At 33.0% G+C, this 60,948-nt stretch overlaps 2 long non-coding RNA genes across 3 annotated transcripts; one reads left to right on the forward strand and one right to left on the reverse strand.

The window, feature by feature from the left end:
- Positions 1 to 18,387: 18,387 nt before the first annotated feature.
- On the reverse strand, positions 18,388 to 40,116 carry LOC144422897 (uncharacterized). Its single transcript, XR_013475430.1, has 8 exons — positions 40,023 to 40,116; positions 39,258 to 39,319; positions 38,244 to 38,367; positions 36,139 to 36,176; positions 35,575 to 35,715; positions 32,306 to 32,406; positions 27,241 to 27,355; positions 18,388 to 19,152 (listed from the first exon to the last, which is right to left on the reverse strand). It is a non-coding gene; the product is annotated as an uncharacterized LOC144422897 (long non-coding RNA).
- Positions 40,117 to 40,294: 178 nt separating this feature from the next.
- On the forward strand, positions 40,295 to 48,802 carry LOC144423052 (uncharacterized). 2 transcript variants are annotated; one of them, XR_013475537.1, is made up of 3 exons: positions 40,295 to 40,383; positions 42,332 to 42,523; positions 48,689 to 48,802. It is a non-coding gene; the product is annotated as an uncharacterized LOC144423052 (long non-coding RNA). The 2 variants fall into 2 exon arrangements; XR_013475538.1 differs by lacking the exons at positions 40,295 to 40,383; positions 48,689 to 48,802 and adding an exon at positions 41,619 to 42,006 and having other exon boundaries at positions 42,332 to 43,109.
- Positions 48,803 to 60,948: the final 12,146 nt, after the last annotated feature.

Genomic DNA, 60,948 nt, shown 5'->3' on the forward strand with positions numbered 1-60,948 from the left:
TCGGCCGTGGCATTGAGAAAAATATAGAGGCGATGTCACATTCAAATCAATCAAAGTATTTCTGACGCCAAGAAGATCTTCCGCTGTTGGATATGGTGTTGGTGAAAACACTCCGATCCATCGAATCCCTGAAAAATTTGAGACTATGTTGTAATTAACGTTGTAATATGAAAATAATTACTATAGTGAATATTGGTAAGAACAGATCAAAACTAAGTACACCAAGGTATCCGTTTTGGTATCAAATTTTACACAATTTGGATTTTATTTCATTTTATTAGATTATGAAATCTGTTATTTTGTGCGTGTCTGATTGCTCTGGAAACACAATGCTACTATGTTTTTTTTGTCTCATTTAACGCATTTGATGTTTCTCGAAACGGGGCTTGAAATATAAGATTTCTACTCAATTTTAATTAAACGCAAAGTGAAAACTAATTTGTTCCCTGTAATTGTTACACTTCAAAAATTACCTTCAAATTTATTACAATCAACAGCAAGAATATATGTTAAATAATCTGATGCAAATAAGATCTTTGTGTTGCTATTCGCATGAGATTCAACTGTAAGAATAAACACATAAGGTATACAAATGTTTGTGTTACAAGTGGTTACAATAGAAAGTAATGTACAAGTATTGAATAAATCAGATCATAACATAGGATTTCATAGGATCATAACATAGAGAGAAGCACACTCTATATTTATATATCTCTGTGAAAATAGCTCACAATGTACTAGAGGTTATCATAATTCATTTGATTATGGATAGTTTGAAATAAGTTACGCCAGTTAATGTAATTAGTATCATGTATTTCCAACAATGCGAAAAATCTTAGTGACATCATATGGTTTTCTTAGTGAAATTAATTAAGGGGGCCATAACAAAGATGTTCATGTAATATGATGTCATAAATTAATATAAAAATTTCCGTTGTACGGAAGATCTGTATGTTAATCACGCAAGTATACTAAATAATAAGTTGAATAGAGAAAACTAATAAACCGCATTACCTGTAAACTTGAAGTCAGAGTAGCTATTTCTATTTGTGCCAAGGGAGCAGGGACTTGACCCAAATTCTACCCTTTTTGTATTTTTTATGAAATCGCTCATCTGGGACTTCAAAGAGAGGGGTGTAGGAGTATTATTAAAACGTATCTGGGCATTATTTAATATGTACAATAGAGATGATAAGGCAATATTGTTATCTGCGCAATGCAGATCGTGGCTTTTTATGGAAGTATGTTTGAGCAGCATAAATCGCCCAGCTTTGCAAAACTGCCAAAATTATCAAAACCAACTGGAAACAGTAATTACAAGTAGAAAAGCTCTTGTGCAAGAAGACCAATCCATTTTTTTAACTGTTGGTACGTCGCCCATCAAGATCCGTCTGTCAAAATCGGTGACAGCAAAATTACTTTCGCTGACCATGAAGTTTAGAGTGACTGTTCTGTACCATTGTCCGACAAACAATTCCATTGTGAGAAAATATTACAAGTCATCGTTGTATTAAAATCTCGATTTGGGCACAGATAGCAAACGTCAGCTTCAATAACAGATGCGTCGTATGCCATGAAAATTACAAGATTGCAAAAAAATATTAGCCCGCTGCTTCAGGCAAATACTTGCTTCACCTATGTTTGAATATTGTGAATAAAGGCCCATGTCTAGGCAAAAAACAAACATGGGTGGAAATATGTTAGAAGCCTTTCACGTTCATTATTATTCTGGTAATTGTAAATAAAACTGCAAGCTGGTTCCTATTCTGCACATTGCCTTAAGTTTATAGGATAAATATTCCCGTAGTATGTGAACTGGGTTAGCGTTAATAAGCAATAACTTTATTCAGATTTTCCTTATTTTTGTTATATTTTGAAATCGAACTGCCTGTGTTGGCCAAGTAAATATACCCCTTACCGTAGGTTTCAGTCCTTGATGTAAAGTGGGCAACAAAATTAGTTACCTCCATATTTGTACACACACTTCTGGAGCGCCGTTTATGGGGCTTCAGCTGGCATTTTAAAACCTTGTGCAAGCTTTGAATGAATGACATCGGGTTAAATAACTATCTTAAGCAGAGACTTAAATTAATTAATTAACATATCGACGTAACATGTTACAGACAAAGTTTCTTTGTTTTATTTTGTATATATTTGACCGTGTTTATTTTAAGAGATATCGGTCATTGAGCTTTGTTTTATGGTCGACCGCTCATAAATTACTCCCTTTTTAGAACAATTTCACCAATCTGTCCGTGGGCAGGAATAGGCATGTCGGCGTAAACAAAACCATTTATCAATCTTTTCTTTTTCTCATATTCTTGTTTATTTATCATTTCGAATCATTGTCAGTCGGCCGCTAATACTAAGTCGCTTATATTCTACATAACATATTGACACTCTCTGTTGTATTAGCTTAACATATATGTACAAAACTGCGTGACGAAACTAAGGATTGGCTGGTATAAATTGTCACGTTTTTGGTTAAAATAGCAAGATCTTGGCCACAGTGACCCCAGAAAGAAAATTCTCTATGCATGACGTTACAAAGTAAAACTGACTATGCTCACTCATGCATGAATGACATTCTAAAGTAAAACTGGCTACGCTCACTCATGCATGATGTTACAAAGTAAAACTGACTACGCTCACCCATGCATGACGTTACAACGTAAAACTGACTATGCTCACTCATGCACGAAGTTACAAAGTGAAACTGACTATGTGCTCACTCATGCATGTAGTTACAAAGTAAAACTGACTACGCTCACCCATGCATGACGTTACAAAGTAACACGGACTATGCTCACCCATGCATGAATAAAGTGCCAAACTAAAACTGACTACGCTCACTCATGCATGACGTTACAAAGTAAAGCTGACTTCGCTCACCCACGCAAAAAGCTACACAGTAAATCCGACTACGCTCACCCATGCACGGAGTTACAAAGTACAACTGACTACGCTCACCCATGCATGACGTTACAAAGTAAAACTGACTTTGCTCACTCATGGATGAATGACGTTACAAAGTAAAACTGACTACGCTCACCCACGCATGAAGCTACAAAGTAAAACTGACTACGCTCACCCATGCATGGAGTTAAAAAGTACAACTGATTACGCTCACCCATGCATGAAGTTACAAAGTACAACTGACTACGCTCACACATGCTTGACGTTACAAAGTAAAACTAACTATGCTCATTCATGCATGAAGTTACAAATTAAAACTGAATTTGTGCTCACTCATGCATGAAGTTACAAAGTAAAACTGACTACGCTCACCAATGCATGACGTTACAAAGTAAAACTGACTATGCTCACTCATGCATGAATGACGTTACAAAGTAAAACTGACTACGCTCACCCACGCATAAGGTTAAAAAAAATCTGATTGTGCTCACTCATGAATGATGTTACAAGGTAAGGCTGACTACGCTCACCCACGCATGAAGCTACAAAGTAAAACTGACTACGCTCAACCATGCAGGAATTTACAAAGTACAACTGACTGCGCTCACGCATGCAAGAAGTTCCAAAGTGAAACTGACTACGCTCACTCACGCATGAACTTCCAAAGTAAAACTAACTACGCTCACTCACGCATGAAGTTACAAAGTAAAACTGACTACGGTCACCCATGCATGACGTTACAAAGTAAAACTGACTATGCTCAATCTTGCATGATGTTAAAAAGTAAAACTGATTACGCTCACCCACGCAAAAGGTTAAAAAAAAACTGACTGTGCTCACTCATGCATGAATTTACAAAATACAACTGACTGCGCTCACCCATGCAAGAAGTTCCAAAGTAAAACTGACTACGCTCACTCAAGCATGAAGTTCCAAAGTAAAACTAACTACGCTCACTCACGCATGAAGTTACAAAGTAAAACTGACTACGGTCACCCATGCATGAAATTCAAAGTAAAACTGACTGTGCTCACTCATGCAAGAAGTTCCAAAGTAAAACTGACTACGCTCACTCACGCATGAAGTTCCAAAGTAAAACTAACTACGCTCAATCACGCATGAAGTTACAAAGTAAAACTGGCTACGGTCACCCATGCATGAAGTTTAAAGTACAACTGACTGTGCTCACTCATGCAAGAAGTTCCAAAGTAAAACTGACTACACTCACTCACGCATGAAGTTCCAAAGTAAAACTAACTACGCTCACTCACGCATGAAGTTACAAAGTAAAACTGACTACGGTCACCCATGCAAGAAGTTACAAAGTACAACTGATTGTGCTCACTCATGCAAGAAGTTCCAGCACTCATGCAAGAAGTTCCAAAGTAAAACTGACTACGCTCACTCACGCATGAAGTTCCAAAGTAAAACTGACTACGCTCACCCATGCATTAATTTACAAAGTAAAACTGACTCGTTGACCCATGCATAAAGTTACAAACAAAATGAAATAGACTATGCTCACTCATGCATGAAGTTACAAACTAAAACTGACTATGCTCACTCACTCTTGCATGAAGGTATAAAGTAAAACTGACTATGTGCTCACTCATGCATGAAGTTACAAAGTAAAACTGGCTACGCTTACTCATGCATGGCGTTACAATATAAACCCGACTACGCCCACTCATGCATGACGCATGAAGTTACAAAGTAAAACCGACTACGTAAAACTGACTACGCTCACTCATGCATGACGATACGAACTAAAAATGACTAAGCTCACTCATGCATGAAGTTACAGTAAAACAAACTACGCTCACCCATGCACGGCGTTACAAAGTACAACCCGACGAATAAACCCGACTACGCTCACTCATGCATGAAATTACAAATTAAAACCGACTATGCTCACCCATGAATGAAGTTGCAAAGTAAAACTGACTATGCGCACCCATTCATGAAGTTGCAAAACTGCCATGCGAAGTTGCAAAGTAAACTGACTATGCTCATCCATGCATAAAGTTGCAAAGTAAAACTGATCATGCTCACCACCCATGCATGAAGTTTCTTGGTGGCCTCTCACTGCATTTCTTTTGGTGATAGTCTTTCGGAATATTTGTCTAGTATCTAATATCACTTATCACTTTAACTGTGAACCGGCTCTGCCATTTCGAAACGGTATAGAACAAGACATTCAAAATTTATCAAAGCAAATAAAAAAATTTTATTATACAGATATATTTTCTTCATTTATTATATATATGCAAAATACAACTAAAACATATTGCAAAGTAAGTGGAGTAGTCACAAATTTAATTAAATAATCTAAATAGATTTCTCAGTAATATATATTCAATTGCATATAGTAACATTGCATTTTTTAATAATTAATACCGAGCTTCCATGTGGACCCAAGGGGTGTCGGTTTTCCCACTCGTTAGGACTTGTTGATGGGGTCCTATCGCGCTCCAGAAAAATCTGAAACGCCCTATGCCCATATTTAAAAGCCAAACGGATACATGAATATACCAATAAAACCACAGTGAACAATCAAAACGTTGACTCCCACAAATAGTGGCTTGTCAAAATAATAAAAACCCACCCAGTCATTAATGCATTATATAATACCTCATAGTGATTGTCTTCACAGATCTTGTTCGGCTTCTTCTATTTCTCGGTAAGTAATCTTCTGAAAACAAAAACCATTTAATAAAAATATTCAATACAATCGAAACTATTAATAAAATTCATTTAATTGAACTTCTCACCATTAACAATATCTAAGCCTAATAAAATTCGTAAAAATATTTACATGTAAAGTGTAGATTTTCCTTGGATCTGTCTTTTTTAATTTCTTCAGTGCCTTCAAAGTTCTGTGCCTGAGAAGCTAGAATAACATTAAAAAAATCTAGGCCTAATAAAAACCCTATTCCTAATGGCGGGAATGGGTCTAAATCTATCTATACCGAATAAAATATTAAAAACAAAGAAGCCATGGCAAGACCTGTTAATACTTTTCTTCTTTTGTCGGTGTCACGATATCCTGGTTCCTGTTGAAAATATCTTGAAAATAGAAGAAAAATTAAAGATTATGACAAACACAGATAGGAAAATATGAATACAGCATATTACAAAAAAAGCTTTATAAAATAATATTTAATATTCAATATCAGCAATAAACATAGTACTTCGTGCATTACTGTATCAGTATTAATATAATCAAAAAAGTATTATATCGAACTAAAATCAAAATGAACACTAGATAGGAGAAAGCCTGACTTATGAAACACTTGTAACATACTTACCGGAATTTCAAATTTGTCTCTGATTTCGTCTTTTTTCAATTTCTCCAGTGCCTTCAAAATTTTGAGCCTGAGAAGTTAAGATAACATTAATAATATCTAAGCCTAATTAAAATTTGTAAGGATATTTACATTCAATTTGTAGATTTTCCTTGTATCAGTCTTTTCCTATTTTCTTCAGTTTCCTTGTATCAGTCTTTTCCTAATTTCTCCATTGACTTCATAATTCTTTGCCTGAGAATCTAGAATACCATTAAAAATATCTAAGCCTAATAAAAACCCTATTAATCCTAATGGCGGATATTTCTGACGGTGGGAATGGGTCTAAATCTATCTCTAACATAGAAAATATTAAAAACAAAAAAGCCATGGCAAGCCCTGTTAATACTTTTTTTCTTTGGTCGGTGTCACGACATTCTGTTTCCTGTTGAAAATACCTCAAAAATAGAAGAGAAAATAATGATTAAGACAAATAAGATAGGCAAATATGGATAGAGCATATTACTAAAAAAGCTTTATTATTAAATATTTAATCTCAGCAATGAACATAATACTTCGTGCATTACTGTATCAGTATTAATATAATCAAAAAAAATTATATCGAACTAAAATTGAAATGAACGAGTAAGCCTGGCTAATGAAACACTTGTAATATACTTACTAGAATTTCAGATTTGTCTCTGATTTCGACTTCTTTTAATTTCTTCAGTGTCTTCAAAATTTTGTGCCTGTGAAGCTTAGATAACATTAATAATATCTAAGCCTAATAAAATTTGTAAGAATATTTACATTAAATTTGTAGATTTTCCTTATATCAGTCTTTTCCTATTTTCTTCATTGTTTCCTTGTATCAGTCTTTTTCTAATTTTCCTATTGCCTTCATAATTCTTTGCCTGAGAATCTAGAATACCATTAAAAATATCTGAGCCTAATAAAAACCCTATTATTCCTAGTGGCAGGAATGGGTCTAAATCTATCTATACCAATTTAAATATTAAAAACAAAAAAGCCATGGCAACCCTGTTAATACTTTTCTTCTTTTGTCGGTGTCACGATATCCTGGTTCCTGTTGAAAATATCTTAAAAGTAGAAGAGAAATTAATGATTATGACAAACACAGATAGGAAAATATGGATACAGCATAATACGAAAAAAACTATATTTAATAATATAAAATATTCAATATCAGCAATAAACATAGTACTTCGTGCATTACTGTATCAGTATTAATATAATCAAAAAAAAATTATATCGAACTAAAATTGAAATGAACGAGTAAGCCTGGCTAATGAAACACTTGTAATATACTTACTGGAATTTCAGATTTGTCTCTGATTTCGTCTTCTTTTAATTTCTTCAGTGTCTTCAAAATTTTGTGCCTGTGAAGCTTAGATAACATTAATAATATCTAAGCCTAATAAAATTTGTAAGAATATTTACATTAAATTTGTAGATTTTCCTTGTATCAGTCTTTTCCTATTTTCTTCATTGTTTCCTTGTATCAGTCTTTTCCTAATTTTCCTATTGCCTTCATAATTCTTTGCCTGAGAATCTAGAATACCATTAAAAATATCTGAGCCTAATAAAAACCCTATTATTCCTAGTGGCGGGAATGGGTCTAAATCTATCTATACCAAATAAAATATTAAAAACAAAAAAGCCATGGCAACCCTGTTAATACTTTTCTTCTTTTGTCGGTGTCACAATATCCTGGTTCCTGTTGAAAATATCTTAAAAAGAGAAGAGAAATTAATGATTATGACAAACACAGATAGGAAAATATGGATACAGCATATTACGAAAAAAGCTATATTAAATAATATTAAATATTCAATATCAGCAATAAACATAGTACTTCGTGCATTACTGTATCAGTATTAATATAATCAAAAAAGTATTATATCGAACTAAATCAAAATGAACACTAGATGGGAGAAAGCCTGACTAATGAAACACTTGTAACATACTTACCGGAATTTCAGATTTGTCTCTGATTCCTTCTTTTTTCAATTTCTTCAGTGCCTTCAAAATTTTGAGCCTGAGAAGCTAAGATAATAATAATTATATGTAAGCCTAATAAAATTTGTAAAAATATTTACATGTAATTTGTAGATTTTCCTTGCAGCCGTCTTTTTCTAATTTTCCCAGTCCCTCCATAGTTCTGTGCCTGAGAATCTAGAATACCATTAAAAATATCTAAGCCTAATAAAAACCCTATTATTACTAATGGCGGGAATGGGTCTAAATCTATCTATACCAAATAAAATATTAAAAACAAAAAAGCCATGGCAACCCTGTTAATACTTTTCTTCTTTTGTCGGTGTCACGATATCCTGGTTCCTATTGAAAATATCTTAAAAATAGAAGAGAAATTAATGATAATGACAAACACCGATGGAAAAATATGGATACAGCATATTACGAAAAAAGCTTTATTAAATAATATTTAATATTCAAAATCAGCAATAAAAATAGTACCTGGTGCATTACTGTATCAGTATTAATATAATCAAAAAAGTATTATATCGAACTAAAATCAAAATGAACACTAGATAGGAGAAAGCCTGACTTATGAAACACTTGTAACATACTTACCGGAATTTCAAATTTGTCTCTGATTCCGTCTTTTTTCAATTTCTCCAGTGCCTTCAAAATTTTCAGCCTGAGAAGCTGAGATAACATTAACAATATCTAAGCATAATAAAATATGTAAGAATATTTACATTCAATTTGTAGATTTTCCTTGTATCAGTCTTTTCCTATTTTCTTCATTGTTTCCTTGTATCAGTCTTTTCCTAGTTTACCCATTGCCTTCATATTTCTTTGCCTGAGAATCTAGAATACCATTAAAAATATCTAAGCCTAATAAAAACCCTATTACTCCTAATGGCGGGTATTTCTAACGGTGGGAATGGGTCTAAATCTATCTCTAACAAAGAAAATATTAAAAACAAAAAAGCCATGGCAAGCCTGTTAATACTTTTCTTCTTTGGTCAGTGTCACGACATTCTGTTTCCTGCTGAAAATACCTCAAAATAGAAGAGAAAATAATGATTAAGACAAATAAGATAGGCAAATATGAATAGAGCATATTACAAAAAAAGCTTTATTATTAAATATTCAATGTCAGCAATGAACATAATACTTCGTGCATTACTGTATCAGTATTAATATAATCAAAAAAAATTATATCGAACTAAAATTGAAATGAACGAGTAAGCCTGGCTAATGAAACACTTGTAATATACTTACTGGAATTTCAGATTTGTCTCTGATTTCGTCTTCTTTTAATTTCTTCAGTGTCTTCAAAATTTTGTGCCTGTGAAGCTTAGATAACATTAATAATATCTAAGCCTAATAAAATTTGTAAGAATATTTACATTAAATTTGTAGATTTTCCTTGTATCAGACTTTTCCTATTTTCTTCATTGTTTCCTTGTATCGGTCTTTTCCTAATTTCCCTATTGCCTTCATAATTCGTTGCCTGAGAATCTAGAATACCATTAAAAATATCTGAGCCTAATAAAAACCCTATTATTCCTAGTGGCGGGAATGGGTCTAAATCTAACTATACCAAATAAAATATTAAAAACAAAAAAGCCATGGCAACCCTGTTAATACTTTTCTTCTTTTGTCGGTGTCACGATATCCTGGTTCCTGTTGTAATTATTTTAAAAGTAGAAGAGAAATTAATGATTATGACAAACACAGATAGGAAAATATGGATACAGCATATTACGAAAAAAGCTATATTAAATAATATTAAATATTCAATATCAGCAATAAACATAGTACTTCGTGCATTACTGTATCAGTATTAATGTAACCAAAAAAGTATTATATCGAACTAAATCAAAATGAACACTAGATAGGAGAAAGCCTGACTAATGAAACACTTGTAACATACTTACCGGAATTTCAGATTTGTCTCTGATTCCGTCTTTTTTCAATTTCTTCAGTGCCTTCAAAATTTTGAGCCTGAGAAGCTAAAATAATAATAATAATATGTAAGCCTAATAAAATTTGTAAAAATATTTACATGTAATTTGTAGATTTTCCTTACAGCCGTCTTTTTCTAATTTTCCCAGTCCCTCCATAGTTCTGTGCCTGAGAATCTAGAATACCATTAAAAATATCTAAGCCTAATAAAAACCCTATTATTCCTAATGGCGGGAATGGGTCTAAATCTATCTATACCAAATAAAATATTAAAAACAAAAAAGCCATGGCAACCCTGTTAATAATTTTCTTCTTTTGTCGGTGTCACGATATCCTGGTTCCTATTGAAAATATCTTAAAAATAGAAGAGAAATTAATGATTATGACAAACACCGATAGAAAAATATGGATACAGCATATTACGAAAAAAGCTTTATTAAATAATATTTAATATTCAATATCAGCAATAAACATAGTACCTCGTGCATTACTGTATCAGTATTAATATAATCAAAAAAGTATTATATCGAACTAAAATCAAAATGAACACTAGATAGGAGAAAGCCTGACTTATGAAACACTTGTAACATACTTACCGGAATTTCAAATTTGTCTCTGATTCCGTCTTTTTTCAATTTCTCCAGTGCCTTCAAAATTTTGAGCCTGAGAAGCTGAGATAACATTAACAATATCTAAGCATAATAAAATTTGTAAGAATATTTACATTCAATTTGTAGATTTTCCTTGTATCAGTCTTTTCCTATTTTCTTCATTGTTTCCTTGTATCAGTCTTTTCCTAGTTTCCCCATTGCCTTCATATTTCTTTGCCTGAGAATCTAGAATACCATTAAAAATATCTAAGCCTAATAAAAACCCTATTACTCCTAATGGCGGGTATTTCTAACGGTGGGAATGGGTCTAAATCTATCTCTAACAAAGAAAATATTAAAAACAAAAAGCCATGGCAAGCCTGTTAATACTTTTCTTCTTTGGTCAGTGTCACGACATTCTGTTTCCTGCTGAAAATACCTCAAAATAGAAGAGAAAATAATGATTAAGACAAATAAGATAGAGCATATTACTAAAAAAACTTTATTATTAAATATTCAATGTCAGCAATGAACATAATACTTCGTGCATTACTGTATCAGTATTAATATAATCAAAAAAAAATTATATCGAACTAAAATTGAAATGAACGAGTAAGCCTGGCTAATGAAACACTTGTAATATACTTACTGGAATTTCACATTTGTCTCTGATTTCGTCTACTTTTAATTTCTTCAGTGTCTTCAAAATTTTGTGCCTGTGAAGCTTGGATAACATTAATAATATCTAAGCCTAATAAAATTTGTAAGAATATTTACATTAAATTTGTAGATTTTTCTTCATTGTTTCCTTGTATCAGTCTTTTCCTAATTTCCCTATTGCCTTCATAATTCTTTGCCTGAGAATCTAGAATACCATTAAAAATATCTGAGCCTAATAAAAACCCTATTATTCCTAGTGGCGGGAATGGGTCTAAATCTATCTATACCAAATAAAATATTGAAAACAAAAAAGCCATGGCAACCCTGTTAATACTTTTCTTCTTTTGTCGGTGTCACAATATTCTGGTTCCTGTTGAAAATATCTTAAAAAGAGAAGAGAAATTAATGATTATGACAAACACAGATAGGAAAATATGGATACAGCATATTACGAAAAAAGCTATATTAAATAATATTAAATATTCAATACCAGCAATAAACATATTACTTCGTGCATTACTGTATCAGTATTAATATAATCAAAAAAGTATTATATCGAACTAAATCAAAATGAACACTAGATGGGAGAAAGCCTGACTAATGAAACACTTGTAACATACTTACCGGAATTTCAGATTTGTCTCTGATTCCTTCTTTTTTCAATTTCTTCAGTGCCTTCAAAATTTTGAGCCTGAGAAGCTAAGATAATAATAATAATATGTAAGCCTAATAAAATTTGTAAAAATATTTACATGTAATTTGTAGATTTTCCTTGCAGCCGTCTTTTTCTAATTTTCCCAGTCCCCCAATAGTTCTGTGCCTGAGAATCTAGAATACCATTAAAAATATCTAAGCCTAATAAAAACCCTATTATTCCTAATGGCGGGAATGGGTCTAAATCTATCTATACCAAATAAAATATTAAAAACAAAAAAGCCATGGTAACCCTGTTAATACTTTTCTTCTTTTGTCGGTGTCACGATATCCTGGTTCCTATTGAAAATATCTTAAAAATAGAAGAGAAATTAATGATTATGACAAACACCGATAGAAAAATATGGATACAGCATATTACGAAAAAAGCTTTATTAAATAATATTTAATATTCAATATCAGCAATAAACATAGTACCTCGTGATAATCAAAAAAGTATTATATCGAACTAAAATCAAAATGAACACTAGATAGGAGAAAGCCTGACTTATGAAACACTTGTAACATACTTACCGGAATTTCAAATTTGTCTCTGATTCCGTCTTTTTTCAATTTCTCCAGTGCCTTCAAAATTTTGAGCCTGAGAAGCTGAGATAACATTAACAATATCTAAGCATAATAAAATTTGTAAGAATATTTACATTCAATTTGTATATTTTCCTTGTATCAGTCTTTTCCTATTTTCTTTATTGTTTCCTTGTATCAGTCTTTTCCTAGTTTCCCCATTGCCTTCATATTTCTTTGCCTGAGAATCTAGAATACCATTAAAAATATCTAAGCCTAATAAAAACCCTATTACTCCTAATGGCGGGTATTTCTAACGGTGGGAATGGGTCTAAATCTATCTCTAACAAAGAAAATATTAAAAACAAAAAAACCATGGCAAGCCTGTTAATACTTTTCTTCTTTGGTCAGTGTCACGACATTCTGTTTCCTGTTGAAAATACCTCAAAAATAGAAGAGAAAATAATGATTAAGACAAATAAGATAGGCAAATATGAATAGAGCATATTACTAAAAAAGCTTTATTATTAAATATTCAATGTCAGCAATGAACATAATACTTCGTGCATTACTGTATCAGTATTAATATAATCAAAAAAATATTATATGGAACTAAAATTGAAATGAACGAGTAAGCCTGACTAATGAAACACTTGTAATATACTTCCTGGAATTTCAGATTTGTCTCTGATTTCGTCTTCTTTTAATTTCTTCAGTGTCTTCAAAATTTTGTGCCTGTGAAGCTTAGATAACATTAACAATATCTAAGCCTAATAAAATTTGTAAGAATATTTACATTCAATTTGTAGATTTTCCTTGTATCAGTCTTTTCCTATTTTCTTCATTGTTTCCTTGTATCAGTCTTTTCCTATTTTCTTCATTGTTTCCTTGTATCAGTCTTTTCCTAATTTCCTTATTGCCTTCATAATTCTTTGCCTGAGAATCTAGAACACCATTAAAAATATCTAAGCCTAATAAAAACCCTATTATTCCTAATGGCGGGAATGGGTCTAAATCTATCTATACAAATAAAATATTAAAAACAAAAAAGGCATGGCAACCCTGTTAATACTTTTCTTCTTTTGTCGGTGTCACAATATCCTGGTTCCTGTTGAAAATATCTTAAAAAGAGAAGAGAAATTAATGATTATGACAAACAAAAATAGGAAAATATGAATACAGCATATTACTAAAAAAGCTTTATTAATAAATATTCAATATCAGCAATAAACATAATACTTCGTGCATTATTGTATCAGTATTAATGAACACCAGATGGAAAGAGTAATCCTGTCTAATGAAACACATGTAACATATTTACCGGTATTTTAGATTTGTCTCTGATTCCGGCTTTTTTCAATTTCTCCAGTGCCTTCAAAATTTTGAGCCTGAGAAGCTAAGATAATAATAATAATATGTAAGCCTAATAAAGTTTGTAAAAATATTTACATGTAATTTGTAGATTTTCCTTGTATCAGTCTTTTCCTATTTTCTTCATTGTTTCCTTGTATCAGTCTTTTCCTAATTTCCATATTGCCTTCATAATTCTTTGCCTGAGAATCTAGAATATCATTTAAAATAGCTAAGCCTAATAAAAACCCTATTATTCCTAATGGCGGGAATGGGTCTAAATCTATCTATACCAAATAAAATATTAAAAACAAAAAAGCCATGGCAACCCTGTTAATACTTTTCTTCTTTTGTCGGGGTCACGATATCCTGGTTCCTGTTGAAAATATCTTAAAAATAGAAGAGAAATTAATGATTATGACGAACACAGATAGGAAAATATGGATACAGCATATTACGAAAAAAGCTATATTAAATAATATTAAATATTCAATACCAGCAATAAACATAGTACTTCGTGCATTACTGTATCAGTATTAAAATAATCAAAAAAGTATTATATCGAACTAAATCAAAATGAACACTAGATGGGAGAAAGCCTGACTAATGAAACACTTGTAACATACTTACCGGAATTTCAGATTTGTCTCTGATTCCTTCTTTTTTCAATTTCTTCAGTGCCTTCAAAATTTTGAGCCTGAGAAGCTAAGATAATAATAATAATATGTAAGCCTAATAAAATTTGTAAAAATATTTACATGTAATTTGTAGATTTTCCTTGCAGCCGTCTTTTTCTAATTTTCCCAGTCCCTCCATAGTTCTGTGCCTGAGAATCTAGAATACCATTAAAAATATCTAAGCCTAATAAAAACCCTATTATTCCTAATGGCGGGAATGGGTCTAAATCTATCTATACCAAATAAAATATTAAAAACAAAAAAGCCATGGCAACCCTGTTAATACTTTTCTTCTTTTGTCGGTGTCACGATATCCTGGTTCCTATTGAAAATATCTTAAAAATAGAAGAGAAATTTATGATTATGACAAACACCGATAGAAAAATATGGATACAGCATATTACGAAAAAAGCTTTATTAAATAATATTTAATATTCAATATCAGCAATAAACATAGTACCTCGTGCATTACTGTATCAGTATTAATATAATCAAAAAAGTATTATATCGAACTAAAATCAAAATGAACACTAGATAGGAGAAAGCCTGACTTATGAAACACTTGTAACATACTTACCGGAATTTCAAATTTGTCTCTGATTCCGTCTTTTTTCAATTTCTCCAGTGCCTTCAAAATTTTGAGCCTGAGAAGATGAGATAACATTAACAATATCTAAGCATAATAAAATTTGTAAGAATATTTACATTCAATTTGTAGATTTTCCTTGTATCAGTCTTTTCCTATTTTCTTCATTGTTTCCTTGTATCAGTCTTTTCCTAGTTTCCCCATTGCCTTCATATTTCTTTGCCTGAGAATCTAGAATACCATTAAAAATATCTAAGCCTAATAAAAACCCTATTACTCCTAATGGCGGGTATTTATAACGGTGGGAATGGGTCTAAATCTATCTCTAACAAAGAAAATATTAAAAACAAAAAAGCCATGGCAAGCCTGTTAATACTTTTCTTCTTTGGTCAGTGTCACGACATTCTGTTTCCTGTTGAAAATACCTCAAAAATAGAAGAGAAAATAATGATTAAGACAAATAAGATAGGCAAATATGAATAAAGCATATTACTAAAAAAGCTTTATTATTAAATATTCAATGTCAGCAATGAACATAATACTTCGTGCATTACTGTATCAGTATTAATATAATCAAAAAAATATTATATCGAACTAAAATTGAAATGAACGAGTAAGCCTGACTAATGAAACACTTGTAATATACTTACTGGAATTTCAGATTTGTCTCTGATTTCGTCTTCTTTTAATTTCTTCAGTGTCTTCAAAATTTTGTGCCTGTGAAGCTTAGATAACATTAACAATATCTAAGCCTAATAAAATTTGTAAGAATATTTACATTCAATTTGTAGATTTTCCTTGTATCAGTCTTTTCCTATTTTCTTCATTGTTTCCTTGTATCAGTCTTTTCCTAATTTCTCTATTGCCTTCATAATTCTTTGCCTGAGAATCTAGAATACCATTAAAAATATCTAAGCCTAATAAAAACCCTATTATTCCTAATGGCGGGAATGGGTCTAAATCTATCTATACAAATAAAATATTAAAAAACAAAAAAGCCATGGCAACCCTGTTAATACTTTTCTTCTTTTGTCGGTGTCACAATATCCTGGTTCCTGTTGAAAATATCTTAAAAAGAGAAAAGAAATTAATGATTATGACAAACAAAAATAGGAAAATATGAATACAGCATATTACTAAAAAAGCTTTATTAATAAATATTCAATATCAGCAATAAACATAATACTTCGTGCATTATTGTATCAGTATTAATGAACACCAGATGGAAAGAGTAATCCTGTCTAATGAAACACATGTAACATATTTACCGGTATTTTAGATTTGTCTCTGATTCCGGCTTTTTTCAATTTCTCCAGTGCCTTCAAAATTTTGAGCCTGAGAAGCTAAGATAATAATAATAATATGTAAGCCTAATAAAGTTTGTAAAAATATTTACATTCAATTTGTAGATTTTCCTTGTATCAGTCTTTTCCTATTTTCTTCATTGTTTCCTTGTATCAGTCTTTTCCTAATTTCCCTATTGCCTTCATAATTCTTTGCCTGAGAATCTAGAATACCATTAAAAATATCTAAGCCTAATAAAAACCCTATTATTCCTAATGGCGGGAATGGGTCTAAATCTATCTATACAAATAAAATATTAAAAACAAAAAAGCCATGGCAACCCTGTTAATACTTTTCTTCTTTTGTCGGTGTCACAATATCCTGGTTCCTGTTGAAAATATCTTAAAAAGAGAAGAGAAATTAATGATTATGACAAACAAAAATAGGAAAATATGAATACAGCATATTACTAAAAAAGCTTTATTAATAAATATTCAATATCAGCAATAAACATAATACTTCGTGCATTATTGTATCAGTATTAATGAACACCAGATGGAAAGAGTAATCCTGTCTAATGAAACACATGTAACATATTTACCGGTATTTTAGATTTGTCTCTGATTCCGGCTTTTTTCAATTTCTCCAGTGCCTTCAAAATTTTGAGCCTGAGAAGCTAAGATAATAATAATAATATGTAAGCCTAATAAAGTTTGTAAAAATATTTACATGTAATTTGTAGATTTTCCTTGTATCAGTCTTTTCCTATTTTCTTCATTGTTTCCTTGTATCAGTCTTTTCCTAATTTCCCTATTGCCTTCATAATTCTTTGCCTGAGAATCTAGAATATCATTTAAAATAGCTAAGCCTAATAAAAACCCTATTATTCCTAATGGCGGGAATGGGTCTAAATCTATCTATACCAAATAAAATATTAAAAACAAAAAAGCCATGGCAACCCTGTTAATACTTTTCTTCTTTTGTCGGTGTCACGATATCCTGGTTCCTGTTGAAAATATCTTAAAAATAGAAGAGAAATTAATGATTATGACGAACACAGATAGGAAAATATGGATACAGCATATTACGAAAAAAGCTATATTAAATAATATTAAATATTCAATATCAGCAATAAACATAGTACTTCGTGCATTACTGTATCAGTATTAATATAATCAAAAAAGTATTATATCGAACTAAATCAAAATGAACACTAGATGGGAGAAAGCCTGACTAATGAAACACTTGTAACATACTTACCGGAATTTCAGATTTGTCTCTGATTCCTTCTTTTTTCAATTTCTTCAGTGCCTTCAAAATTTTGAGCCTGAGAAGCTAAGATAATAATAATAATATGTAAGCCTAATAAAATTTGTAAAAATATTTACATGTAATTTGTAGATTATCCTTGCAGCCGTCTTTTTCTAATTTTCCCAGTCCCTCCATAGTTCTGTGCCTGAGAATCTAGAATACCATTAAAAATATCTAAGCCTAATAAAAACCCTATTATTCCTAATGGCGGGAATGGGTCTAAATCTATCTATACCAAATAAAATATTAAAAACAAAAAAGCCATGGCAACCCTGTTAAATACTTTTCTTCTTTTGTCGGTGTCACGATATCCTGGTTCCTGTTGAAAATATCTTAAAAATAAAAGAGAAATTATTGATTATGACAAACAAAAATAGGAGAATATGGATACAGCATATTACTAAAAAAGCTTTATTAATAAATATTCAATATCAGCAATAGACATCATTCTTCCTGCAATATTGTATTAGTATTAATATCTTCAGAAAAATATTATACCGACTAAAATTAAAATTAACACTAAAGATGGCAAGCCCTGTTAATACTTTTCTTCCTTTGTCGTTGTCACGATATCTTGTTTACCTGTTGAAAATATCTCCAAAAATACAATATAAAATAATGAATATGACAAATAAGATAGCTAAATATAGAAACAGCATATTACAAAAAAAGCTTATTAAAAAATATACAATATCAGTAATAAACGACAATATAATTAATAAATCAGTAATATACAATACCAGTAATAAAAATATAAAAATAACGTAAAACGAAAGAATAATTTTAAACTTATCATAACAGGACATCAAACACAGGATTGCATTGCAGGGTGTTAGAATACAAATAACAATTGTATTTATTTTTCTGAGCTATGATTCAATTCATTAATAAATATACAATCAAAAATCCGTTTGCAATTATTCAAATTACATAAATAGTTAGTTCCTCACGGGTCGACCATGTTGAACTTCCACATATAATTCTTTTACAGTGTGTATGACATTTTGGTATAGTTTTAAACAACAGTCTTATTTGATATAAAAGACATGTGTATGTGCTGCCCAATGCATTTGTTTGCGATCACATATTAGTAATCAGTGCACATACATACGAGCTTAAAGTACGTATGGCAATGAAATACAGTCTCAAACATCAGTCTATTTTTCTATATCAAAGTCTTGTTTGTGGACTCGATGCATTTGTTTGCTAGCACATCTCAGTTATGTTTAATAAAACTCTTCTTCTTATTCAAATAATTGAGTTGTATTTTCTTTTGAAAAACAGAAAGATTCGTCAAGTTTCATAATTGAAGAATCCTGTAAAAATATATATAAATTTATTTCTTTTTCACTTTTATAGTAGAGGAAGTAAATTATGAGCAACTTATTACGTATGATGAGGCTCTACAAGACGCTTATAACGTGTTGGGCGGTGACGCTGCGCGACATCAACTCCCTTAAGACTTATAACCTGCCAGTTTTCTCGATATTAATAACTACACATCTTTGAATATGATTGAAATCTGTTACTGGCAATGAAATATCCAGTCTACATGAACCAAAGTACGAGAAACGAATAATATGTGATGAAAAACGTCAAATAGTGTGCTGATAAAAATGATTATTGTAGAGGTCGAAACGCATAATGTAGAAGCCAAAACAATTAACCCTACTTTTCACATAAGCCAATATATTGGGACATCTGTCATACTCGGTCATAATGTATTGGGTTGCTAAAGTTTACGACCAACCTAAGTATGTCTACAACATACTTAATTCCAAAAGATGCAAACAATAGCAACATTAATTTATGCAATTTTAATAAACCCTATCATTTAACCAAAATATAAAACAAGCAAACAATCCGATTATTACAGCAATTAAATTAACACTACTTGAACGACAAACTTCCAATGCGAATTAACTTTTAAATAGCCGACCTGCAATGATCCGAAATAACTATAAACAAACAAGAATATGAGGAGACAAAACCGATACAAGATTTTGTTGAAGTCAACATGCTTCTTTTCTCCCCACGAACAGAAGATGAATTGCCTTAAAGAGAGAAGTCTATGAGCGGTCATTCACTGAAAGTACAACGCCCGATAACTTTTGAAATAACCCCGGGTCAAATATATATACCAGGGGTCGGGAACCTTTTTGGTCAAGAGAGCCATAAAATATACATATTTTCAATTGCATTTCCGTGCGAGTCATATAACATTTCTTCACTTAATCAGGCCTGAAACGTTTACTCAAAAGTCAACACATTCCATGTCAATATACATTTAATGTGACTTCTGACGCTGCATGTTGTCGCTGCGGGCCTTGAACGGTTGCTCACATGCAGCCCAAGTTGAAATCTACGATACTCATCAACCTTTTTCGTTTAGGCATCTCCGTAGTATTTTAAAACTCTATCGCTTTGTGATGTCACAATATATGTTCCAGAATCCCCATGTTTTGTCACAATGCCTGTCTGGTAATTCTCCTAAATAACATAGACATGCGCTGGGCCCGCGTTGTCAAACGTATTGGGAAATTTTTGCCAAATTTGGCCATAAAATAGTCCGAAGTCTAGTAACAATAGTAAGCTTAATCTCTTATCTTTGATATCTTACGAAGTTTGCAGTAAAAGAGTACATTGTTTTACAACATATTATTTGATACAATAACGCATGAAGTGTATATCTATTTTAAACAATACATTAACGTCCATTACATTATACTAGAGATTCCGACTAAGAGATGTACCGATACCTTTTGTCGCCGATACCAATCCGACAACAACGATAAAACGACGATATTAATATTTTAAAGCAGAAATTGCCGACATTTACATGCTAGGTAATTATTATTTCAGGTGTTCAGTCCAAACAAGTTAAAGTAACAGTTTGCAAGCTTTATTCATGCCACACAGTTTTTCAAATTTGAAAAAGCCATATTTCAGATAAAAAGAAATTAATGTTTTGGATCCTGCTACGTTTTTAGATTTAAATACATTGTACACTGATGTTAATTATATCGGTGTTCGGTTAGAAAACTCATCGGGTTTGGCTACTGTAGGTGGTAAAAATAATGAATGTTCACTCAATCTATCCAACTGATAAATCGAGTTGTGTGCGCAGAATTTTATGCCATGCCAACGTCGTATTTTGTATTTTGCACACCGAAAAATTCACATTCGATATACTTCTTCATAATTTCCATGTAATGTTAAAATTGTCAATATAAAAAATAGGTTGCAAAGATAGCCAAATTAGTTGAGCTAGTTGGGCTGATAAATGGCTAAAATCAGTTCATAATCATATTCCGGTTTCTATTCGCGCGGTTGGGAAACAGCATTGCTCCTATCTAACGAGGCTAATACCGCGAACACGATCACTCCAAGCAAAAAATAATTTTTATATCAGTATTTCAACCTACTTTTTAAATTCACACTATAATATTAAGTTCTTTTTTAAACCAAGAGCAAAAAACTGTAAAATCAAAAACTATCATAAAGTATTGACAACAAGAAAAATGAAAAAGTATGAAACGCAAAGAACTACAGAAACAAATGTTCGTAGAAGTATGTAATGGACAGACATTTTTCTTCTTCACAGGTATTCCATATTTTCCTCTTTATATTGTTAACGGCGTTTTATATTTTGTACTAAACTAAAAGAGGGTTTATTTGATTTGGGAGATTTGTTTTCTTTAATATTTATAGTCACGTTAACATATTTTAGAATTTGATTTTAAAACAATCGCACTACAAATAGGAGTTTCAGGATGTACCTACATGAAAGCCAGTAGAATCCGCATTTTTATTTTTTTTAAAGCTCAGTCAGACTGATATGATTTTGTCACAATTACATCCAACACGCGCCTTCAGTTAACAGTTAGCTGGACGTGTTTTATTCTAAAATATTCTAACACTCTCCAACATTAAAATTAGAAGCAAGTTAAAGTAGTAAAATGAGTTTATAAATGCCCACTTATTAGCAGAGAATCAGCTAAAATAGAAGAACAAACGATTAAGCAAAGGCTTAAATAATATGACTCGGCATGTGTGCAATGTAAATGGGATATTTTCTGCCTTGCCAGCCTTTTTTGGACTGTTTTCTATGCGCTGGAAAATATGAATATTCTATGTAAGCGTCAAGTATACCACAGTGCAGCCTACTACAGATTTAACAACCAATCACAAGAAATCATTTTTTTTACTACATTGGATAACCGACAGCCAGAGTGCACCTTCTGAAAAGGAGTCGGAACAACAACCGTTGGAATATCAAGCGCACAAACCGATTATAAACAGATCGAGCAATAATCAAACACATCAATTTAATCACAATCAAAAACTGTATGAAATATTTTGTACAGCGACAAAACAAAATGTAAAAGAAAAAACTAGCCTTGACAAAATGAAAAATTTGAAATGTTAGGAACTCCGGAAAAACGGCCCGCGAATGAACCCGAACGACTTTCGCGATTATTGCTGCATATTATTGTATTTCATTACTTCCAGTTTCGTGTACAAAATGACCACCTATTAGCACAGGATGAGCTAAAAAGAAAAACATACGATTAAGCGAGGAGAGATTAATAAATATGACCTGGCATGCGTGCAGTGTAACTAAGATTTTTATAGCTTGTCAGCTTGCTTAAAACAACTTAACTTGTTAACTTTTCGTTCAAAAATAAACCATTTCAATACACATGTTAGAAACTATGAATATTGAGTGTCAGCGTCGGATAAATAACAATTCAGCTAATAAAACTGAACTAGACAGCAAACAACAGAAAATATCATTTTACTTCCTACAAGCATATTAAAAAGTTAATATTTAGGGTTGAAAATACGATCAAATTCCACGAGAAACTCAATGTTGGCTCGTGAGATACTAAGTAATTACTTTTCACCCAGTTATTTCATTCTGGTCTTACTGTATTATAATTTGTACAACCCTGCTGTTTGATTTACATTTTTTACCACCAAAACTAAGTCGTGTCTAATGAAGAATATAAGGGAGACAAAATCCGAAAAGTAACTTGCGTTTTTTTATGAATCTGTTGCTGTGCAGCTTTCAAACATCTGATCAAGCGTTTTTGTTATGGCGGAGATATAGTGTGAGGAATTTTGTGTAAAAAGGGTGTTAGAAACAAGAATTTTGCAGTTCATTTACCTCTCTTCATTACATAGATCAAGATTTTCGCAAAATATCATTATATAATACAGCATTGCTCTGCAAAAGTACTCGCAATCTCTAATGAAAAACAAACTGATCAAGGTCGTTGCGGCAAAATCAGAAAATTCTGAAAATTTACCTCCTAAAAGTCCTCATGTTGCGTGCTTTCAAATCTACCAATTTATTACGCTTCATCAGAGAATTAGAAGTGACCATTTTATTTATTTCTTAAATTTGTGGAAACGTCCAACGCTTTTTTGTTGATACGTTTTCTTTCATTTCCCCACTAGTTAGCTTAACATTCTTACTTTGCATCTTTATTGTTTTACTCTTACAATAAACATCATTTAGCATTCACAAATGTATTTTTGTACGGCTAAGACATTAACGCGACAATGACTTAGAAATAAATTATTATTATTTATTAGAATTTTTTGTATTTAAATAAAAATTTACCAAAGACAAATCTGGGTTGGGCATTCAAGTTAACAACAGAATTCAATTCAATTCAACGAAAGCATTAATTTCAAAAAACACCACCGAATGCAGATTTCAATTTTTTTAATTATTCCAACCCGAAACCTAACCCAAGCTGGGCAACTACTAATTTGTTATTTTAAAGCTTTAAGTTTTAAGTTCAATTCAATGGAGGCATTTTTTTCAAATCAAATCTCTCATTTTTCAAAGAAACATTTACAACTGTGGTAATATACCTAAATAATTAGTATATTGCACTCAGGGATGGCCAATTTGAATAAAGTATTCGAATATCTCGTCATTCGAATATCGGAATTCACGTTCATAAGAATATCGGATATTTGTGTGACGTCACACATTTTCGACGCCGCTTTCAAGACGTTTCCGTTGAATGAAAACATTCTCGATAGAAACTTGCGCGTGATTGTTTTCATCACTCATCAGCGTAACGTGTTATTTAGGCCCGTAAACGCCTTTACGATTGTGTTATTTACTCTAAAACGAAAATTTTCCACAAATTTGTTCCACGATAACGATAACATTTATTTTATTTTTGTACGCGCACGGAATTGTGAATCTGGTAAATACGTTCATCGGCGGCGAGTTTCTAAAGACAACGCAACTTTTTGATTGAAAAGCGGCAATTTAGAATACTGAAAATAAAACCGTAAACAATATAAGTTTTATTGAGGCCCGCGAAAATTTAAAAAACTCTTTTCTAGGCAGTGAAAATCGCAAAATTTCGTGTGCCTCTGGCACACATGTTTGGTCGGCGTTTAGAAACATATCGTCACTAATTGAGGGCGGGATTTGCCTGATTATCCATTACTTTAAATTGCCGTCGAATATTTCCATGTTAACACGATACGAGGTTTGAAACGCGACTTTTTCCCGGGTTGTGAGGATGTATATAATATAATTAATCTAAAGTATATTCAATCAATTTTATTGTGATGAAATAAATTGTACTCTGAGATATTACAGCATATTTATGGATTTCTCGAACAGTTTTATGTAAAAATAATCAGAGTGGCAGCATTTCGATCGAGCGGAGTCACTGTTAACAAGTACATCTAAATATTTGCCGAATTCGCAAAATACGGATCAAAACAATATTTAATCGGACAGTTTACCTCATGTTTTTATTTTTATGACCGCGGATTGCAATGGTATATAAGAGTGCTGAGGATTTTATTTTGTTGACGCAACCGCAGGTTAAATTGAAGACAATTAAATTAATAAAGCAAGACATTTTAAATATGCCCGTGTCGGTCACGAATTCATCACTTTGCACAACAGAAAAATATATATTCGGTTGTTATATTATTTGTTGTTAAAAGTCGAGGTGGCATAATCGCGGCGATGAATATGTATTTTTAATTTACTGCTAAACTTTATATGTATATTCATTGTATGAAATGAATTATACTCTACACTTAACAGGATTTTATATAATTATTTGAGATTTTTCTAACGGCGATAACGAGTTGGCAAGATTGCAAAAATACGTATTAAAATTAAATACATCAGGCAGTTTATCTCGTAATTTTAGGTCACAGATCGCCGTGGACCAAATAGTAATGTTTTTTTTTGGCATAAGAAGCAACCGCGAGTTACATTGGACATATTAAATTATTATATAAAGATATTTTAGAATCTCGTAGTTGTCATGGATGGAATATTTTACGTAACAGAATGATCATTATACGCTGAAAAGACGGCGGTGGGTGTTACAGGCGGCAATGGGAATTTCCGATTTCGAAAATCCTGGCTGCGCGCTGGCAGTGGTGGTCAGTTATTCTCTACTAATTTATTTCTAATTCCAAACACAACATTATGTTACACATAATAACAATATACTGGTAGGTAGTAAAATACCTCAGGCCTAAATATTAAAATTTTTAAAGGCAGAATTTTCGATTGTTGTTGCCTGTATTGCTAATAAATTTTATTACTCTCAGAAAATATACACAATTATCTGAATACAAGTAGTATTTTTGTTAATAGACTTGACTATTATCGTAATATCATGGTACCAATGATAGAAAGCGTCAGACAACTCCTTGGCTATTATTTCATATTGTCATTTGTACAAAGTGAATAATGTTAATAAACTGACTGTGTCACAAGTTGCTATTATTTTTTATTGATAGCTATAAACTATCAATTACTTTGTGTACATATACTGTTGGTTTGTGGCTTCATTCTGATATTTCTATTGAAGCTTATTTCCTAATTTACTGGGTTTTAATCAACTAAAACAAAAATGTGTTATTTTCGATTTTAGAATGTATTCGGAATTCCAGATTCGAAAACATTATTTTAGAATGTATTCGGAATAGTTTAGTATTCGGAAATGGCCATCCCTGATTGCACTATACGTTTTTTTTTAAATATTGAATTATTTCGAACTTTTCCGACCCAGCGGGGGAAAATTTCAATATTCCATCAAATCGAGGATTGAATAAATAACTTAATTCAACAAAAAGTTGTGGTGTGACAATGTGGTATTCGAAAATGATAAATTTTACAAAAATTGATTGATTTCAGAAAAATATTTAATTATTTTGATCTAATTTCGGCTTGGGGGTTAAAATTTGAATGTACCAATAATTTTTCGAACTATGACATTATGTGAACTATATGAACTATGTCAAGTTTTGAGTTTATGAATGACAGAAAATGTAATTTGATAAATTAGATATGAATTGGATACATATTTCAACAAATCTATTTGTACCTGTCTGCTCTAGCGAAAAGGCAACATCAAATAAAACAACACTCCGTAGATTTTCCAAATTCTAAACCCAAACCATTCCAAGCCTGTCGAACTCCTGCGCTATCCTGAAAGCTCCCGCCAAGCCCCATTGTACTAAATGGTTGTAATTGGGAGCCCAATTCCCGACTTTATAAAGGGGAAGCATAATTTCGTGCAAGGTTATAGAAAATTAAAAGATTCAGGTTGAAAATCCTTGGCTTGCCATAACAACCCAAGATGTTTCAAAGTCATAATCAGAAAGCATCTAAGGGCACTATCATATAAGCAGAAACACCAGAGCGCGCGACATCCGTGGAGAGACGGGTTCACTAAAACTTACAACTGTGCAACGCTATACAAACAGCAACGCTAATTTATTAGTTGTTGAAAGTGTAACTTTGAATATCTGAGATGAACTGTAGGTAAATTTGCATAATTAATAGACAATGTGATAGAAAAGTCCCATAATATAAAACTGTTTTAATTTAAAGGAACCTCGTCGAATCCCTGGAACAACACCAACAAACACCAAAAATTCGATGGCAACGAAATAAACCCATGAAGTACGAATACAATAAATACTATGAAATGAGGCCCGACCAATTGTATTAATGCAGCTGCAAATGCCCTCATTGCCTGTATTATAACCCCATCGTTGGCGACTGGCGCATACGTCGATAATTGTCAAACGCTGGAAGAACGCCCAAAAGGGAACATAACCCGCGTCTTTCCGGGAATTATGTATACGAAATTACCCAATTAGCAAAATTTATCGCATACCAGCTAAAAACTGCACACTCGCCCGTGAACTAGAGGGTGGAAACCATTGCATTACATGACTCTACGGAATTATAAAAAAATATAGGGCGAAATATTTTGGACATCTTGTGAGAATAATTCACAAATTTGCAGCTCTTCATGACTAGCGGGATTTAACATCATATATTAGTTTATACCGGACAAAATATGAATTGAAAGATTTATAAGATTACATACTTGCTCTTTACTCTCTAGACTAAATAGGCTTCCATCTAACTCTGTGATGCACCATACTATTAACACTGTCGATTCCGTTTGATGCAATGACTTTTTCAAGCAGTGTTTTAGAAAACTGAAAATAAATATATGGTTTCATTATCAAGTTTTGGAGTCATAAATCCCAAGAAAATGCTGTTTGACAGAGGTAAAGCAAAGGTAATCTTATAATAAAAATACATAAAAATATCAATTTAATGCCATATTATGTGCATACCGAGTCCATCTTACTTTAGATGGAACTAAATTTCGTTGACCTAAGACATTATCAAGGTATTTAATTCACAAGACAGAAATACAGAGAAGAGATATAGTTGTTCGAACTATGTCTTTGGCTATTCGGGTTTGGCTACTGTGGGTGGTAAAATAAATAAATGTTCACTCATTCTATCTAACTGATACATACTGGATTGCGTGCACAGAATTTAAGCCATTATAACGTCGTATTTTGTATTTTGCACATCAAAAAATTCCCATTCGATATATTTCTTCATAATTCCCGTGCAATATTAAAAATGTCAATATAAAAAATTGGCTGCAAAAATAGCCAAATTAGTTGAGGTGATAAATGGCTAAAATCATGTCATAATCATATTTCCGTTTCTATTCGCGCGGTTGGGAAACAACATTGTTCCTACCTAACGAGGCTAATACAGCGAACACGATCACTCCAAGCAAAAAATAATTTTCATGTCAGTATTTCAACCTACTTTTTAAAACATTCTGGAATAGAATAAAAGTTAATTATCTTGAAAATATCAGTCTACATTTAGCCGATATCGATACGAATGCCGATACCGAAAAAATTGCCGATATTACCGATACCCGATTCCTTTTACCGAAAGCTTTTTAAATTAGTTTTGACAAGCACTGACTGTATAACGACACTGATGTTTGTTTCAAGCAGAAGGTAAAACACTCATTTTAATCATTCCAAACCGAAATTGAAATAAATGAAAAGTCAACTTACCGCAATTAATGATAAAATAAAACAAGTAAATAATACACGATAGTTATATGAACATTTGTTAAAAAATTACTATTCAAGGCAAAAAATAATATTGCAAAATGAACACATCATATTGGGTTAGTTTAGCTGTCCTGTTAATATTTGGACGTGATTCGACTTAAAATCCTTCTAATTTGAATCGAGCAATAAAATTAGAACCAAGTTACAGTAAAAAAACGCGAATATCAGAACATAACCCGTAAGTTCAAATGACATTATATTTTCATGGCATCGTGATACCATAACAAGTTTATAGATGACCTATTATTAGGGGGAAAATGAGAACAAACGATAAGCGAGAGACTCAAGTAGAAAATGCGTGTAAAAATTCACACTATAATATTATGGTCTTTTTTAAACCAAGAGCAAAAAACTGTAAAAAAATATCATAAAGTCTCGACAACAAAAAGAAATGAAAAAGTATGAAACGCAAAGAACTGAGAAAATGTTCCTAGAAATATAAAATGGACAGACATTTTTCTTCTTTACAGGTATCCCATATTTTCCCTTTTATAATGTTAACGGCGTTCTATATTTTGTACTAAACCCAAAGAGGGTTTATTTGATTTGGGAGATTCGTTTTCTATAATATTTATAGTCACGTTAACATATTTTAAAATATGATTTTAATTAAAGCAATCGCACTAAAAATAAGAGTTTTAATATGTACCTACATGAAAGCCATCAGTAGAATTCGCATTTTTATTTTTTTTAAAAGCTCAAACTTGTATAATTTTGTCACAATTACATCCAACAAGCGCCTTCAGTTAACAGTTGATTGGACGCTTTTTATCCTAAAATATTCTAACACTCTCCATCTTCAAAATTAGAAGCAAGTTGAGAGGGAAAAACGAGTTTATAAATGTCCTAAAATAGAAGAACAAACGATTAAGCGAAGGCTTAAATAATATGACTCGGCATGTGTGCAATGTAAATTGGATATTTTCTGCCTTGCCAGCCTGTTTGGGACTGTTTTCTATGCGCTGGAAAATATGAATATCCAGTGTAAGCGTAAAATATACAACAGTGCAGCCTAGAACAGATTTAGCAACCAATCACAGGAAATCTTTTTTTTTACTACATTGAATACCCGACAACCAGACTGCACCTTCTGAAAAGGAGTCAGAACAACAACCGTTGGAATATCGAGCGCACAAACCGAGGATAAACAGATCGAGCAATAATCAAACACAGCAATTTGATAACAATTATAAACTATATGAAATATTTTGTACAGAGACAAAACAAAATGTGAAATAAAAAACTAGCCTTGACGAATGAAAAATTTGAAATGTTAGAAACTCTGGAAAAACGGTTCAATAATGAACCTGAACGACTTTCGCGATTATTGCTGCATTGTATTGTATTAGCACTTATTAGCAGAGGATCAGCTAAAAAAGAAAAACATACGATTGAGCGAGGAATTAATAAATATGACCTGGCATGCGTACAGTGTAACTAAGATTTTTCTAGCTTGTCAGCTTGCTTAAAACATTTTAATTTTTCGTTCAAAAATAAACCATTTCAACACACATATTAGAAACTATGAATATTCAGTATCAGCGTCGGATAAATAACAATTCAGCTAATAAAACAGAACTATTCTAAAGTATTCGCAATCCCTAATGAAGAACAAACTGATCAGTATTCGCAATCCCTAATGAAGAACAAACTGATCAGTGTCGTTGCGACAAAATCAGAAAATTCTGAAAATTTGATAAAAAGTCCTCATGTTGCGTGTTTTCGAATCTACCAATTTATTACGCTTCATCGGAGAATTAGAAGTGACCATTTCATTTCTTTCTTAAATTCGTGGAAACATCCAGCGCTTTTTTGTTAATACATTTTCTTCCATTACCCCACTATTTAGCTTAACATTCTTACTTTGCATCTTTACTGTTTAACTCAAAGTAAAATACAATTCACATCATTCAGCATTCACAAATGTATTTTTGTACGACTAAGACATTCACGCGACAATGACTTAGAAATAAATTATTATTTATCAGAATTTTTTGTATTTGAATAAAAATTTACCAAATATAAATCTGGGTTGGGCATTTAAGTTAACAACAGATTTAAATTTAATTCAACGAAAGCACTTATTTCAAAAAACACCCCTGAATGCAGATTTCAAATTTTTCAATTTCTCCTAACCCGAAACCTAACCCAAGCCGGACAACCACTAATTTGTTAAAGACGGATTTAAATTCAATTCAATGGAAGCATTAATTTCAAATCAAATCTCTCATTTTTCAAAGAAACATTCACAACTGTGATAATATACTTAGATAATTGGTATATTGCACTATAAGATTTTCAAAAATATTGAATTATTCCGAACTTTTCCGATCTAGCGGGGAAATATTTGAATATTCCATTTAATCGAGGACTAATATAAACAAGAGAGCTGTGCTCAAATATTTGGACACGTCACAAGGTGTCGCTTTTTTTTATTCCGACACATAAAAAACGCGAATCTTTGAGGTCCACAGAAATTATTGAAATAAGTAAAAGTAATAGCCTTCTGGCAAAAAAATCAATCTTTAACCACTGAAAATTCCAAAGCAATTGTTCAGTATTCGAAAAGAAAAGCGATTTCAACATGACGAAAGAGAAAAATACTAACAAGAACAACAACATAATATTGAAACGATCGTTATGTACACTGACGTGTCCAAAAACTTAATTCAACAAAAACTTGCGGTGGCACAATGTGGTATTCGAAGATGGTAAATTTTACAAAAATTGATTGATTTCAGAAAAATATTTAATTATTTTGATCTAATTTCGGCTTGGGGGTTAAAATTTGAATGTACCGATAATTTTTCGAACTATGACATTATGTGAACTATATGAACTATGTCAAGTTTTGGGTTTATGAATGTCAGAAAATGTAATTTGATAAATTAGATATGAATTGGATATATATTCAAACAAATCTATTCGTACCTGTCTGCTCTAGCGATATGGCAACATCAAATAAAATAATACACCGTAGATTTTCCAAATTCTAAACCCTAACCATTCCAAGCCTGTCGAACTCCTGTGCTATCCTAAAAGCTCCCGCCAAACCCCATTGTACCAGATGGTTGAATTTAGGTGCCCAATTAAGACTTTATAAAGGGGAAGCACAATTTCGTGCAAGGTTATAGAAAATGAAAGGATTCAGGTTGAAAATTCTTGGTTTGCCATAGCAATCGAAGATGTTTCAAAGTCATAAGCAGAAAGCATCAAAGGGCACTATCATATAAGCACAAACACCAAAGCTCGCGACATCCGGGGAGATGACGGGTTCACTAAAACTTACAACTGCGCAACACTATACAAACAGCAACGCTAATTTATAAGTTGTTCAAAGTGTAAGTTTAAATATCTGAGATGAATTGTAGTTAAATTTGCATAATTAGTAGACGCTGAGATAGAAATTCCCATAATAGAAAACTGCTTTAATTTAAAGGAAGCTCGTTGAACCCCTGTTACTCCAACAAAAAACAAAAAGTCGATTGAACCCTGGTTAAAAACTACTCTTCTAGACTATTGAAAAACTAACAAAACGCTATGGCAACGAAATAAACCCATAAAGTACGAATACAATAAATACTATAAAATGAGGCCCGACTAATTGTATTAATGCAGCCGCAATTGCCCCATTACCGGTAATATAACCCGATTGCTGGCGGACTGCCGCATACTTCGATACTTGTCAAACGATGGGAGAACGCCGAAAAGAAACATAACCCGCGTCTTTTCGGGAATTGTGCATACGAAACTAACAAAGCAGGAACATTTATTGCATACCAGCTAAAAACTGCACACCTTCCGTGAACTAGCGGGTGGAAACCATTGCATTATATGCCTTTACGAAATTATATAAATAAAATTGGGCGGAATATTATGGACATCTTGTGAGGATAATTCAAATATTTGCAGTTCTTCCTGACTAGCGGGATTTAACATGATATATCAGTTTATACCTGACAAAATATGAATTGAAAGATTTATAAGATTTCATACTTGCTCTTTACTCTTTACACTATATAGGCTTCCATCTCACTCCGTGAGGCACCAGACTAATAACAATGTCCGTTTGATGCAATGACTCTTTCAAGCAGTGACTTAGGAAAATGAAAATAAATATATAGTTTCATTATCAAGTTTTGGAGTTACAAATATCAAAAAATGCTTATTAACAGAGTAAAGCAAAGGTAAGCTTATATTAAAAATACATAAACAATATTATTTTACCAAGTGGAAATGCCATTATTGCCGATTTATTCATGGGTTAGTATCAATTAAAAAAGTGTTTTAACAAAGTTGAGTTACGTGAACATTCAACAGTGAGTATTGTAGTGATTACCAATTTACAAAGTTCTTTAATTATTATTTAACACAAAAGTAACACCGACACGATCTAAAATTAAACGTATAGAAATGTCAAACTATCCGCTTCAAAAATATCGCACCCCGGGGTCAATAATGATGGTATTGTTCGCCTAAAATGGGGACCGTAATTTACAAAATGTGATAGAAATCCTACACATAAGATAGAAATCATAATAAAATTAATTTGTGTTGTGAATGCACTTGTTGTACGTGATTGTGAACTCACAATCATGTCCGAAATATAAAAACTACGATATCCGCCGTGATAATTAATATTTACTAGTAAATAAAAAAGTGCTTTAAATATAGTCTAACAACATCAATTGGATTGTCGGCCGCCAAAACGATCGCGGTGACAAACAATTCACTGAGGCCTTCGATTACGACAAAATTATGAAATAAAAAAAGCCACAATGTTCAAGTAAAATCCGAAAAAAAAAGTATTGTCACGGCGATGGTTCCGGCGGCCGACATCCCAATTGATGTCGTTCAAAATGACAATACTGATTATTCGGTGTTCGTTAAAAATATTCGATTAACTCGATTAAAAAATACGATTTTGCCCGCCAGTGATCACGGCGCAAGTAAATAATCATTGAATGGAAATAAAACTTCAACTTCATAACAATAAATTCCAAGTAATAGTTTCACATTTCATGCATTTGATCGGCGCTACATGCGAGCGTATTTTTGTACATATAAACCAGGGGTGGCCAACCTATGGCGCATGCGCCAAACGTGGCGCATTGCATGATTAGAGGTGGCGCATTGCATCTTTAACTCTTTTCATGCCAAAATTGTTAATTGCACTTGGCTTCTCCACGCCAAGCCGTTTTTTTGCGATTTACATGGTGAATTTTGATCGTACCTAAAATCTATTCTCCTTACTCCACGTCGCCCACTTACGGCTTGTTGGAATTAGAAACAACAGGCGATTATCCACGTTAGCTTTTGGACGGACTTTATGACATTCATTCTAGACTTTTAGCAAAAATTAATAAAATTTACTATTTTTTCCCTACTGAAGTAAAAAGTTCAGAACTTCTGGAAAAATAGAAAATCGTCATTTATCAGCTTGAAACATGGATTTTCCATTGCCCAGACTTCCCAAATATCTCCCAATAACCATTGACCAACCAGTTGAATTGCCCAAGCCTAAAAAATTTATTATAAATCAACCCACAACATGCTGAAAATGACCCCTAAATACCGCATTTTTCATCCAAACTTCAAATGACCATTGTCAACAAAAGCGAAGCGTAAAATTGCTTGCTGTGACGCAAGTTCTAATCTCGAAGAAGCCTGGAGTAAAATCACGCGACGCTAGGCCAAACAGCTGATTAGCAAAGGCTAATTAGAATCGAGGGTAGAGTAGATTAGATATTGATACTAAAGGCCTGTTGTCACAATATTACGCCTAACTTTACTTCTTAATCGTACCTTTTTCTCTTCGTTGTTAAAAACAGCTTTATTAAGTTCTGGCAATCGTTACCCCGTGAAAATTTTCCAGAACTGAGAAAATTTGCCCAGGGTTTTATATGTCGTTTCGGAACGACATATAGATGTGAACAAACATTTTCTGCCATGAAACTAATTAAAAGCAAAGCGAGGTCAAGACTTACCGATTTAAATTTGAAGAATGCACTGCTCTTCTCAGTAACAACATTAACTCCAAGAATAAAAAAACTGGCGAAAGTAAAACAGCAGCAAAAGTCTCATAAAGGCGGTACTTAAACAAAATTGATCAGTTTTGTTTATTATACTTCCTTGCTCAATTTCTATTCATGTGAAGTTGTAAATTGTAAAAACTACATATACGTGTGTATATATGTGTGTGTATTATAAATTTATATAATTTCAACAAGAAGCGGACATTAGGCGTGGGAATACAAGAGATTTACGGCGCATCTGAAACATTATGTTTAAAACGTGGCGCATGGTATGTGAAAGGTTGGCCACCCCTGATATAAACCATTATGACACTACTGACATCTGCGAGTTTTAGTTCTCTTTGAAATTAATTTTCCCGAATTTTTGATGTTTTATTTCCAAATGCGGATACCCGCTGACTACGGATTAATAGTCGACGTTTAAAATACGACTTGTAAAATATTCACCAACACCATCAGGCAAAGAGAGACGGGCTACAACGTAACCCCCATTGGAAAATCCTGGCTGCACCCCTGGATGCGGCAATATTTAAAATGCGGTATTTATTGGTTTATTTGTGTTCAATGAAACCTGCAGTTTCGACGACTTACGTCTTACGACAATATAAAATCATTAAAACTCAAAATTACCGTGTCAATCAGCGGACTTGAAATGAAGAACAATGAAACCAAGTGTAACAACACTGAATCCGCCCCGCCGCAGGCCTTGTCACTCTGATTCTTTTTGGGGTTTCACCGTTTGAAATATCCCAAGATATAGACAAAATACGAACGATTGTAATTTAAATTATTGCGAAAAAAAATCAATCGATATACTTTGCATTAATTATTTTATATATCGTCACATACCGAGAAAACCTCGTATGCGGCTCCATAGGTAGTTGTTTCAAAATAGACAAAAGGTACATCGCGTGAACAATTTACTGTGTTTCGATTTCAGTTACTATTATGGCATATATTTTAAAGAAATCCTAACATAACACCAAATTTTGTGATTTACAATGTCTAAAAAGCATTTTCAATCTGCTGCGAGACTGCTAAAACAAAACTTATGGTGATATCTTCCGTTTTATATTTTAATTTTAATATTTTATAATGCCGCAATCAAGAAATTGGGTTGCGGATTCACCTCTTTATCATTTATTTCTTCACCGATTCTTATAATATAGTATTCTAACTTGTTTGTGATTAATGTAAATTAGAAAGATTCAGAAGATTTTAAAAACATACCTGCTCTTTAGACTCGATTCATCCACCTCTCTCAGTGATGCATAATCGGACAAATAACTCCGCATGTCTTTTGATGTATAATAATAAACTGTCTTTTCCGCTTTCAAGTTCAGAAAGCTGAACTTTATGCGAGATAATGAACTGCAAGTAAATTTTGTATAATGTTGATTTGAATAAATATAGTTGTTCGAACTAAGTAATTATTAATTTTTAGATTTATAAGTTACGGAAAATGTAATTTGACAGGAGCACAGAGAAGCTATGCTAATACTTTGGATACATAAAATAAAAATATTAATTTTCAGTTCATTGACAAATTATTCAGATTTCCCCCTTATTTACTAACATTACTTTGGAATGATCCTTCAGTTTATAATATTGCAACACATAATATAAATTATATTTATATTCATTCAAACGCACGTTGAAAATACGGCTATTTAGAAATGTAAATATCAAAAATTAGGCGGAAAAGATATTCGGAATGATCTGTCAGTGTGCTATGTTGTATCTCATTATCTGAATCTTAACTAGTAAATTATTTATTAGTGTGTTATATTTTACCTTCGTTCTCTATAGTCTTTCCTTCCCATCCCAGAGACCTGAAAATATACATCTATAAATAACTTGATGCCATCTATAAATGCCAAAGACATTTTAGACATTATATATATAAATAAAAGAACATGACAGATCATAACTAGGGAATAAACGATAGCAAAATAAGGAATATATTCCCAGATTCAAACGCTTAGGAACATAAGGCTACTAGCAATAGGGATATAGCCTGACTATAGTAGATTTACAATTGGTGGGATCTCATGTATATATATAGTAACCTTCGAAATTTTAGTTTTGGACACAAATCCCATTGTTAACCAGTACTAAAGGGTGTACGATTCCCGGTTATATTGATGCATATTGACGCACTTGATTCTACTCATTCATATAATATCGTTATTGGAAACTTAATGCAATTTTAGTTCGAAACACATGTGAACACGAATGTCATGGTTAACTAGTACCAAAGGGGGTAAGATACACGATTAATCAAGTCAAGTCAAGTTTTTTTTTCCAACCAGTGAAAAGTATCACAACCGTAAAATTTACACCGTTTTACTGGGGAAGGAACGTCGCGGGGAACGAAACTGGTTACCGAGCAGCGACACCAAAGTTCCTAATATCTAATTAAAAAAGTAAGAATTATAGAGTTTTGAAACTACTATATCTTATATTGACGGTGAGTGACGTATATGAAAGAGACCATTCAGTAGAAATTATATAGGAGAGTTTATATTAATTAAGCTCTTTTCAATACACATGATTAGGCATAACATGACGTGACCCGCACTAACAATGGGGAAAATAGGACACACATTTCTATTTCTCTATTTTTAAATAGTTATGAACATGGATGATATGATAACATAGGACTTTTAGCAAGGGGATAAGAACCAAAAAGGAGTTTACACTTGGATGAATATAATTTATACAGTATCGTTTTTGGAAAATTTAGTTGAAACACGAGTACTTTAAGGTGTAAGATTAACGGCTATCTTAATTCACATAGTATGACTCACTCTTATAATATCATTATTGGAAATTTGGGACGATTCCAGTTTGAATTAGTTGGGAACATCATTGGCATGAATATCAGCTGTGAACTACCCGAGCGTACAGGTCACAATGAGCCACAGTTACATTTAAAAAATTAGCCTGATTACTTTATACATTATATAGTATGTTAGTTAGTGTCAACTACCCTTTGTGGCAAAAACGCTCATCAGATTAATGAAAAAGGCCAGGACTACGATTTCAAAAATGTCAGACATATTAGTATACATAGGCACCCTAGGATAAACAACAAGTTAAACAATAAGTTTTAATATTCGCATGGTTATTAAGTTGGGGTTGTGTTTTAACCGAATTGCACTTAACGAGGCATAGTTCAAACTCTTCCAGTATCTCTGCAGATATACACTGCTGAACTAAAAGCATCACTATGAAAATATTTCACTGTTTGTCGTAATCACAACGTGACACCCTATTGCGGTGAAACGCCTTTTATTTATGCTGGCCTAATAACCTTTAAATAGACTGACATTTCAAGATAGTAATTGGCCTTTCGGTGTGGACGATTAAACGAAACGACAGCAGAGGGGACAACACAGCAGTTAGCCCCTGCGCTGTACTGACTATGGTAATATTCACAGGATATTGCTACAGTTAATTCGTAGGACAGAATATTTAATTCCGCGATTCTACGAAATGAGCATGGGTTTGGTTTAACAGATTTTGTCATAAACAATTATGAGCGCGCATTGTGCCCAAACTGACAAAAAAAACAATTTAATGCATTCCTGTATCTCGACTATTGGGCGGGAGCGAAAAAAAGCTCAATTTTTATTTCTAAAACATGGCCCTAGCCTTATTCACTGGGCCGACTCAATAGCCAGAATAAAACGGTAGTTGTGCGTATCATGTTATTTTGAAATTTTAAGATTGTAATTTTTAGAAAATTTCATTTGACACACAAACCAAAACTGAGCTTATACTCAATATATTGAAAGTAATATTTGTCTGTGGATTTCCCGAAGAAAAAACACATATATATTATTTATACTATAGACATCTAAATTGAAAAGATTTCAAATGATTTGGGCACATACTTGCTCTTCAGACTTGATAGGCCTCCATCTCACTCAGTGATGAAAAGCTGGCACTTGACGAATTTCGTTGAGCCAACAAGGTCATTAGGTAGTTAATTCACACAAATGCTATTTGACAGAGACACTGCAAAGCAAAAAATATACGTTAGTTTCAATAAAATACGTATGGGGTAAATTTCGACATTTGATTTCATAAAACCCAAACTTTTCTCCGATTTTTTTTAAATACACAAAACTAAGAAAATTTGAACGAATAAAATTTATTCAGCGATTGCCATAAAATTTCAAATATTATAGATTACCATAGAAATTGCTTTTTATCAACTCAACAGTTACAGGTATATGTAATCATTCAATTTCATAAATTCAGCTTAATATTTTATAACATATCAGGTGTAGCTTTCAAACTGCACGAGTTGCAAATATTACAACAACAGTAAAACACCCAATGAACTTTTATAACTGTTTCATGGAGTATATGACTAATTACCTCTGATCAGAAACTTGTAGAATTATCACATTGTTCACGGTGGGGATCGCAAACTAGAGATCGCTATCCAGCAGAGAAGCGAGCAACGAATTTTAGGGGTTGCAAAGAGTACCCAAATTTGATACAAGGTACTATATTTATAGTACTATTTCGGACCTCTGCTTCAAAACACAATTATTAAAACATGTGCAAAATCTAAATCTCAAATTTCGATAGAATGCACAGGATAAAATAAGCGCAATAACAATGTTGGCTCGCATCGAACTATTTAGCATTTTAAACGTGAACGTGGGTCTTACTTATTTGAAATTTTGATTCGAAAGACAATTATTAAAACTTGTAAAAATATGAATTTCGAGGGAAAACACACGATCAAATATGTGGCATAACGATGCCGACTTTGATCGCAAGACCCGAGACGCGGTGTGCTCGCATCTAATTGTTTAGCATTCTAAACGAAAACAGTGGTGTACAGGAATAAAATAGGCGTCGAAAGTCAAATAAAATGTTTAAATGATATTTACTTGTATTATTCCTCGTTCGTTGCTTTGTGTCTTTGAATCTCCAACCTTTAATAGTTTTGCATCTGAAAAAAAGGTAAAATATGGTTAAATAAACTGTCGCAGAACTGTAGCTAGCATATTCAATGAACAGCGGGGCTGAATCTATCGGATCTTTTGCACAAAGCTCCCGCCACGTTTTAAAATGACATATTAGTAATTATCCATTTGGGGTTAGGAATGATTTAAAAATTTGAATTTTCAGCACAATCTGCATTCCTAAATTAAACTACCAAGATGGCGCACAACCTGAACCCTAACCAGGTACACATACTGTGTTGAGGTTTTGCGCCATCTTGGTACGAATACTATGGGAGCACCCCATACACAATAAAATATAAAAGTGAAAAGGCTACGCGAATCTCTAATAAACCATTGATTTTGCGCTACATTTGCGAAAGTTTTGAAAGTTATGCAATACATTCATGTAAATCTTGTCCTGCTGAATGCAGCTTACGTAGATCAGTATATTACGTTTAAGTTTCTTAATATGATAAGTCTATGTATTGCGATATAGCTTTAAAGTTCGACCAGTTGTGAGAAACGATGGAATCCGATGTTAGTGAGTTCGATACAAAAGAGAATCCCCACTAATCTAGACGTCTGTATTAGGTTAATAATTCCATTTCGTATAGGCCCGAAAACCTCTAATTTACCACTTAAACAATAGAAAAATGAAAGCAATAGAATAGCAATGAAAACAATAAGTATAAAAAACATTTAGCTCACCTGAATATCGTTTCGAACTCGCTGTCATAACCCAACAGTCAGCTTATCCATACATCTTACACAAAATCGAACCTCATCCTACGACGAACATTTGTGACTGCGATGTCGCTTGTGGCTTCCCGCGCACAAATATTTGACGAAAAAAGCTAACTGATTATTAGTAATCAAATAATTTTACCTGATTACTTTAATTACTCCAGGTTGCCGTTACGAGCCGATCACGCTTCTTCACACATAACATCAGCAACAGCATTAATCACGGTTCTATGTGAAGTAAATACGGTAATTGACTGCTCAAGACAAGTGCATACCGATGGCATCGACTGATTCACATATTTGGTGTTATGGAGCTCGTGAAGAGGTAGACTGTTATTTACGGAGTCCCACAATAAGAGCGTAACAAAAACAAATTTTTACTTACCGATTAATATTAATGAGTGATTTGAAATTACTCTTTAATAACTCGGATGTATTTGTTGCTTCTTAAATTTTATTAATGTCATTTTGAGTAAACTAATAGTTAACGGAGACTCTAGTTCTGTATGAAGCACTTTGAGTCTGTCTCTACAGTAGACCTCTTGGTAAAAAGCGAATATGATACAGGTATGTACGGCCATAAAGAACAATCCTGAGATTTCGTCATCCAGCGTAAGGGTATAGACGTATATTAATGTGTTTAGTATCTATGTCAGCCAGTGCACTGCAGTTGACTACGTTCGCGTTGAGTGGCGCATTGTGCCTTAGGACTACGCTTGATTTCTAACCTAAGATTACCCCGCTTAGATTCGCAGGTTCAAATCCAGTAGGGGATAATTTAGTACCAGATGATTGCTGGCGGCTTCTTCCCACCATCCCTAATCTAAGCTAGCGCTTCCCAAACTTTTTTCGCCACGGAATATTAATACTTTTTATGATGTAATTTCAGTTTTTTCTCTACTTTCGCTTGAGGCACATAATATGCAGCACCTACGCCAAATGGATTTTTCGAACCGTCAGTAAATACTTGTACATAGTCTCGATAGTTTTCGTGTATATGGTCAAGAAATGACGTTTGAAGTATTGTTGGTGAACATGTTGTACCATAAATCGTTAACGATGTATCAATTTGCGGTGGCTTCATTATCCAGGGAGGAATCTTGAAATTGCCATCTTTTGCAACAAAGAAGTCGGTAAAAAAGCTGTTGGTTGTTTTCATAATAAACGTTGCAAATGACGGTTTACCAGGAAAATATTCTTCCCACGACTGTTTGAATAATTGTGCTGTAATTTCGCTATTATGAGGAATCATTCTGCATTTGTAATGTAGACATTTTCTATAATGTATAATATGTAAAGGCATTTCGTTACACTGGGATTGTAACGCTATAATAGGAGTACTTTTTAATGCAACCAAACATTGTGATTGGATTACAGCCAGTTTCCGCAATATAGTCGTTGTTCTTATTGTTCCTGTTCTTGTTCTTTGACACGTTTTTAAAAAAGTCGCTTTTCTCTTTCATTACTGGACCAATTGCTTTGAAATTTTCAGTAGTTAATGATGGAATTTTTTTTTCTAGAAGGCTATTACTTTTATTAATTTCAAATATTCTTGTGAGCTTTATGAGATACGTTTTTATTTTGGGCTATGACGTCATCAGAATTTGCCACCATGTGGCGATTCCGCAAACATATATCGATCACTTGATCAACGAACAGGTTCCGTGGTCAAGCCTGCTGGAAGGTTACCGTACCGTACCACAGTGAATTTCAGCGTAACGTGTCTATATATTTGAGCATAGCTCTCTTGTTTATGATGTAATCCCTTCAATATTTGTATACTGTAAGTAAAAATTACTTTCGACTGTGACCACTTGTAACACAAACATTTGCTAAATTTATGTGTTTATTATCACTGCTGAGTCCTATGAAAATGGCAACAAGAAGATTGTGTTTGCATCAGATTATTCAACATTTATCCTGACTGTTGATTGTAATAAATTTGAAGGTAATTTTTGAAGTGTAACAAGTGCAGGAAACAAATTAACTTTTACTTTGCATACAACCGCAAGTTTAGGAACTTGGGCGAAGATCTTATTTATTAAGTAACCGCTTCAGGAAACATCAAACGCATTTAATAAAATAAAACTATAGTACTTTTTTAGCACAAAATAAATATTTCCATAATTATATAAAATGAAATAACTCCAAAGTGTGTAAAATAAGGTCTCAAAACTGAAACCGTGGCGCCGTGATTAGTTCATACCAATATTCACTATGATAATTATTTTCGAAATACAACGCTATTTATAAAATAGTCTCAAATTTTTCAGGTATTCGATGAATCGGAGTGTATACACCAACATCATATACCCAACAGCGGAAGATCTTCTTGGCGCCAGGAATACTTTAATTACTCTAAGCAGCGCCGGATTAACCATTAAACAATATAAGCACGTGCTTAGGGCACCAAGCAAAGAGGGGCACCACAGAAATTTTAGAGCAGAATTTTATATAGTTTATCGGTATTTATTAAAATATTACTAGTTCACCAGGCGAGTCAAACTTCAAAATGTTCGCTTATTTTTTGTCTTCACGTATCATATTAACCTTCTTTACTAAAAATGAACACTGAAACTTATTTATTGGACACGAAATGGGCCTGTGAGTCGTTTCCCTAATTTGTTGTTGTTGTTTTTTTCTTTCTAGTATTCACCTTGTTGCTGCATTTTTACTTTCAAAATTTTTTTATTCTCTTCAACAATTGGACCAATGAACTATTTACACTATGTGGCGGTTCCACGATCGCATTTCAACGATATATTGGTCAGCAAAGTCGGGAGTTTCTTGATAAGGTAGACCAGGGTGGTCCAAACTCTGTCATGCTGATACATTCCGTGCGGCTCACAGAACAATTTTAGCGTATATTTGTATCTAATGGAGTAACGTTTTTTTTTTTTTTTAGATATTCCAACTGGGGTTGGGATCCCGAAATTCAAACCCTTTTTCTAACGCTTTGTGCCTTTATTTTAGTAAAAACACTCCTCTGTTTACAAGCGTCGGCCATGTGACAGTAGTGACGAAACGCAGAGCCGACTTAACGCTGCGTAATCCAGTTTTTTTTTCAGTTAGGCCCCGAAACACCAACTGAGACGAACTTGGTTGGTATTTGACGATGTCACTAAGCTTGCTTACGCTGCAAGTTTTTAAACTACTCAACATAACAATTCGTAATAAAATGAGTGTCGCAAGAAAGATGACATAAGAGAACACGGCGGAAATGTATTTTCTTGCCCATCACATAGTGTGAGTAATATCTGTCACGAAAGAATATAATTTGAAGCGACATTAAACGCGAGATGCGCAAAATACAACGGTAATTAACTTTAAAATAACCGAAGGCTTTATATATCTTCTTTAAAAGAACGCCACCCATGCAACATGATAATAGTCTGATTAGAACGGTGAACTCTCGTTGTTTATTAAATTTAAAGTAAGTAAACTCGCGATATTTTGATCACTTTTGGGTTTTCTCCGACTTGCGGCCCGCGAGAGCTCCTCAAAAGTTTTTGCGGTCCTTCAACATAGCACCTTGAACCACTTTGAAGTAGACTACTAGGTACCGGTAAAATTCCAAACTACAGTTGTGACTTGTATCCTTTGGTATTTCGATTCACGTTGAGACTGGAGGCATGAATCTTTATTGTCACACTCCCTCAGGATTAGCCCAACCGATATATCGGCCCGATATTGCGTGTTTGCATATATATAACATCGGCTGTAAACGGCCGATATATATATCGGCTATATATAACAGTTAAAAAACCTAAAAATGTTCGTAAAAGTTGTTCTATTTACTGTTGGTTGTGATTATCTTTAATGGATAATACACTTATGTGGTTTATTGTTTTTATATTTAAATTACACATGAGGGGGCACCAAAGTCTTCAGTGCTTAGGGCACCTAAGCAGAATTTTATATAGTTTATCGGTATTTATTAAAATATTACTAGTTCACCAGGCGAGTCAAACTTCAAAATGTTCGTTTATTTTTTGTCTTCACGTATCATATTAACCTTCTTTACTAAAAATGAACACTGAAACTTATTTATTGGACACGAAATGGGCCTGTGAGTGGTTTCCTTAATTTGTTGTTGTTGTTTTTTTCTTTCTAGTATTTACCTTATTGCTGCATTTTTACTTTCAAAATTTTTTTATTCTCTTCAACAATTGGACCAATGAACTATTTACACTATGTGGCGGTTCCACGATCGCATTTCAACGATATATTGGTCAGCAAAGTCGGGAGTTTCTTGATAAGGTAGACCATGGTGGTCCAAACTCTGTCATGCTGATACATTCCGTGCGGCTCACAGAACAATTTTAGCGTATATTTGTATCTAATGGAGTAACGTTTTTTTTTTTTTTAGATATTCCAACTGGGGTTGGGATCCCGAAATTCAAACCCTTTTTCTAACGCTTTGTGCCTTTATTTTAGTAAAAACACTCCTCTGTTTACAAGCGTCGGCCATGTGACAGTAGTGACGAAACGCAGAGCCGACTTAACGCTGCGTAATCCAGTTTTTTTTTTCAGTTAGGCCCCGAAATACCAACTGAGACGAACTTGGTTGGTATTTGACGATGTCACTAAGCTTGCTTACGCTGCAAGTTTTTAAACTACTCAACATAACAATTCGTAATAAAATGAGTGTCGCAAGAAAGATGACATAAGAGAACACGGCGGAAATGTATTTTCTTGCCCATCACATAGTGTGAGTAATATCTGTCACGAAAGAATATAATTTGAAGCGACATTAAACGCGAGATGCGCAAAATACAACGGTAATTAACTTTAAAATAACCGAAGGCTTTATATATCTTCTTTAAAAGAACGCCACCCATGCAACATGATAATAGTCTGATTAGAACGGTGAACTCTCGTTGTTTATTAAATTTAAAGTAAGTAAACTCGCGATATTTTGATCACTTTTGGGTTTTCTCCGACTTGCGGCCCGCGAGAGCTCCTCAAAAGTTTTTGCGGTCCTTCAACATAGCACCTTGAACCACTTTGAAGTAGACTACTAGGTACCGGTAAAATTCCAAACTACAGTTGTGACTTGTATCCTTTGGTATTTCGATTCACGTTGAGACTGAAAGCATGAATCTTTATTGTCACACTCCCTCAGGATTAGCCCAACCGATATATCGGCCCGATATTGCGTGTTTGCATATATATAACATCGGCTGTAAACGGCCGATATATATATCGGCTATATATAACAGTTAAAAAACCTAAAAATGTTCGTAAAAGTTGTTCTATTTACTGTTGGTTGTGATTATCTTTAATGGATAATACACTTATGTGGTTTATTGTTTTTATATTTAAATTACACATGAGGGGGCACCAAAGTCTTCAGTGCTCAGGGCACCTAAGCAGAATTTTATATAGTTTATCGGTATTTATTAAAATATTACTAGTTCACCAGGCGAGTCAAACTTCAAAATGTTCGTTTATTTTTTGTCTTCACGTATCATATTAACCTTCTTTACTAAAAATGAACACTGAAACTTATTTATTGGACACGAAATGGGCCTGTGAGTCGTTTCCTTAATTTGTTGTTGTCGTTTTTTTCTCTCTAGTATTCACCTTGTTGCTGCATTTTTACTTTCAAAATTTTTTTATTCTCTTCAACAATTGGACCAATGAACTATTTACACTATGTGGCGGTTCCACGATCGCATTTCAACGATATATTGGTCAGCAAAGTCGGGAGTTTCTTGATAAGGTAGACCATGGTGGTCCAAACTCTGTCATGCTGATACATTCCGTGCGGCTCACAGAACAATTTTAGCGTATATTTGTATCTAATGGAGTAACGTTTTTTTTTTTTTTAGATATTCCAACTGGGGTTGGGATCCCGAAATTCAAACCCTTTTTCTAACGCTTTGTGCCTTTATTTTAGTAAAAACACTCCTCTGTTTACAAGCGTCGGCCATGTGACAGTAGTGACGAAACGCAGAGCCGACTTAACGCTGCGTAATTCAGTTTTTTTTTTCAGTTAGGCCCCGAAATACCAACTGAGACGAACTTGGTTGGTATTTGACGATGTCACTAAGCTTGCTTACGCTGCAAGTTTTTAAACTACTCAACATAACAATTCGTAATAAAATGAGTGTCGCAAGAAAGATGACATAAGAGAACACGGCGGAAATGTATTTTCTTGCCCATCACATAGTGTGAGTAATATCTGTCACGAAAGAATATAATTTGAAGCGACATTAAACGCGAGATGCGCAAAATACAACGGTAATTAACTTTAAAATAACCGAAGGCTTTATATATCTTCTTTAAAAGAACGCCACCCATGCAACATGATAATAGTCTGATTAGAACGGTGAACTCTCGTTGTTTATTAAATTTAAAGTAAGTAAACTCGCGATATTTTGATCACTTTTGGGTTTTCTCCGACTTGCGGCCCGCGAGAGCTCCTCAAAAGTTTTTGCGGTCCTTCAACATAGCACCTTGAACCACTTTGAAGTAGACTACTAGGTACCGGTAAAATTCCAAACTACAGTTGTGACTTGTATCCTTTGGTATTTCGATTCACGTTGAGACTGAAGGCATGAATCTTTATTGTCACACTCCCTCAGGATTAGCCCAACCGATATATCGGCCCGATATTGCGTGTTTGCATATATATAACATCGGCTGTAAACGGCCGATATATATATCGGCTATATATAACAGTTAAAAAACCTAAAAATGTTCGTAAAAGTTGTTCTATTTACTGTTGGTTGTGATTATCTTTAATGGATAATACACTTATGTGGTTTATTGTTTTTATATTTAAATTACACATGAGGGGGCACCAAAGTCTTCAGTGCTCAGGGCACCTAAGCAGAATTTTATATAGTTTATCGGTATTTATTAAAATATTACTAGTTCACCAGGCGAGTCAAACTTCAAAATGTTCGTTTATTTTTTGTCTTCACGTATCATATTAACCTTCTTTACTAAAAATGAACACTGAAACTTATTTATTGGACACGAAATGGGCCTGTGAGTCGTTTCCTTAATTTGTTGTTGTCGTTTTTTTCTTTCTAGTATTCACCTTGTTGCTGCATTTTTACTTTCAAAATTTTTTTATTCTCTTCAACAATTGGACCAATGAACTATTTACACTATGTGGCGGTTCCACGATCGCATTTCAACGATATATTGGTCAGCAAAGTCGGGAGTTTCTTGATAAGGTAGACCATGGTGGTCCAAACTCTGTCATGCTGATACATTCCGTGCGGCTCACAGAACAATTTTAGCGTATATTTGTATCTAATGGAGTAACGTTTTTTTTTTTTTTAGATATTCCAACTGGGGTTGGGATCCCGAAATTCAAACCCTTTTTCTAACGCTTTGTGCCTTTATTTTAGTAAAAACACTCCTCTGTTTACAAGCGTCGGCCATGTGACAGTAGTGACGAAACGCAGAGCCGACTTAACGCTGCGTAATTCAGTTTTTTTTTCAGTTAGGCCCCGAAATACCAACTGAGACGAACTTGGTTGGTATTTGACGATGTCACTAAGCTTGCTTACGCTGCAAGTTTTTAAACTACTCAACATAACAATTCGTAATAAAATGAGTGTCGCAAGAAAGATGACATAAGAGAACACGGCGGAAATGTATTTTCTTGCCCATCACATAGTGTGAGTAATATCTGTCACGAAAGAATATAATTTGAAGCGACATTAAACGCGAGATGCGCAAAATACAACGGTAATTAACTTTAAAATAACCGAAGGCTTTATATATCTTCTTTAAAAGAACGCCACCCATGCAACATGATAATAGTCTGATTAGAACGGTGAACTCTCGTTGTTTATTAAATTTAAAGTAAGTAAACTCGCGATATTTTGATCACTTTTGGGTTTTCTCCGACTTGCGGCCCGCGAGAGCTCCTCAAAAGTTTTTGCGGTCCTTCAACATAGCACCTTTAACCACTTTGAAGTAGACTACTAGGTACCGGTAAAATTCCAAACTACAGTTGTGACTTGTATCCTTTGGTATTTCGATTCACGTTGAGACTGGAGGCATGAATCTTTATTGTCACACTCCCTCAGGATTAGCCCAACCGATATATCGGCCCGATATTGCGTGTTTGCATATATATAACATCGGCTGTAAACGGCCGATATATATATCGGCTATATATAACAGTTAAAAAACCTAAAAATGTTCGTAAAAGTTGTTCTATTTACTGTTGGTTGTGATTATCTTTAATGGATAATACACTTATGTGGTTTATTGTTTTTATAATTAAATTACACATGAGGGGGCACCAAAGTCTTCAGTGCTTAGGGCACCAAAGGGGCTTAATCCGCCCCTGGTAAGGGGGTATCATTTGTACTAGTACCGTGTTGAAATATACAGAATTATGCAATGTTCAACAATATACAAATCCATTCTTACTTTTAGACTTTGCTCTTTTGCTTTCAAACTATTTAAGACATTTCTAAACTTTTACGCACCGTGGCGTTCAAATAAAAATTTGTGTCTTTTTTCAAGTTCGTATAATGGAGAAAGTAGTGGTTTAATAACATATACAACGCTCAATTAGGCTTCCCTAAATGTCACTTCTGTCTTCAGAGCATACTACCATTTAACAATTTCAAATTTTACCTACTTGTATATTTTAGAATAAAGACCTGATGGAACAAATTAGAGTGCCTTCGCATGGATGCGGTATTTATTTGTGGTGACTTTGCCTACAACACATCAGATTTTCGACAAAAATCATCCAATTACGTTCGGAAGCGTTGAATATAACAATTATTCATGTTGTACGAAAATGATAAAAGATTTGAATATTTAATATTCAAATGGTTCATTTTTAACACAGCTGCGTTCAGTGTCACTTCTTCTTCCTTGACGACGTTTTTTGCTGCGTGTTGGTATTGAAAAAAATACTAGTGAAAATAATACCCAGCACAAAATTACGAATCGATATAAAAAAAAATAATTAAAAATGTAACATGAATATGAACAAATAAAATAAAATATTCAATACAATATGTCAGTGGATAATTTCTATGGATAAATATAGAACAAACTTAAATATAGAATTAGAGTTATTATGTTCGTTCCCTAATTGATTCGTTGTATATCTCACACGGATGCCCTATACCAGGGCTGTGCAACCTTTATTACAGGAGGGTCATATTCAAGTAATTGGGTGAAGCCGCGGGTCGCACCTTTATTTAAGATATCATTTCTAGTAGTTTCATGCACAAAAAATGTTTTATTTTGTTATTCTTCTTACGGTATGTTAGGGGTTCTTTCAGAAATGGTGAGTTAAGACGCAGACATTTCTGAAGAAAATTGCTATTCAAATTTATTGTAACACCGACTTAAACAAATTCAGTGAGCAATGCGTTTTTATAACATTGTGTATTTTGCAACAGGATTTTACTAGCTAGTTTTGCTAATATGCCAGTGGCATTCAGGTACTAAAAACTTGTTTCGTGGCACACCATTCAAAATTGGCACTTTTCCGCGGGCCGCACAATATTTCCTTGCGGGCCGCATTTAGCCCGCGGGCCGCAGTTTGCACACCCCTGCCTTATACCATTACGTTTTCGCGCATAAATCATCAGAAAATTTTTATCCTGTCCCAATTAATTTTGAGAGTCATATTTCCAACAACATTTATACATACCTCAATACTGATAAAAATGCACGTCTTTTCAAATTAAACTTGGCGAAACGAAAATTAGCATCTGTAGTAATCCGATTTTTATATTTCATTCAAAGTGCCATTTTTTCTTGTTATTTTGTTTGGAAATTATTTGAAATATTTACACAGAAGATGAATGTTTTTATTTACTGTTATAAAATAGAAGTTGGTGAATATAAATGATGCCATGAATGAAATTTTTCATTTTTATCCGAAGATTGATTGTATATTCCGTCGAAAGTGTTTCTGAAAAACATCGTGTAATTTTTTCATCTTTATACCACAGACATATGTTGTATGTTGATTCTACTGGTTTGTCCGATTCTTTAATTGAACAAAGATCATTTTTCAAATTTTTCATTTTTCTGTTTTTAAATATGGATATCCGACTATTCTCTCTCATAAATGTTGGTTCATATTCGTTCGCTACAAATGAAAATTTCATTTTGTGCATGTTCTGTCCATTAGATTTTGAATTCTTGTTGAGCTTTACCAATTTATTGACTTTGTAATTTCTTCTATTTCGATAACCGTCGATAAAGATGGATTTCCAAGTTTTGGTCAATAACGAATATCTGTCTATTCCAGTGTTTTCTTCAATGACGCTCATTTTCCTACAAATTGGACAAATGCGTAAACTTGACAAATAGCAAAGGCCCAATATAAGTTCAGTATTTTTTTGATAGGCTGGTTTATGTGCGAACAATAAGAAATATTACAGTGACCAAGTTGAAATATTAGTAATTTGTTTGTCTGAGAAATAAATAGTTTTAAACACAAATGTTAAGATTTATCAACACTTGAGCCTAATAATTGAAAAACAGAAAAAAGACAGCAAGTCTCTCGTTTAAAGCTTTTTTTAAATTTTTCAACCTAAAAATATAAAGCATCGATTGCATTGTTGTACATGCCTCAATACTGCATATTGCAACAGGAAACTGATTTGAAATCTTCCTCATTAGCTGTGATTACTGCTGAATTTGTATGTTGATAAGTTGCAAAAATAAAAACAATCAATGGTGTTAATCAATATTAAAATCTTAAATATTCCTGAATATCGTCAACATACTATGTTCTGTTTGGACGTTGTGTGCGTTTTTCTAAACAAGTTCTAGTTATAAGAACTCATTTTTTTAAAGAAAAAATAATTTTTTATATACATAGCAAGCTATTTTTTTAATTACGTTTTGAGGTAGATAAGAAAATATAAAAGCTATTGTGAGGGAGATACTACGATACTTCGTTTTGTTCAAATTTTTAGTTAAAAGCGTTTCAAAAAAATATGTTTGCAAATCGTGTTTATAGGTATCGATCATTGAATAAGGCTATTGAATATATATCTAATGGAAAAAAGGTTAACCTATGACAAAAACATAGAAAGAAATACGTTGATCTTGTCCATCTCAAATACTGCTATATCAAGTGGGATACCGATCACAGATGTCAGATGGAATTTTTGGAACGACTTGATATGTTAGAAAATCATTAACTAATTCATCATTGCTTAATAATTAATGATATTTTAGAATATTGCTCCGATTTTTTCAAGAAAGATTCTTAAGCAAACGAAATTTTATCTTTCGGTTAATATTTGAAATTTCAAAACAAAATAACCAAAATAAATGACAATTCGAGAGATTATAAAAGGGAAACGTCTTTTAGTAGAATAGGGTTAAATGCTACTTTCAACGTTTCCGAACGGAACTAGGTGCTTAGTACCAAATAAGTTTTCATGTTACATGTAAAGACAAAATATACCGCATCCATGAGACCGTTTTCTTAATTGGTTTGATTAGATGTTCATTGTGAGATATAAAAGCAATAAAAAAATTAAATAGCTTTTGTTCTTTTAATGTAAATAACTGAGAACACCTAATCCTCGAACTCAAAATTCTATAAGTTGTTTAAAAATTTCTCACAATTTTTTCATTACATTAAAGTTTATTATATTAAACATAAAACCATTTTTCTCGTGATAAAGTTTTTAGAAACATGAAACGTCTTGAGGTAGATATCTCTTCATGAATATTTGGATAAGATCAATTAACCTATACAACTCATACAAGTTTGTAAATGAAGAATACAAGCAGAAACAGCACAGCTGAATAAAATTATTGATACTGGAGTTGTGACTTTAAATATTGTTTGATTTGAACTGTTCTGAGGAATATTATGCAAATTTTATGTACCTTGCACGCAGTGTGATTCGGTGGGTATAACGATGCTTTCCAAAATTTCTGCCCCATCTTATACTAAATTGTATATGTATGCATAGATCATTGGAACGTGCAAATTCTACAAAAACCGTCCACTACCTAAATTTAAAAATATAACTTGTTTGCATATTTCAAACGCGTGCTTTGATATTTAGATATTTATTATTAGTGGTGACTTTTTAAAGCTATCCGAAGTAAAAATATACGTCTTACCATTCTAATACATTTTTGAACTCAATTGTGACAGTTATGATTAAACACGCCACAAAATTAACTGTTTACATTGCAAATTTCCACGGCCTGGCTAAAGCTTGTGCTTTGGAAAAATTTTCTTCGACTTATTTATGTATAGAATTGATATTTTTGAGTTTCCATTCATCTCTTTAATTCAAGAGAATAAGTTTAGATATGATTTTTATTTGATGCGACTTCATTGACCAAATAAAGCCGCTTATTTAATTATATTTAATATTGCACATATTTCTATTTAGAAGTGTGTTCATGAATAAACTAAGAGGCATCTTTACATGTTGCAACATCGATTCTATCTATTTAATCATGATTACTTCGCAAATAATTACATTTCCAATGAATAAGCTATGTTTGAAAAATCTTAACAGAAATTGGAAAAGCATAGAATTTTGGCGATATTTATGGATAGTTGTAAAAGATTTATATAATATGTCAAAACACAAATGCTGCAGAAATCATTATACATATTCATGTCAAAGTATAAAGAATTATGGCTTGTACAACAACGTTCAAACGTATTGCTGATTCTGCGTATGCTTCTTCCCTTTCCAATTATTTAAAACATTTCTAACCATTTACGCACCATGGCGCTCAAATGTAATTTTGAGCCTCATATTTCCATGTTCACACAAACGAGGAAGTAGTGGTTTTATAACATGTACACCTCTCAACAATTTCCCAATATTTTCTATGTAATTTTGAATTTTTGTGAAATCAATTATGTATGAATCCAAAGTAGTTATTATTTTAATCGAAAGGCGTCAACGTTACCACGAAACAAATATATAGAGACTGTAAATTTTCGAAACGTTTATTGCAGTAAATTTTCTTCTTTCCCACCTAATATAATTTTGAGATTTTTCCAAATCCTATAATAAGAATGATTATCTAATAAACACTCTATAAGATTTGGTCGGTTTCCAGTTTTTTTCCGGAATAATTAATAACTGACTGATAAGTATTTGTCCTCCCATCTTGTTCTTTGCAAACTCGTACTACTCCCGACTACCCCTTATCCTTTATGCTATAGACAACAGACAATATTCGTAAAATTAATTTCATTTATTAAAAAACTATTGCACTCCCGAAATAATATTAAAAAAGAATTGATAAATTGAAATGAAATACGAGCTTCATAAAATATCAACAGCAAGCTATAATTACGTTATATCCAGTTTTTTCATAAAAATGGCTTCCTGGCTTGCAATCAATAAAAGGGTAACTATTTTTGTTTAGTTCCATATCATGATTTATTTCCTCGTTCTCCTTAATAACAGGCAATGAGTTTTTCATTTTTATCCGAAGATCTGTTTTATATTCCGTCGAAAATGTTTGCATTTCTGAAAAATATCTTCGAGTTTTCTCAATTTTTTCCCACAAACATATGTTTGATGTGTTGTATGTTGATTCTACTGGTTCTTCCGATTCTTTAATTGAGCCAAGATCATTTTTCAAGTTTTTCATTTTTCCGTTCTTAGATATGGATATCCGACTATGCTTCCTCCCAAATGTTAGTTTATATTCATTCGCAGCAAATCGAGTTTTCATTTTGTTCATGTTCTGTCCACTAGTTTTTGAATTTTCGTCAAGATTTTCCATTGGATTGACTTTGAAATGTCTTCTATTTTTCCATTCCGTATTTTCACTATTATATTCAACGATTGCTAAAACAGCCATTTTGCTACTGTAATCTCTTTGGGAAAGTTAATCAAAAATGATATCTCTAGCGACATTTGAGGCGCTTATAAGCAGTTTCTCAGCACATATTTTTAGCACCCCGAAGAATACAAATTACTTCTCAGAAAACGTTCGTAGACTTATATAGCAATTAAACACTATTACTTAAATCATATGTTTCAGAAAACTTCATCAAAAGAAATTATCTTTCTATGTCTGATTTTAAATTGTAGCCTTCAGTGTTGATAGATCTTGACATAAACGAAAAAGATACGAATGAACATGCCTGGGCCATTAATGTTCAAAAATTATTATAAACTTTGACTCCAGAATACCTGAATCCTACTTCCAACCCTGAAAGATCATGATAATGTTTACTTTGAATTTGGAAAATGGATAAACTGGATAAAGAGCAAAGGCCTGATATAAATTTGGTATTCGTTTTTGACATGTTACTTTATGCACAATTTAATTACATAGTACATGTTTTAAAAACATCAAAGTCTACATATGATCCTGTTTATTCTTTTTAATATTCAATATATGTTGCTTGTGAAGTTTTACAATTTTGCAATATTTTATTGTAAATAACATAGTATAAGAAAGGAAAATTTTTATTATTATGAAAAATACGTTCCAGAGGTCCGGAAAAGGTATTCGAAAAAGAGACAGAAATAATATGAATCCATATCCGGTAGAAAAGTTGAACATTCAATTGAGTCTGAAAATTGAGTAATTAAATCTAGATATATATGCTTCGGATGCACAATTTAAATATATATATATAATTCGACAGCACATTTCAACCGCGTGGTCGGGTATTATGTCTTGTCATTTTCGACAACTTAACCAAACTAAACTTACCGCAATTACAATATTTGTACTATAATTAAACATGCCATAATAGCTATACTGTTTCAAACTACAATTATCTACGACATATCAAAAGATTGTGGTTTGAGACAAGTTTTATTTTTATTTCAACTAATCCTTACAATATGTGGAGTTGACCTTTTTCAGTTCCTTCTTGTCTTCATGATTCACAAAAATAGCTTCAAATATAAACTTCACTATCTATTAAAATATAAATGCAATTAAGAAGACAAATAAAAAGACACAAATGCCGAGGACTGAATCCCACAACAGTCCTGAGTAACCTATTTTATCATGATTAATATTGTGGAAGCTATTGAATCATTAGGACTTGACAGTTTTGAAAATTTTACCAATTGATGAGCATAATTCCTATTCAATGTGCGTCAGTTTTTCATCATATTTATCTACAATATGACGTTTGTATGAATAGCCATAAAACAATAACCAACTGTTCTGTTGTATGTCATTGTGATCATCTCCAAATTCATCTTTCGTCTATCATTATTATAGGTGATTTTGACGCTGAGTAACAATATTTTGGAAAATTGTTTAGTATTTCTGACAATTATTTCAATCTGTGTTCGAAATAATATTGTAGTTTGTATTTAATAATAGATTATTTCTTTGTAATACAATATTAACTTTTTGCACGTCATATCTAATAAACAGTAACGTATATAAAACAAGAATTCCATTAAATTCAAATGAATTCATTAAATTTTGGGTTAACTGACACGGGTTTGATCTCATCGTTGTCAACTTCGTTGTTTTCACATGTTGATGGCAATTCGTTTCAGAATTTTCTTGAATAAATGGTCATTTTCTTTTTGGAAAGGAAGTCTTGGGAACAAATCAGTATTATTGTATTACAATTTTTACTTGGGTCACTTGTTTGTGTTACATTCAATTGTTTTTTCACAACAGCCACTTGGCTAAGATTTTTTGAATCGAGATAGACTTTGCACCGCAATTACACACACAAATATAGAAATGCATAATATTCTAGATTAGCTCGTCTATGAACTATATCTAGACAATTTTAGCTTTGGTTTCCATAAAGCCACGGTAGTTCTTGTAATTAGGCACATCATAATTGCTTCTTTGAGTCAGTGTGTGAGCTGTGTTTTCCATCTTTGATGTCAAGTATGCGGTTCGGGAAGCTAAAAATCCTTTGTGATCTGTTGTATACTTTTAATTTTGGTTTTTTAATCTAAGCTTAAGTAACATAATTTATTGCAAATAACAAAAATACATATTTTTGCACACTTTCAAAGTGTGCTTTGTTACAAATTAAATAGCTTTTTGGTAAAAGTATCAGACCTTTTTTTCCTTATTCATTACCGCTTTATTCATGAATGATTTTATAATTATTCGCAACACACTTTTCATGAGGGCTTTTTTAGTCTTTATGTGATGCAATTGAAGTGTGTGGTTTTGAAGGCAAAAATTGTCTGTTTTTTTTTACGAACGGGAATACACACACGCACACAAGTTGGGACCTAGTTATTATCCAAATCCAAAAGAAAAAACCAATCAATTCGGTTTCCAAAATTTTTAGAGATTAAAATACATTGATATGAACAGATTTTTGAATATCAACATATGATTATAGTACTTTCCTCACATTATCTTGGCGACATAATGACAAATGAACCTCACACCATAAACTTTATAGCTTTAAAGCTTCATATCCGCTCGAAAGTTAGTGGTACAAACTTCACTATGATATGTAAGCTTGAATTATTTAATATCATAATAGTAAATATTGATGATATTATTATTATTTTTAATATTAATTTTATTTTTTGAATATATTTTTGTTGGGTTTTTGCATATGCATATATATATATTTTGTCTATTGCGCTTGGATAACCAAGACACTCGCAGCCATAATTTTTGAAAACTCTTAACCGCTATGTTGATCCACTAGCCATCCAACAAGATGTTCCATATGAGACTGTTGGCCCAATTGACTATACTCAGTTTATACCTAAAGCGTATGTCGTGTCGTGAGCTCATCATTAGCAACCTTTCCCTAGCATAGGCCTACTGAAGAGTTCGACTATGTCCGCAGCGCAATATTTATGTAGCGACAGGGAAGTAATATTGTTGGACACGAAGCATACTGATAATATACTGAAATATACACTGACATGTTAGCAATTTCGATTGATATTGTCGTGAAATCGAATGACTTAGGATGCCTTCTATAACCTCGGATGAAAATTTTGATTCGATATTTCTTGACCAAAACCACGTATTTCAATTTCTCTATCAAACACAAAAACGGTAAGTGCCAAATAAATTTCCCCATGAGCAAATTTGACGTCGCATGTAACAGATAGATGCCTCACCCTATATTTCTCCCATTCACGATAATTAGATATATGAAACAAATACAATATATCGTCACGCTAATAACCGAAATGCGTAAGTCATTTTTGGCAGTTTCGAGAAAAACGTAAAAAACTTCCTAATGATATTGTTATGCCATTGAGAGTCAATAATTTGCCACGGTTCAATTTTTTGATCATAGCCGGATTTAAGTTAATTTGTATGACGCAGTTAAGTGACGTCATAATGGCGCACTGTGACTTAGGCAGAAATGTGTCTATGACTTGGGGACATACGCAATTTTGCATATGCACTATATGCACCAGTCCTGAAAACTAAACATTCCAAAAACGAATGTAATTCTCAGTATCTACAATGTCTAATCCCCAAAATAGTTAATCAGTTTCAATTACATTATTTTTTATGTTTAAAAATATATATTTCATTAATATATATAACACGTTCTGCACACCCACCAAAATAAGACTAAGATTAAATATAAAGAATAAAACAGCAATGCACCCAATATAAAAGCCAACCAAGGTGAATTGGACTCGAACAGTGAATATCACAAGTGCACGTCTTCCTATACTGTAGTAAAAATTCAAATTAATACGCGCTAAGCTAGAATCCGAGATGCAAAAACTCGAAAATACTTTGCCGAGGTTATTTTGCTTTTGTGATGTCACAATAGTCCTGCGGTAACAATGATAATTTATTATGATGAAACAATTGCACAAATGTGCATGTCATACTAAATCTCCATTTTTATGAGTTTCGGAATTCTTAAAATAAAATCTGAGTTAACAGACAGGTGCGCAGCGTTACATAAATACCTATTTTATGAAAAACTCAAAATCGCCAAAAATGACTTACGCCATTCTGTTATTAGCGTGACGATATCTCTGTGAAACGGAGGCGTCTAAGAGAATGGCAATGCAAAGATGGCAATGCAAGTCATTATTTAGAATTTTTGACGCAGTTATTTCAGCTTCTTTTTGAGCTTTTTCTGTATATTTGAATAACCTGTAAATGCTAAGTTGGGTGTGCAGTGTGAGCAAATACATCTCTAGACCTTGTTAAAGAGATGACTTTAAAACGGGTGATTGCGGAAAGCTGACCTAAGAATCTGCACGTGTCGGGCGCCAAGAGGGAACCGCGCGCCATTCATATAAAGATGAATTGTCAGAAGCAAATAATACTTATCGATTTTCAGTGTCAATAAATGTACTAATATTTTTATCTTTATGCGAAGCATACTGAAAAGCTTGACATTAATTAGCTCATAAACATATTCACGATTACAAATAATTGGCATTAAAAATCAAAATTACAAGTTCCCAGACGCGAAGTGAACCTTCGGATCGCTTTGGTAAATTGTTGTTGTCGTTGTTGCAAAAGTTTTCATTATCAAAGATGAAATAAGTCATTCAAAGGCTTTTAATTTATATTTATTTCAGAATTCTCTTGAGTCTCATGTGACTATCTGATCAAATTATTATCTATTTTATTTAAAAGGGAATACGTTTCATTTCGTATTTTCTCTTATACAAGCATGTTTGCTTAATTTTAAAGGCAACATGACGGAACAACGCTCTCAGATAACAGATTTTTATTGAGTTTTTACGTCAATTCAAAACGATTATATTATAAAAACGCATAATAAACTAAACAATACCTTTCGGAGGCTATAAAGCTACATTTGTGCTTACATTTAGGCATCATGCCACAATGGTTACTTTGATATTCAGTATTTGAGCTGCAATTTTCATAAGTATACCTCAAGTTTGCGGTTTAGGAAGCTAAAAATATTTACCTAATTTTTTTAAATTTTACTTTTCTTATCATTTTCTACCAACCTTCAATTCAGTGATATAATTTATAGCTTGACGACAATTTGCTATATTTGCGTACTTCAAAAGCGTGTCAAATTATTAATTATCCTTTTCAACGAATACAAAATCACAAAGTCAAAATTTCAAGTAGACAGAGGTTTTACTTATAAATCAGATAATTTCTTATAATTAGGCATGCGACACTTTTCATCGGTACTCTTCATTTTTACTCGCCAAAATCCAAGTGTGCGATTTATAGAGCTAAAAATATTTTCAATTTAATATTTTCTAGTTCATTCCGAAACGTTCGTACACACAGGCGTGGTTATCTTCTCTACTTAGAACAATATAGCTCACATAAGTATAGAATATTCATATTAGCGATTATAATAGGATAAATATTTCAACGGTTGGTGCTAGACCCACTAACCTTTGTTGGAATTAATGAGTTGTGTAAAACAAATGTGTGTAAATGGTGTTTGTAAAACAAATTCCTTTCCTAACATAAAAATCTCACATACCCTCCAAATAAAACATAAACATAAACGACAGATAAAAAAGATTGTGGTTTTATTTTTATTTCAACTAATTCGTACAATAGGTGAAATTGATCTTTTTCAGTTCGTTCTTGTTTTTGTGATTCATGGGAATAGCTTTAAATATAAACTTCACTATCTACTAACATATGAATGTCAATTGAGACGACTTCAATGACAAAAAAAAAGACTTAAAATTCCGAAGAATAGTTGAGTTCAATTTCACAACACCGAGTAACCTATTTTATCATGATTATTAATCGTGAGGCTATTGAATCATAAGGATTTGGCTGTTTTGTAATTATACTGATGAGCATAATCCCTTTGTCAGTTTGGCACCATCTTCTTCTTCTAGTGTCGTGACATGTTGATGCCGTAAGCTTTGATCCATTGCCTTTTATCCGAGTCCGCTGGTATTGTTGACACCTCTCACCCTGCACATCTAGTGTAGCATCCTTATTATTGGCCTACCTCTGGCTCTCCTACTTTCAGTTTGATTTGCCTTGCCGCCTTTAAGAAGGTCCAGTCGGATATCGCCGTATTTTAATTATTTGCATACTGCTCCTTCACACACCAACAGAAACGTGTCATTGTCTGCCTTTGGTTCCATTACATTTGAACCCACGTACATTTGAACCCATGACAATTGCACCTGTATGCTATTGCACCTATGGAATTTTTTTTGTTTCACGGATAGTTAAACCCATACTAACCCTAACCCATGGGTTTTAGCACCCGCATATAGATTGAACCCGTGGATATACGCATGGGTTCAAATGTACATGGGTTCAAATGTACGGTCACCTCTGCCTTTAGCAATCTGATTTGTTATAGTGCGACTGGTGTCTTGAGCTCGATCTTCTTCAGCTTCAGTCATATTCTGCTAGATGATGATGAAAACATGATCTGAATTGCATTCCGCACCCGGATACGTCCGAACCCTTTAAATCGCTTGTTGAGCAACATGAAATCAATCTGATTATGGCAACGGTCCCCAGGGCTCTTCCAGGTGTAAATGATTCTGGGATGATGTCGAAATAATAACGTGTTCATGACAATCATATAATTTATCTTGCACCCCTCAACCTGAGGACCCCCGCTCATTTCGCACACCTAGTCCGAATGGACCCACTGCATTGCCGTCTCGGGTACACCCAATCTTCGCGTTGAAGTCGCCCATGATGATCCTGATGTCGCCCGATTTGCATTGATTCATTCATTGATTCAAGTCCAACCGATCATAGAAACCGTCGATCTCTTCATCGTTGCACTCGGCTGTTGGAGCATAGCACCGGATCACCACTGTATAAAACGGTTTGTCACGGACTCGAATTGGCATATGTCGTTCAGAGATGCAACAAAAGCCAGCAAGACACTCTGCCATTTTTGAATCAAGTAAAATTTCTACGCCTTTTTCATGCAGTTAGTTATTGCCAGTATAGAAATGTCATTCCATCATAAAACTATTTTTCCAGCGCCAGGCCACCTTACTTCTGC

The sequence above is a fragment of the Styela clava genome, chromosome 5 (genome assembly GCF_964204865.1).
Source record: "Styela clava chromosome 5, kaStyClav1.hap1.2, whole genome shotgun sequence".
In the NCBI taxonomy this organism is placed as follows: Eukaryota; Metazoa; Chordata; class Ascidiacea; order Stolidobranchia; family Styelidae; genus Styela; species Styela clava.